General features: G+C 41.6%; 1 protein-coding gene across 1 annotated transcript; it reads left to right on the top strand.

The window, feature by feature from the left end:
- Nucleotides 1–50,001: 50,001 nt before the first annotated feature.
- Nucleotides 50,002–53,570, top strand: LOC135254793 (POU domain, class 4, transcription factor 2-like). The gene is made up of 2 exons (XM_064335296.1): nucleotides 50,002–50,817; nucleotides 51,109–53,570. The coding sequence occupies exons 1-2, from the start codon at nucleotides 50,602–50,604 to the stop codon at nucleotides 52,036–52,038; spliced, it is 1,146 nt and encodes a 381-aa protein (XP_064191366.1). The 5' UTR covers nucleotides 50,002–50,601; the 3' UTR covers nucleotides 52,039–53,570.
- The last annotated feature ends 18,519 nt before the right edge of the window (nucleotides 53,571–72,089 follow it).

The following is a 72,089-nucleotide window of genomic DNA, read 5'->3' as shown; positions in this document are numbered from 1 at the left end:
TAGGGGATTGAGTCATTCATATTTTCTAAGGCCTCATCTTTTGACCACTCTGTGCCCTTGTGGCATTGTTTCAGCAATGGACATTTGATGAAAACAAATGATAGTGCTCTACAAAGCTTCTCTTACTGTAAGTCTTGAGCAATGGCTAATTATTCTCCTTACCAATATTCTTTCATCCTTGGGCTGAAAGTCCACAGGAGATGTAAAGGAGGGTTGTATCTGTGTGACTAAAAGGAAATTTCACAAAGTAGAATTACTGAGTTAGCTGGACAACTCCGCTGAGTAAAACCCGGAACAGTTCTTTTTACTTCAGTCCACGTTCCAGTTTTGGGAGGGTTCCAGGTTTTACTAAGTGCAGTTATCCAGCTAACTCAGTAATCCTGCTTTGTGAAACAGGGCCCAGGAGCAGAGTTAAGAACTTACATTCCCAAAATGCATCACAGAGCATCAACCAAAACAGAGGCCCCAGTTGTGGGGACGTCTGACTTCCTCCACACTAACGACAGAACGGAACGTGTCTCTGAGCTGAGGGCATGCGTTTAAGTGAAAACAGAGCTCTCACCTGCCATCTTCAGACTGTAAAATGCATGAGTGCATTCTGGAGTTGTGATCCCATCGTTTTATTTGAATTATATATTTTCATGTATTTAAATATGTACAGTATATTAATTCAATTATTTTAAATGATCAAGGTCAACCTCTTAACTTGAATATATAGATACCTGCAGTGACTGGTGAATATTTTACTGTAGTTCTCTATTAATGTGGAAGTTGCAGGGCTGTCATATTGCCTCACATTGCAGGGTGTAACGTGATGCTGTAACATTGTTGTAACACATGAATTCACAAATTAATGCATTTAATCTTTATTTAAGGTTAGCAGAGAACCAAGTTCACTTTTGCGTTGACAAATGAAGGAAACATTAGGTTAGGGAATGCTGGGATATTAAAGCTTGTCAATTGGAAGTGAAGATACTTATCACTACAGGCAACTGGGATTCTGGGGTTAACATACAGTACTTCCCTTACAAAAATCAACAGCAGTCCAACAATACTTTTAATGTTTTTAATTATTTCATTATTACTGCATTTTTATGCAACATTTTGGACACACTTGTTTTTTTATAATTGCTGTATTACTGTAGTTTCACTACTTAATGTGCAGTACACATGAAGCAAAACTATTTTGTACTGCATTTTAACTGTATAGTGCTGCATTGTACATCAGTAAAACTACAGTATACCTTCGCAGTCACTGTAGTAGTTTTTGTATGGGTTACAGCGCTCTTTCAGTGAGTGGGTCTTTAATAACCACAGTGAGTCTGGACCTTGGATTAATGTCAGAAAACTATAAAGCCAAAAATGTGAAAATGGCAGCGGGTCAAAAATAAACAGAAAAATCCCTTTATGATGTTAAATAAGATCTAATTGTTCTGATCATAAAATAAAAAGAAAGAAAAAAAATAACACTTAAAAATTCCTACATTTCAACGGAGCTGATTAAAGAAAGCACAATGCCTCAGTGACAGGGCCGTATTACTAATTCATTGCAAACAGTGGATTTGGGCGGGTTGCTTTTTTTGAAAAATGTTCAAAACTGGCGGCCCGTAATAAAAGCAGTGAGAAAAATTCTCGTTCATTAACATTTAATGGCAAAAATTCTCTTTCATATGAAATACCCAATATAGGCTGTCAGAATCAATCAGGTGTCCCGGTAGGAGACGGCTCGGCGGTGGGATGGGGAGCGCGTCGACGGCGGCGGCGGCGGGGCCCGTTCCCTGTCTGTCACCGCGGATCCGGCGGTAAGCCGACAGCGAGCTGGAAACGCTTCTGTCACCGCGGCTCCGCCCGACGGCGGTTTCCGGAAAAGCGTGGCGCTATTTTACACGTGTGAGAACATCTCTCAGAGGCACGCCCGCCGCCGCGGAGCATTCCGGATCGGGGCCCCTCTCGGCACGGAGCGCGTCCGTCCGAAACGCGAACTCAGCTCTGGGGACAGTCTGCGTGAGGGATACGTTCTCTCAGACTCTCTGGAACGCTGGCTTATAACCGTCACTTACTTTCACTACTCACTTTTGAATCGCTGATGTTAGAAAATGACAAAAGAGAAATTTTTTGTCTGTCTTATGCCTGCATAATAATGCAATGTATGCATGTATTTATGTAATTTGGGAATGATTTACCCCTTTTGGTGTCTTTTACAGGTCACAAATGACTGGAAAACACACTTAGACACATAATTAGTTACTTTTGTTGTGCATATAGTGACAATATTTGTAATAATGTTTTTCTGGAAAGGACTCAAGTCTTCTTTACATCTGCATATAATATACTTGGTTCTTGATTCACAGAGAATGATTGAATCCTCAGAAGCCTGCCCAGCAGTGAGGCCACCCCCGAATTGCATGCTGTAAGTCTTATCAGGAGGCTCTCACACACCATCATTTCTAATATCCTAATTAATAACTAATTTCAACCCTAATTTGGCACAACTGACTCTACTAATTAGCAGCACAACAAGATCTCTAGCTGTTGAATGAGATGTGCTTTGTTAGGGTTGGAATGAAAACCTACAGGCTGCTAGATCTCCAGGAACGGGATTGGTTACCACTGATTTATAGAGTATATATTGGGTGGAGTACTGAAACACATACAAACACGCATGTACATGCTCATTAGAAATTTTACAAACTTGTTTGTAGTACGTAATGGTGAATGGACTGTAAACACATGCATTTATTTATTTATTTGCTCATTAAAGATTACATTAAATTATTTGCCTTGCATTTGGATTCCTTTAGTTCAGGGTGGTTCAAGTAGGAGCATCACAGACAACAGTGAAGCAAGGCGGTGTGACTTTTACAGAGATATGAGGAGAGATTTTAGATTTAAATAGGTATTTGCATAGATACAGATTTTGACATAATTCTAATTTAGATATTTTTTAATATGACAGTCGACAATAATTTATTACTTAATATTTTACAGTAACTTTGATGAAAAATATAGTAGCATAAAGTTAGATAGACTTTGACTCGTGGAAACACATAAAACTTTGCAGAACCAATGACTGCATGTAATCCAGAATCCTGAAACCACTGAAGTCATTTAACTACCACCAAACAATGAGCTTCCACACAAAATAATGCAAATGACATAATTAATGCAAAAAAAGAGAAAAAATAACCATAATTTTAGCCTATGAATATATTAGAAATGGGCAGTTTTGAGAGGAATTTGAATAGGTAGAAGTGTGTTAAACTATAAAGTCAATGTGACATAACACCTAGTGGGCATGTATTATTGCAGCTGTATATCATTAGCTGTGAGTTTTCTAATTAGCACACAGGGCAGAATAATGAATAAAACTCCATTAATCAAAAGGTAATATATGTAAAGGCAATATTTTAGCCTTGGGAGAGAATGAAACAGGAATCGTACAGCTCAAAGGAGGTGAACTAACACTGTCTACATAAGAGGATATTGCACTTACACCTCTCTTTACATTTTTATTCAGACTTTGTTCTTTGGCACTTGGACAGTAATGTAAACAAGGCCAAAGCATTTGGGTAGTACTATTAATCGACACATTAATATTGGGACTGAATAGGACGTCTGATAAGCCTGAACATGTAATATTGTGTAATATAGTCCATGCTGCAGGTATGGTTAATTTTGTTTAATCTTGAAGAAGCAGGCGGCCATTTTAAAAACAGGAAGTGGTGTCACTGTAATACCCTGGGAAGCACAGAGAAGGCCAATGGGACTGCACACACACGCTCACACACCCCACCCCACACACACACACACACACACACACACACACACTCACAAAGTAGCCACAAATATGCCATAGTACAGAAATCTAATGTGACCTTGAACATAAAAAAGTGCAATCCTTATTTGAAAAAAATAAGCTATGCACACAAACGGGTAAATGCAGATTGATCGCATGCAGCGCGGTTGTTGATGTGAACGGTTATCTGTAGGTCAGGAGATATTCTGGGTGTACCAGTGAAAAAATTCTTCCGAAAGAAAAATGTTTTTTGGGGGGGTGGTCGGCGGGGGCGGGGGCACCGAAGTGATCTCATTTCCCAGCTGCCTCCGCGGTCCCCGCCGCAGAGCCACGGCGCGGTGATGCATTTACACCTCCGATCTGAGGTGAGCCTCGGCGACTCTGACAGCCGGGCGGCGCCCTGCCTCTTAAACACCTTACGGGAGATATAAATAAATCCCACCGCGCCGGACTCCGCAAATGCATTTTCCTTCAAGACCGCGATTCCGGCTGGCCCCTTCCGAAACCCGGAATATCATTAAGACGTACTCGAGAATTCCGGTTCAGTGGCCCTGTGGAGCTCAATCCACGGCTGAGTTGTATTAGACGCTTGTTAAAAGGTGACCGTTCCCTCTTTTTTTGGGTACATAGCATTAAAAGAGCTGGATTTTGGGTAATGTCGCTGTGACTGCCACCATATAGAGAGGATGTGCATTGCCACAGGATTCAGGTTCCAATCCCATGAGCCAGCCCTGTTCAGATTTACATACTCAGATATAACAAATCATAACCCAGCTACAAACTTGGGATAACGCTCATTCCTATCTTTATTTAAGCTTGTGTTGAGACCACAACCGATGAGCCGCATTAAAAAAAAACTCTCCCACAATCCATCTCCAAATCATTCAAAGCCATTTTAATAAGCTGAAGCACATTGTCTTTCAGGAAGAGGATCCAGGGACTGTAAACATAGGAACGCTAAAGAGGGGTACAGGGGGAAAGGGGGGGGTGGGGGGCGTCTTCCAAACAGTGTCCTACAAGTGGGCTCACGGGGTCCCCGCCCCCAACAAGCACTCGGCACGCCGACAGGAAGGAACAGCGCCGCAAATGAACCGACCTCAATTTGAGAAAGAACACAAAAACAAAGGGAAGACGCAGGGTTTGGCATTTGGCATCAGTGCTGCGTTTCCCCCTGACGTTCCCCCGCGCTTAAAAGGAGACAGCCTTCTTCAAGCCATTTACGATTCTATCTTATCATTTAGCGCATTATGCGGATAATAACCACACATATCAGAGTAGCATTTTTGTCAAGAAGCGTTAGAATCCTTTTATTGCGCTGTTATTTTTCCAGATTAGGTTGTGTTTTCTTTTAAATACGGCGTGAAAGACAACTATAAAAATATGAAAGCTGTTCTTTCTCTAAGCCCTGCCAATCATCTAATCTCCCAACTGCTTATTTCCTTTTTATCAGATTGACTGTCTGCTTGTGTGGTCCTCTGTCTATTTGGGCACTGTTAGCCTGTCAGATTATAATTGTATCTAACACTGGGGTAATATCTGATGAGCACATTTCTTCTTTTGGCAGTCTGTCCACATTTACAATTTCCATATTATGAAAATTAGAATTCAAACGAAACAAATGAAGAATGAACTACCAAATAATATTATCCTGGTATTATAAAAAATGGCATGCAGGGTGATCAATCCAGTCAGAATGATTCTCAGTCTCATTAGTACATTTAGCATTGTGAGAGAAACTTAAATTTTGTCAGTGTACAAGTGAGTGAGAGAGAGAGAGAGAGAGAGAGAGAGATTAATCATACAGCAAACACTACAGGTGTGTTGTATGTATTTTGAAAACCATCGGGGCCCAATGAGGTGGAACAGTGGCTCTCTTCTCTGAAAGCCACGGTACCAGGTGAAGTGAGAGGAGCAGAGATCAGGATGCAGGGCTTGATCGGAGATCAGGGTGAGAGCAGAGATCAGGGATCAGGGCGAGAGAATAGAAATCGGCCTGAGAGGAAAGGAGAGATCAGGGTGATAGGAGGCGAGGTCAGGGTGAGAGCTGTGAGCAAACTGTACATGCTGTGTGCCATGACATTGGCAGAACATTTATATATGTTATATATATGGCAGTATCTGACAGGATTCTGCTATGCCATGATGCTGAGAAAAGATACTTACAACCTGAAAAGATAATTGGATTGCCTGTAGATGTTGTAGTATACTTGAACCTAGTTCTGGACACTTTAAAAGATAATCTTCCTTTAGTGAGAAGAACATTAAATAAATAAAAAACGGTTGGTCACTTTCATGACTAACAAAACTTGCAGAATTTTACATAGAGTACACCTCAAACAGCCTAATTTTCTTTGCCCTACCCTGGCTATTGGTCAGTGCTACCTGAGGTAGCTCAGAGGCATTTTCAAGACATTTTGTACCGGTAGTGTGTGTGTGTGTGCACGTGTGTGGGTGCGTACATGTGTGTGTTTGTACGCTTGTGTGTGTGTGTGTAGGTGGGAGTGTGGGTGCTGGTAATCAAACTCAAAGGCACAGTTTCTGTTTCTGACTGTCACAGTGCTGCTCCAAGATCAAGCTCACGTCCGGGACATGCCACTAGATGGCGCTTTAATCCTTTAGTTTGACCCCAGGTGTCTCTGACACATTTGAAAAGTGGAATCGAGTCCTTTGCACTGATGCCCGAGTGAACCCTTCACTCTACATTCATTTACCTCTGGTGACTGTCAGCTACTCATGATATTGCCGGCCAATGCTATTAATTTCTCCCCATGCAATGTATTCATTTACACCTGATTAGATTACAAGCCATTTCTTCTGAATTATCATCCCCTAGCTGAGTTGGGTTACAAGTGTGTTCAGTACCCAAAGAATGTGTGCTCGTTACAACTGAGCCAGTGAAGCACAATGAACAGTGGTTTCAATGCCGGACAGAATCGTGCACTTACTTATGGCACCATAGACATAGCCAAGGCAGTGATTTTGGGGCTTGAATACCCCCTGAAATTCAGAATATATGCATTAAAGATGCAGAAGTTCTTTGTGGAGAGCCTGAAACTCTGTGTCTTTTTGGCTCAGAATTTCGATCCCCATCCCAAAAATGAGTTCCTGTTTACACCACTATATGCCACTTGTATAAATATGATTCATGTTTCTATTGCAAACCTGGGGCTTTTAGCACAGTTTTTCTTTGTAATTTTCATAATTCAAGTGAAAAGAAAGTGGAATGGCCTTTTGTGTATTACGATGCATCACACATTTTTAGAAAGACAAAATAGATTGTATGGACATTAACAGAGCCAGAATTTTTCCTAGATTCCAGTCTTGTTAAGATTCAACCATATAGTACCATACCGTACCTGTTACAAGTCCGAAATCTGAAACAATACTAATGATAATAAAAATCAACCAGAAAAACCTGTCCCGTCCTGATGGTGTTAATGCCAAATATTTCATGTTTAAAATATGTGGTTTTCTATATGTTCATTGTTTATATTCTAAGAAAATGTGAGCTTCTTTTAATCCATGACAAATTGCGGGAAAGGGAATGAAGATATTCAATCCGATGCCAAGATGTTCAACTGAGTCGATGGACGTGCGTGCGCTGATTTTGAGTCTCAGAGGCGCGCATCCCCAGATCAGCAAAGAGCAAAGGGGCTAAGAGCCTCTTCAGAAGTCAGGCGTGCATCAGAACAAATGGACAGGGAGCGAGGGGTGCGGCGAAGGGTGCCGACTGAGGGTGGTGCAGATTACAGCGCTGGGGTTGGGGGGGTCACCCGGGTCACGGTATTTGTGCACGTGGCCCGTTTGCTTTCGCTGTGATCGCTGTGGCTCGACTGAGGCCATGGAGGGATCAGCCCAGGTGACACCGCAGGTGAGGTGAGAATGCAGTGGCTGTCTGTGCTGCTGACCCCCTTAGTGAGTTCACTCTGGTTGTGTTTCTCACCAAACTCACACCTACCTGTTTCTGTACACAGCAAAATGCTCTGTGTAAAATCAACTCTGGGTGTTTTTAACTGTAATATGGTATGTGTTGTCCGTAGTGGATATAAAAACTGCAAGAGTTTATTTAATATCGTCAAGAGTTGATCTAACATGAAGAACTTTTTTTCTTTTAATTCTCACCCTTATTTTTATCAAAGATCGGAATACCCAATTATTTTATTTATCATCACTGCATGGTTCAGACAAGTCATTTCAGACAAGTGCACAGCCTGTCTGAGAACAGCAAAAGTGAGAGGAGGACACTCCAGGTGCAGATTGTGAAGGCTGATTGTATGCACCTGATTGGCCGGAGGAGGCTGTCACTGGGGTGTGGTTAGAAAGGGATGACCACAATCCTTCCCCAAGACCCATTCAGCCCCCCCACCATCTAACTGCATGTTCAGTGGGGCTCTGAAGTACTGTATGGAGTGCAGGACTCTGACATCAGATCTGGGTCTGGAGGAGAGAGTTGTGATGGTCAGATATGTGACAGAAGGCAATAAACACACTTGGCTGCACTGTCAGGCATTGCCATGGGAACTGAGAGCAGGAGTAAATTGAACTTTACTTCTGTGCACAACTCCTTCAACTGAATCCTCCTCTCTTTTTTCAACCTCACACACTTTTCATTCGCTAGAAAGAATGATGAAAGTCATACAGTGTTACTATAACTAGGTAGTTTTTCACTGCTAACATTACCTGTTTCTGGTACATGCTTTAGTTCACAGATTGCAATATACAATACACATACTCATATATGTATTACTTAATTCCTACAATAAAATTACTCAATGTCAATCAGCAGACAGGGTGCCAGCATGCATTTAAATGTCAGTTATTATCTGGTTATTTTGTAAATTTGAATATATGAAAGAAAGACGTACAGATGAACAGTTCTATTCCTGAACGGTTGATGTATGCAGGTATTAGCTTCCACCAATTACCCTGGCTCAATTAGCTATTCAGCAGTATACACCAAAACTGGATTGCTCAGATTAGATCACAATACAGTGTTTCCAATGGGTACACACAGTCTTCAGTTGTCATTCATGATCTTGTCAAGACATTTATTGAAAATAAAGTTCAATATTTGAGAATAGCGAACACAGGATGCAGAAAGCGATACGGCACTGCTTGCATACCTCGCCACTCCTCTTATGGCACCTCTGTTTACTTTTGGGTTGTCTTTCATTCCCAAGGTGGTAACAGCATAATCGCGATCGCCATCCTCCAAGCCAGGGGCATGATGCTCATGAGGGCCTATCACAAGACAGACAGAAACAGCAGCCACGTCGTTAATGCCAATTCTCGGCAACGGACGTCCTCAGCGATCTTGACCCCGCGTGCCCCCTCTCAACAGGTTGGTGGTGAACTGCAATCTCACACAGTACAGATGAGGCCTAGGCTCTGTGGGTAAATCCATATTACATGTGTAGAGAGTGGCCCATCTGAGCTCAGACCATCAATAATGAATAGAGATATACAGCTGCAATGGTACACAGTGGTACAACAGTGTCACAGCTTTCTGAAAAGGAACAAACATACACGTTTGCTGTTTATATCCAGTCCAGGACACGAGTGGAAAGCATGTGATTTCCTTTTTCTGATTTTTATGTTTGGATCGAAGTCCGTTCCTTCATACGTGATGTTCAGCCTGCTGGAGTGAAAAAGGAAATCCAAATGGTAAAACCCAACATATGTAGAAAATGGCTACAGTGGTACAAATCAGTCAGTCATGTTAAAATAAAGAGTCAAACGGAAACTGTGGTCTAGCATCCAACATGTTTGATGACAATGGATGTGGCCTGTATTGGGCAAGGGTTTCTCCAGTATGAAAAGGGGATAGCTCAGGTGTACAACACTCAGATACAGTTCTGCTGGGCAGGTGGACAGTCAGGACAGACAGGATGAATGCAGGTCAGACAGACAGATGGTAGGAGGGACAGAGATAAGGCCTTTCTGACAGGGAGCAGGGGATCACTGGCATTTATAAGCAATAAGCAGTTTCTGTGCCCCCGTCATTATAACGCTTCGGGCTACTGTACCTGTACTGACTTTTTTCTGCACTAGTTTTCCACAGTCACGTCTTTAGTTCTGAAGACGAACCAAATGTTTGGAGAAGGAGAATATAAAAAAAACTCCCAGAAAACCCCTGCATCAAAACAACGCACCTGTGTGTGTGTGATCTAATCCATTACTCGGTTATTTTCAGGGCAAACACGCCATCCAGACAGCTCTGTAATACCATTATTCCTCATTGAAAAGCCGTGCGCATCTTCCCTCAGGAGACAGCGGAAGCAGCGCCTCAGATGTTTAAAAACGCTCTCAGACACCTGCGCTGCCGAACGCCGGCAGTCTCCCGAGGAGCCGGGGAACAACAGCACCACAGAAGAAGAAGCTCCGCATCCAGAGAAGACCCAAAACTTTCATGGATTCTTACAGAAGGTGTAGGGTGGGGATTGGGTGGCAGAGTGTGGATGGGGGGGGGGGTGGTTGGAGGTTGTACAATATAACTTTTTGTGTAGATTACAGATACACTGTGCCTCAGAGAAGCATTCACCTATACGCCCTGTCACACTGCTCCGCGCTCCTTGTACGGGAAGTGCCCGTCCCGTCCCTCTGACGTTCGAAAGGTCAGTGTCGTTATTGTTGCTAAGCAACGACGCGGCGGTGGAACTGAGCCTTTCTGTGGCGTCTCACGTGGTGACAGCGTCACTGTGAAGCGTGCACCGGGGGCATAGCTCCCCTGTTTAAAGCGCCTCTGTCTGAACTCTGCTTGAAAGAGATCTCTTTTTCCTGAGCGTCCGGGTTCATGCTGAATATACAATGCAACAGGGAAATTTCTGCAAAATATTTCTGGTCACCCAGGCATGAGGACAGGACACTTTACGGTCTGGAACAAGCGCGAGATCGGTGATGAAATGGTATAGATTTGGCACTCAAATCAGAAGCTTTTTCACTCATATAGAATTGGAATTTACTGTATTATTATAATTATAAATATGCGCACATTTCATAATGTTAAATATGTTTGATGACAATGCATTAAAAAAAATGTTGCAATAATAATGTTGTGGGAAATACGTGCCCATATATTCTGAAGGATTGACAATATCTTGATAATATTTCTATATATATGCTATACATATGGGCAACATGTGGACAGTTTTTCAAGAGCAAGGCACAGGTTTCTGCATTTAAGCCATCATTGATGAACACTTTCCTCAACACTGATGTCACCAAATGACTGGGAAACTGCCATCAACTCTTAAACTCTGCGTTCGCCTGCGGGTCCACACCTTTGCTCCTCCCCTGGGCGGAGTTTGTGACAGGCATCACTGCACACCAATCCAAGGAAAAGGCTTTATATCGAACCAGGCTTTATCTGAAAGGTGAAGACAGTTTAAATATGAGTCCCTCCCTATACACCGGCAGAATACCCAGCATTCTGTGCACAGCATCTGCGAGTCCCTCCTGCTGTACTTACTGTAGAATGTCATGAGCTTGACGCAGCTCTCCTCCTGCGGTAGGCTATACACTATAATAGTCTTACCGTTAAATGAAAAAAGCAAGTAATCTAATTCAGGTATTGACCAAGAATATAACTTAGTTTCGTACGGTATGTACAACACGATAAATTACTCAAAAGGTAATTTTAAGTGGGGGTTGAGGCTTGAGGTGTTGAACTGCTCTGGGGGGGGGGGGGATGGAGAGCTATCCGAATGTGTGACAGACATTAAATGGCTCTGCCTCTCAGCTGTGTCAGTCTGGACCGCGTGGCTGGGTGACATTGACCTTTAGGGCTGACCCCCCAGAGCTGTAAAAAGCCGCCTGCGGGGATGAGGGTGGCGGGAAGGGGGGGGGGGCCTGCAACGGCGCCTGGTGTGAAGGGCTCCTCATTGTGAAAAGCCCCCTCTCAAGTTAAAAAAAAGCCCCACTCTCCTCCCCTTTTCTCTCACCACAGTGGGACACTGGGAGACTCTCTTGCCCTTTCTCTCTCTCTCTCTCTCGCTGTCTTTCTCGGGGCCGAAGTGACCACACGTGTCACTGACAGTGATTAAGCAAACAAGTGCTCAATCAATGGCGCACTCAAGCACATAACCAATGCCAGTCACAAGCTATTACGTTCAAAGGCCCCCTTTAGATTCCACTTGAGTGGGCTGACCCTGTGGCAGGCTGCCAAAGAGGCTTAGGATCCACGGAGACGGGCGGCGGGGTGGGAGTGAGTTCAGCAAGCAGACACGCGGTGACATAATGAGCAACAACAACAACATGCTAAACTTACAAAGGCTAATAACCGCTACTATAAGCTCAGGGACTGCCCCTGTACTCAATGAATGGGGCTTGATTACTGAATTACAGATTACTGAATAAGTAAATGAATGAATGACTGTGAAAATTAGATTTGGCGGTGGGCTCCGCGGCTGGCCCTCGCCTCCCGCCGCCGTCGCGTTAAAGACTCCTCGGTCGCTCGTCCTCGCGCGGCGAGCGCAGCTAATCAGACGAGCCGTCTTCGACGCGGGACGGCAGCGAGCGGAGGGTTTTTAAAAAAGATTTTTTTATCAGCGCCGACGAGGCTAACCGAAGTAAAATCAGCGCTCTGAGTGAAGAGAGCAGCCGCTCCGGGCACGCTGCAGGCAGTGGAGGAGCGTCAGAGGAAACTTGGCAGGCGAACGGGGCCGTCTGCTGACAGCTAAAAAAACGAACGTCTGATGGCTGAGACGCGGGCCCGCCGTCGCCGTCTTTCCCGCGGATTCTCGCTCTCGCCCGGCGCGTCTTAGCCGTCAGCTTTCGGCGCATTCGTAAATACCGCGTCAAAGTCTCCGTTTATATCTTCCCGCCATTAGCATTTCTCTTTAGTTCTCTTTGTGTTATTCTGCAATGCGTTCTTCCTTGGGGTCTCTTTAGCAAATACAGAACTCTAAGGCTGGGGATAACTTGGAGCTGGGTTTTGACTGATTTGAACACTTGAATGAAGATTCGGGACAAGAGTTTGTAGATAATCCCCAAACAATTACCCAAACTCCGCCAAGTTGTTTTATTTCTTTTTCCTGTGAGCATAAAAACACTGCATATTTCCTGCTTTGGTGACTGGCTATTTCTGACATTCCTCCTCTTCCCCTTCTCCACCACTGCTATCTACATTTCCTGCACTGATGTGCACAGGAAGTAGCACTAGTCCCCTCATCCTGACAAACAGATGACATCCCACATCTTTACACCTTCATTAAAGCCCTGTATTGCTTGTTCAGATTATGTGGATTAATATTACAGTACACAGGAGCTGGGAACAACCCCTGCTACACCCTCATCCTTTATCATCCTTCATCGTCTTTACCAAGCACCAAAATGAGCTGTCAACCTGTAGTACTAAAAAGCCCTCTTGCTTTTTTTAGGACTGGATTTAACTTACCAATACAAACAACTGTATTATTATTATTATTATAATTGTCATTATGCATTAATGAAGCACTCCTCTTCACTCATTTTGTTGATTACTCAACCTGCCAAACTTGAGCTAAGCACTCAAGCTCACACTGAACATAACATTCTCGATGTGCTTCATTCTGCATATTTCAGAGGAAGACCCCCATCCCCCTCTCTCTTGGATCCACACGGTTGCCCCTTGAGAGCCCAAATCCATTTTGAGGACCCCCGTTTTAATATAAACACGCCACACATAAATAATTTACAATTCGCCGTTTGCTGCCGGAGGATTAACTAGCAGGCCTCGGCAAAGAGCATTTAGCATTACGGGGAGAGAATTTGGATATTCTTTAACAGGACATTGATTCACTGCTTAATTTGCACTAATGAAACACAACAGTGCCAAGTGTAGGGTGGTAAAGGATAACAGAGGTGCAGGCATTACCTGTGCGACTAGACAGAGAATCACAAAAAAACTACAACCCCCAATGTTCCAAGACCCCTTAATCAAAAAGCTGAATGGTGACTGGAGAGATTGGGCCTCTTCCATTGGTGTGAAACAAAGGGACTTGAAACAGAAGAGCCGAGACTTTGATGGGTTTGAGGAGGCGCCATGTTCCCACTGAGGATCCGTAGAGAAACCGCGCGAGGAGGCTCGCGAGCTGAGAGCGCCAGAGTCGAGCCGGGCTCCTCATCCAGACCACATCTCTAACAAGTGATTATGCGTCCCTCCCCACCTCTCTCTCTGACTCCCTCAGGCTAGGGGGGCTGCCAGACCCAAGCACTTTGTTTGTGTGTGTGTGTGTGTATATATATGTATGTGTGTGTGTGCTTGTGTGCATGTGTGCACGTGTGTGTGCGTGTGTGTGTATGTGTGTGCCACTTCTTCTAGCATTCCATGCCCTAAAACACTAAAAGATGATTAGTAGGCTTTTCTTTTTTGGGTGAACAGCATGCCTGTAAGACTTAGACAACTGGAAAAAAAAAATCTGTATGAAATGTTCACAGGGGCTCCTCACAGCAATTAAACTTGAAGTAAGACATAAAAACAGGTCCTTTTGGGCAATGCGTTCCCACCGCAAAGACGCTCTATCACTTTTAGTGTTATATATGCCTTCAGTTGAACTAAATCAACCGGCGATGTGTGCTGTTGGTTATTCCTGTGGCCTGCAGAGCCTGTATTTAATAGTGAAGGTCTGCGCAGAGCCAGGGCAGAGGGTGTCAGAGAGACCCAGTCACGTCCCAGCTGAGTCTGTGTGTTAGGAGAGCCTGAGGGTACCTCACTGCAGACACACACACACACACGCATATGCTCACACACACACACACACACACACGCACACATGCACACACACACACACACACACACATGTATACACACACACACACACACACATGCACACACACGCATACATGCACACAAACATACTGCACACATTCATATGCACATACATGTTTGCATTTTCATAGATACACAACGTGTATGCACAAGCTGTAAATCTATACAAAGCTTTTATGCGAACCCATGTACAGATACACATGCACGGATACACTTCTACTCATTGCATGGGCACACACAGAAATAGCTGCATACACAAGTATATTCCCAACGCACACACACGGACAAACAATTACAGATGAACGCCAGAAGATGTAATAAAAAAATACAATAAATAATAATTAAATAAAAATGTCCTCACTGATAAACCTTTATGTCAGGATCTTCACTGATATATAAGTGTGAGATTGAAGGAACACAAGTTTAAATCAAAGATAAAACGGCATACAGAACCGATCACTGAAAAAAGCGTATGGCATATTAAAAGTCTCTCTGATTACACATTTCACTGGAGAATGTCTAGTGCTAATAGACAGACTAAACAAAGCAATTTACAATACGTGTTTCTTTCCATACGTAATGCCTTTAATAAACATTCTGTCACCGCGGAAACCAAATGAACAAAGGCTGAAAGTGGAGAACAGAAATCAATTAAAATGAAGTCACAGAGCCGGCTGGCCAATCGTCCGTGGCAGTTATTTGATATAATATGGTTAATATTTCTAGCTGGGTAAATTAACACAATTTTGCCACTGTGGATTTACTTGGGGGAGGGAGGAGGAAGGGGGAGGGGAGGGTGAGGTGTGGGTTGGGGAAGGTGGGGGGTGTGGGGGTACAGTCCCTGGGGGTGTTCTTGGCAGGGTAATAACACCTTTAAGTAAACAATAGCAGGGGCTGACCAGGCACACCCTCCCATCCACACATAGGAGACCTGAAAATAATTAACGTGCTGCTTCATTTGCAGTTATTACCCTCATCCCTCCTGGCCTGCCTCCCTCCCTCCCTCCCTCTCTCCCTCTCTTCTCTCTCTCTCTCTCTCTCACTCAGAGAGCTCGGCTCGCGCGCGCCGCCTCCAGAGTCACACGGTTATTCATGTGCGGTCTCCGGTCGTTTGTATTGTGTCACGGCGATATTGATTTAAAGGCGGGGAGGAAGGGCGTCCGGCCGCAGCCGGAGGGGGCGGGCTAAGGGGAAGGAGCTAAAGGTTAAAACGCGGCGCTCCCGGTCTCCCGCATCTGCCGCCTGTCAGACAGCCTTTAGTCCCAGACGGGAACGCCAGGAGCAGCGGAATAACCGGAGAAAACCTGCGCTTATGTTCATCCTGCTCAGCTGTCTCTAAATTGTCACTAAAATTTTCCTCTTCGGCAAGTCATCTTGTGAGATGAGAGTACAGTGTAGGTGGATTTGCAGTCAAGACAACCTGTACAGTATACAGCTTCCTACATTTTCAGGTTAAACACAATTGCGTCATTTAAAAAAAAACGTTTGTACATATGTCCGGAGATGTACTCTAGCATAAATTTATAAAAACCTGTCGGGTTTTAACACAGAAACACACACACACACACACGCACACACATGCACACACACACAGACACGCGCACACACAACAGGCCTATTGGCTGCTGTATTCCGGCAGAAAGCTGCTCCTCCACTTCTAACAGACTCCATAAAACCCAAGGAATTTGGGACCGGGTGCCACTCATCTCGGATGAAGATGCATCGGCAGTTCGTGTGTGACAGCAGCTTATCTGCAGCAGCCGTGACATCAGAACTGGTACTCACTTAGACCCGCTGGGACTGACTGGTGGTGCTGTACTCACTAAGACCCTTTGGGACAGACTGGTGATGCATCTCACACACACACAACTACGCCTGGCTGCTCACCAAGCTTCATGCACAAACTGGCCATCTTCTACCTCCTAAAAATAATAATAAATATTAAAATAACCAAATAAATGAATGCACCTCATCCACAGGAACCAGCGGGAATACACTAAACCTACAAACCGGTTAGCACCAGGCCAATAAAAGACACAGTCCACCAGTAATAAGTACGAATGCTCCCTGTCCCTGCTGCTTGTCAGCAATCAGAAATGTGCAGATCTACAGTGCAACTCCAATGAATTACACTGCAGACCTTCCATTGATTTGAATTGATTCACGCGTGTCACTAATGGTTCCACATGACAGACGTAGCACTAATGAGGCCTAAGCATGAGCCATGTATCTGACATCATTCTAATCAAATGCACAGAATGAGGAATACAAACACATTGCTCTAATGAGGCAGTAATAGTATTATTATGAGCAATATTCTGGAATTGATTTCTCAGTTCTCATATCATTTTCAGAGTAGTAATCATTAAAATTAATGGCTATATTTTTTACTCTGAATTTACTTTTTTCACAATACATTTTTCATGATGCGAGACATGTAACGAGCTTCATTCAGACCTGATTCAGTCCACACTGACCACTTCTGCGCTGAAAACTTAACTTACACTGACTGGGCGTACATTGGGAAACTAAGGATAATGGTGTGGAGGGTACATCGTACAGCTACAGTCACATGCCTGCCTAATTTTGAAAGTTCTCTGAATTTCCATTCCTTCTGGAAAAAAAATGCAGATGTTTCAGTCTGTTTTCAAGATCAGGAGCTCGACGGAACTGTCAGATCTCACCCAGCCTTTTGTGCAGAAAAATATCAGAAGATTATGTAAGCTGCACAAGCCCAAAGCGAAGAAAAATGAGAATAACTTTGAGGTGCGAGACTGAGACACACCACCTATGACTAAAATAAAGGTTTCAAAGTAGAAGAACAATAGCATTACATGTCTCGGGGCAAGACAGCAACCCAGCATTTTTCAATTTGCTTATTTACCTGTCTTCCCCCTTTCATATTTGTTTTTGGGGGTCTCCGGGAGTGTCTGGGGACAGATAGGAACGCAGCACAGTGCTTTGCTCCTTTCATCTAGTCCCAGCTGCTATACCTGGAGAACAGGAGAGCTCTTGAGACCAGGGGGGTATAGAATGAAGGAAGCTCAACATACCCAGGGTTTCTTTGCATTAGCTGGCTTCACGAAACCCAACAACCGCAATCTGGGCTTAACTGATATCGCAAAGATGGGTGTCGACTTGCTAGGTGAATGTTAATAAAGTTCTGTGCGCTAATAGTGTAATTTTGTTAGTTAGTACCTTATTTACCTTGCCACTTCAAACAAATAAATTTACACTCTCACTAATTGTCCTACAGTTATTTATATTACCCTTCATGCAATAGGGATCACAGTCAAACTCAGAGGGAGAACAACTGCAACCAGCAGAACTTTAGTGTGCATAGCTCTACAGCTCAGACAGTGCAGAGAAAGTCCAGTTCACACAGATCACACTGGGTTAAAACTCAGATCACCATCAACTGAAACATAAATATAAATAAAGAGAAGAACGTGTACCTTTTAAAATATGCAGACAGAATGTCAGCTTAAATACTGATATTTTTTCAGATCATGTGGACAATTATTTTGCCCAAAAATTTAAAATGACCAAAAATAATTACGGTTTAAATTATTATTTCAGACAATTATTACATATTTATTCACATGGCCAAGGAGAAAATTACTTTCTGATTTATGTCAAATTTTCAGTTGACCTGCCCATGGCAATCCATATTATAATTATATTACTTCAATATGGTAATATAACTACCTCTATGTTAAAACGAAAATACAACACGAGGAAATCAAGCAATTCAATATAGTTAAGGCAGAGTCAAACTGCAGTATACATGTTAATGGTTTAAATATTGGGGTGGGGGGAATGGGGGGGGGGGGGTTCAATGCATCAGCAGCCCCATGAGGGAAGGACAAATTAAAGTCCATAAAAGCCCTCATTAGAGGAGCTACACTCCTGGTCCGGGCATCCTCCTCCATCACATTTTATCGTCACATGGCCAAATTGCAAACATTAAGACCGCCAGCATTGTCCCTGGATATTGTCCGCTAATTCCTGCTGATCCTAATTGTTATGTTTTAACACCATTTTTATATCACATTCCACCAAAAGGCATCTGTTTCCTGGAAAGAATTATGCTCTATGCATTGCAGTATGGCCCGTAGTTAACATGGCTGTGGTGGGTAGGGGGTTCTGTCAAAACATTTCACAGGAAAAAGTCCATAAAAGGCTTTACTAACACTAAAAGCAATGATCACAACAATGGCTTTAGGACCAGACCTCACCCACCCACAATCCTAGTAATCCGTTCAAATCCCTGATCATTTTCACCAGGATGATAATCTTTCAATTGGTTGCTCCTAATGAGCAGCTAAGAGTATTGTACCCCACAGGAATTACAGTTTCTAGGGACCACCCCATTATGCCGCCACGGTGTCTCATTCCACTGCTTTCACAGTTTAATTCATAAATACATAATTCATTAATGCGAGTCTATGTAATCAGTGGCATGCTTTAGAAGTTAAATAAAATGCAAGCACAGCATGCGTGCATCAGGACCAGCGGTGAGTTGCGAGCCTGAAGTAGAGCTGGCAGAAATATCAGCTTTTGCTTTTATTTCAGGTGATTAGCAAGCGACACGCTGCCAAACGGAACACATTTTGATCTATATATGCTCTTTCTGCTAACAGAGCTGAGCCTTAAAATCGGAACCAGCTTTCTCATAATGGCTCAGGACCTCTATACTGTATATCACTGAAACTTGATGGACTTCTCAAACCTGAATTGAGTTTACTTAATAATCATGAAGGCGTTAATTAGTGGTAAAAGTTTAGAGGCGAGAAACAATCCCGCCAACTGAAGGCCTAGCTTCAGTAATGATGATGACAGGCCTCAAATGATGACAGGCCTTCATTTTCTGCTGAGGTTTTACTGGGTTAGAGGACTTAATTCCACCCTGTTAGATGTATGCTGTACTGATAGCGAGGTGAGTACTCTGGGGCCCTCACTGTAAGAAAGAGAGAGCAGGACACTCTGTTATCCTCACTGCGAGAAAGAATGGGATACTGATTTCAGCACGATGGAAGGAGAAGACAGGGCACTCTGATATCTGATATCTGCCCTGGGAGAGGGAATTGGACACTGATAGCCACATAGTGGGAAAGAATGGGACACTGACACTAGCACTGTCAGGGAAAATGGGACACCCTGATATGTGCAATGTGTAAGAGTATGGGATGCTGATATCAGCACTGAGTGAGGGACACTTAAATTGGCAATGTGGGAGGGAATGGGACACCCCAGATATCCACACTGTGTGACTGTATGGGACACTGATATCAGTACTGAAAGCCAATGGGACACTGCAATTGGCACAGTGAGAAAGGTGGGGTACTGATATCCACATTGCAAGGAAGAATGGAACATTGGCACTGGACTGTGAGCAAAAGTGGGACACTCCTTCGACTTTATTATAAGAGAGAATGGGACATTTTTGCCCACAGACTCAGCGCAGCTATATGGGGCGTCCCATTTGATTATATGCATCCTGTAAATAAAATACATTTGCCATCAATAACGGTGAAAATATCTGCTGAATCCCCTGAAATCCCGGGCATTAATAATTGAAAGTCTTGGGGGACGTGGGCTTTGTTGAGAGCGAGAATGGCTGGGGGAATGTTTAATATGATCTATCTCCACGCGCAGCCACGGCAACAGCGTTCAGCATGACCCTGAACACGCAGCCGGCTTCACGTGTTATTATGGTCTGCAGCAAACTTTAAAAGATCCCATTAAAGGGGGGGGGGGGGGGGCGTCGGCTCGTTAGCGCGTCATTTGCACGGCAAACCTCGGCTAATTACTCGTTGACATTTTAGATTACATTTACATATAAAACATTGTGGAGTGAAAAACAGCCGGCCCTTGTGGGGAGGAGAAACTCTGTTCCCTCTCAAGAGGATATGGAGCTCAGTCTCCCACAGGAACCAAAAAAAAGGGAACGCGCGTAACATCTTATTTTATTTTCGCAGCCTTTTGCTTTTCCGCGTTTTAACTCAAATTCCAACACAAACCGCATTCTTAATGATTATTTGCTTTGAATTATTAATAAACGGGTAATAACTTTATAGGCCTCGAAGTTAGCGAGCTCGCAGAAGCGCATTCTTTCAAGAACAACAGGGCATAGGGAACTTCTGAGGAGCTAGCCCTAATTTAAATCAGGTTAGGAGAGAAAACACAATCGATTCCAGTCTTTTCCCTCTCCGCGCCGCTCGCCTCCAAAAAACATCTTTTTTTCGCCTCCGCATCCCCAAAGAGCGTGGAGAGAAGACAGGGCTGTTTGAGGCTCAGTCAGTTGTTCTTAATGAGGACAGACAGACGTACAGACAACCTGACATTTGACGGATCAGGTGGTGTCGATCTCCGCCAATCTTTCGCTCTCGGTTTCAGACGCGGTTCTATTCGCACCACCAGCTCGCACGGCACACCAAAGTCATCCGAGAGCACGTCCGGCGTGAGAAGACTTTTAAAAAAATAACACTGAATTCCTCAAAACAAAAATTCCCTCTGAAAACACAAAGACTTCCAAACAGACAGACCTGAGTCAAAAACATTGCCCTTCCTGGCTTTCATTTAATTTTACTTTCGACAAAAAAAAAAACTGCAGTATTTTTTAAAGATCATAACAATTCAGATATATATTCTGCTAATGGCGGTATAATGACATTTGAGTGACTCATGGACTCTCCATCACTTTCAAAAGCAGATCCACGACAAAATGACAACCCCAATTCTGAAGCATAAAAGAGAACCTGACCTGTATCTACATTGTGTAGGAGATCAATAGAGCCATATAGTAGAAAGGGAGCCAGACTGAGGGATGTGACTGAAAAAACATCAGCAGGGCTTTATTATTCCCGATTCCTCATTTGACACAGTTTGATCTTTCCGCACATCTGTCTCCGCATCCCAATCCTGAGCTCTTCCGCCGGAATTTGTTTATAGATCGATTGATCAAAGGCTTCGCTTCTGTCTCTTTGTTTGTTTCATGTAAATATGCTGAGGGGCAGTTTTTATTCGTTTCAGCTTTCGGCAGTATTAAATGAAGGTAACCTGCTCGAATAGGCTCCACACAATGGACTGTGAGATTTTCAGTGTCTTAATATGCCCATCTGATCAAGGAACCATTACCAATATTTGGTATAGAGATCTGAGCACAGTGCCTCTATACATTTGCCCACTGGTCTTGTTTATCAGCACAGAACTGTATACCATGAAAAGTAACATAGACAGTTATGCAGAGATGTTAGCTTCTGACTTGAGAGTGAATTGACAGGAAATAGCCTCTCTCCCTCTGAAACAAAACTCTTCTCACGAATTTGAAAATGATCAGAAGAGATGCGATCCAGGGATATCAAAGCACCAGAGGTCAGTAAATAAGTTTAAAAGATTTCAACTAAAGATCAGAGGCCGGTGGAAATGAGGCGCTTTACTCACACTGTACTCGGTGTGTACTGAGTGTGTACTCAGTGATTTAGTCCGATTTATAAGAATGTTTCTCTTCACAGTTGACCCTCTGGGTTGTTAAGTGGCTGTGAATCTGGAGAATCACAATACCTAATATAATGTACCCACATAACCTTGCCTGATTCTGTCACCCTGAATTTGCAGACAAACTTCCCAACTGGGTCGGTAGGTATCTTTGAACACTGCTCAGGTTTTTCAGCACAGTTTACAGACACTGCTTAGATACTGGGATTGGCATCATCCTACTTCTGTGTCTCTATATCCATAAAACAAAGCAAAACAATTAAAAAAATAATAAAAAAGAACACTACCACCGCACATTCAGATTACAACACCTCATCCACAGCTGCCCCACCCTTATCATTAAAGCAGCTGGCTGTGACCTAATTTGTGAGTTCCTGGAGTGCGCCGCACATCGAGCGATCGATCGGTTCCCATGCGGCGCGTCTCTGAGGCTCCTCCCCTCCTTCACCACCCCCCTCCCCCCTTCCCTGCCTCGTCACGTCCGCAAAGTTCAGAGAGGCCGCGTCCCCTGTGACCTTATCACCACATCACACGGGCTCCAAAGATGGAGGCCCCGAGACCCGTCGCTTCCAGGGAACCCATCACCACGGCAACCTTTTTCCTCAAACGTGAACAGAGCCATCATGGTGGAGGTGGAGCCGGACATGGGCCTCCTGCATCAATTCAGACAATGGAGATGTATGCCGGTGCTTTGCGTCTCCGGACGACTCTGATATTAGTCCAGGAGGGCAACGCAGGGTTGCTAATCTCCGCCCCACATTAAGAGGCCTCCATTTAAAATGCTCACACACTTGTTCACTCCAGCTGGGAGAGTGAGTAATGAGCCAATCAATCACCCGAAATGGTGTTTAGGTCTGTATCTCATGTGGGGTCACGGACCTATAGAAAATTAAACCTGCCCTGGCCAGAACCTCCGGAACATGATATATACATGCCTGCCTTGAAGAGACTCAGATATGTCTCTATAACTCTGAATGTAAATTGCCCTGTAACAAGAGGTGCTCTCCGGGTGTATAGGGGGTGCATCGAGGGGAAAGCTGGAATCAGCATGAAGTGGAATTCTGGCTGAAACTACACAAGAAAAAGAACATGTCTTTTAATGAAGCACCCAGTCCTCGGCCATCATTTTCAAAGCACAGAAAGATTAAAGTCAAAGGACTCTCCCAATGGCTTCAAGTCTGTGCTTCTTTGAAAAACACCCCCAGTGTACAAAGCTTTTTTTTTTTTTTCTCCTCAACCCCATCTTTTTTTTTCTTTTTTTTCAAATAACTGAAGCTGCACTTTAGCCACCAAACCTCTCCTGATGCGATCATTAAAATGGCACAGGCAGGAGCTTCCTCCACGGTTGCCAGAGCTGCAGAAACCACAGAGAGGCTGACTGTTTAACTGCAACAGACACCTTTTCTCTAACTACAGAACCGACGCACACGCGCACACACAATAAGCTGAATAATTAATGGTCCCTAGGCTGCACATGTTAAGAACAGAGGAGGTGTGCCAGTAGCATTTTCACTTCAAATTTGTATTGTCTTTAGTCTTGTCTATTCATCTGCATTTCTAACACCTGCTTCAGTTGGGCATGCGGTGCAGTGCTACCCTGGAACAATCTTTCATCTTTATACTGTTACTCAAAAAAAGAGAGAGAAAAAAAAACACGCTTCCAACAGATCATTAGCTACCGAGAAAACAGGACACCAGTTCGATAGCTCGACACTATCATATTTTTTTCTTAGCCTGCTACAGTTAACCTTTTGTTGGATCTTTTCAACATCTGAAATATTTTTCAAAACCAAAAAAATCACTCGATGCAGGCTTTAAAAAAAAAAAAAAGTAAATCCACAACCACACGCCACTGTTCCCAACAGAGTGGGAGTCAGCGTGTGCCTTTATTGATGGTGTCGAGAGTGTTAGTATGAGGGTGCACGATTCTTGTATAATTTATGCTGATCTTTGTGCTTGCGTAATTGCATGTTATGAGTACTGTATATTGCTTACCTGTAAAGCGACTCAGTCAATATGGGCGTGAGAGGAATGGAACTGGCCCAGTTGACATAGGCAGAAAAGTAGTTGGGAAAAATTTGAATGCGTGTTTTGTTTAACTGTATTTGATAAATTGGTTAATAACATTTGTGCATTTGACTTTTACTTACCTTGTTTTGATGTCGATTGCGGTGAGTGGATTCCTGGAAGGGAAAAACACGAAAAAAGTTATTGGTGAAAAAATGAATCCCTTTGGGTTCCTGGCAATCATACGTATTTATTTCACGTTAGTGTATTACACATGTTAGGACTAGTGTATTACTGAGGTATGCACATGATCGGAATAAGGGAACAGGATTTAAAAAATCAGTAGATGGAGCATCATGCGATGTGAATATTTCATTATGGAACTACTTGTCTCACCATACATAAAACCACAGAGCATGTAAACGATCCTTGCCTGTATTGTGCAAATGTATATGTATTACTGAAAGAAAAAGTGTCATATAACCCATGGCAAAGTTTTGGGAAAGAGAACATTTCACCATATTTTATGCCAGGCCCAAATCAGGGATATCAAAGACTAAGTGCCATTTTTTTATTCAACAATAAAAAATATTTATTTGTACAGGCCTCCTGAAAGTAACGTGCTGTTGGCAGCACCTGAAAAGGTACAATTCAGAGATACATAAAAGAGATAAGAATAAAATTGCATGACTTACAGCAGATATTGGAAAAGACATTAGAAACCAATCCTTTCATTGAGTCATTGAAACAATATTATCAGAGAGCACAGTATGTCAAAGAATTGCTATTTTACTGATTCTGTGCAATTACTTATCAATAAAACGGGGCTTGAGGTTTTATGTCTAATGAAGTTTAATTATCAAACCTCTAGATACTATACAAACTGTTGTACAGGATCCATCAGGAGAAAACATACTACATTCTCTAATTGCCAAGTAGTATGTTGTTTCTGACAAAGTAACTACAGTTTGCACACACACACACACACACACACACACACACAGGTAGGTAGGTAGGTTAGGACTCACTAACACATTTTGCAGTTTAGAAACTACTTCGCATTCCTCCACATCACATGTAATTACTTCAGAAAGACCGTGACTTCTAATCTACCTGCTATATATTCCCCTATGGATTCCAAACAATCGGCACTGTGAGATCCTAGTGACAGGAGGCAAGTGAGAGACAAGTGGCAGGCACCATTCCTATGGATAAAACCCCATGCCACACATTCAAAGCCATTACTCTCTTCACACTATCCCTACAAACACAAACTGAAACACGCTAGAGATCACTGGGGCTTCTGAGATTAGTTTTCAGTTGTTTTTCAAAAATGACACTGCAATGTTAATTTGTCTGTGTGGTGATAAACGTGTTCAAAATCAGACTGAACGTCAGTCATATTTCTAATGAGTGCTGTGACTGTGCAAGCTAAGCTTACTGCATTATGAAATTGTGTACCAAGTGTAACTAGTGGGGAATTTTGTAATCCAGACAAAAGTACTTCAAAAAACAATATTAAAAACACTGATGGCCTGCCAAAAAATTGGTGGCCAACTCTGAAGGGCGTTGAAATTAAATAATGGTGTCACAGTCTTAAAGTCAATTACAGTGACTGTGAATTTGATGTCATTAATGTGGTCATTGACAAAATAAAAAAATAAAGAAACTGGGCTATTATCATATAAATTTATGCAATGCCTTAATAACATATGACATATGAATGGATCTTTCTTGTCTGTATCACGGACATGGATGGTGCATGACATATTTGTTTTTACTTATGTGTATTGTTAAGCAACAGGATTTGCACATGCACAAAAATGGCTGTGATAGCTATGATTTTAAAAAAATCCAAATCTTGGTCAAAGAAATTTCTTTGATAATTCCTCAGCTATGTTCTTTCATATGATGATTTCACAGCACATGCTGTAAAATGTATATGCTGCTATTTACTGCGAAGAAAAAATGAACAAGATTGTAAAAAGTTGCCTAAATTATTAAGTGAGTGTTTGGATTCTGAAGGAACTCTATAAAAGAGCACTAACATTAAGCAGTAAATCCTTCTATGCTGGCATTATATGCTAGGGATATGTCCTGAGAAAATAACAGACTGTATTTTGAGATGGCCATGAGATATGCATTTTATTCACTGAAAATGGGAAGATTAGGCTTTAAAGTCCAGAGAAAAGGCGTTTGTTTCGGGAATGTTGATCACACATGTGTAAAGAGCTGCTTATGACATGATAACCAGAGAAGTCCACTGCACCACCCCAATGAGATTTGAATTTCTTGTCGGATTACCTCTGATGTTCTTGTGATCTGTAATTGACACGCTTTGTGTATGCTAACATCCACTAAGGCTACATTAGAACGCCTCATCTGATGCAAGCTAATTTTACATTCTGTTTTCTAATTATTGTAAAGCAGCAGGCTTAAACAGGGGGGAGGAGACAATGGAATTAACTTCCTAACTTATAGCAATTCTCTGTGGCACAACCATCAGATACTCTGTTGGTCTGAAATTAATGCTAATTTTATTCTTCCATCATTAGCTATTAAGATTGCAGCTACATAAAATACAGTTTTCTTTAACAATTAGACCTTAAAATGCTGAATATTAATCAGCTGGGGGGCGCTGGTGATGAATATTTAGGCTAAGTAACTGAAAACCATGAACTTGTTTAATTTCTAATAGGGAATGTGGGATCGCAGAGAGTTTCTATTGTAGATCTTCAGGCTGCAAGGCCTTTGGAAAAGATTGATGAAATAACAGAGTGCATCTTTAAAATCACAACTTATATTTCCCATGACAAACCATCAAACTCTGAAACCAACCGGCTTCCAGAATACATTTAGCTATACTTCCATTTGTGTGTATTCACGCATGCCCTACCCATACAGTATTTTGTGGAACATCCATGATGCTGGAAAATTGGGGAATGTTGATGTGACAAACCTGCCAGTGAGCACATTTGGGAATCTTTGAAAAACCATTTTTTAGCAATTAGATCTGGAGGTTGGTTTCAGGACTCAAAGAAGTGCTTTATGGCTAATGGAAGACTTGTGGCTAAGATTTAACAATGTTAAAACCTAAAAACCAAATTTATTTGAAATTACTGGCAGAGACATTCAGCAGCAAGGGGCTGACTGTGTCTCACATGGACCTCAACTTCCTGCCCCCACTCCCAATATCCTGTCTGAGCACCTGCCCTTCTCTCCCATCATCCTCTCTGAGGACCCACCCCTAACTCCCATCATCCTCTCTGAGGACCCACCCCTAACTCCCATTATACTCTATGAGGATCCACCCCTAACTCCCACCATCCTCTCTGAGGACCCACCCCTAACTCCCACGCTGAAGGCCACCTTGATACAGAGATGGCTTGATGGTCCTTATGAAAAACATCAATATTATATGGGTTTTTAAGGAATGGGGTTATTTGTATAGCAATCAATGAGTCAATTCACAGATAGAAATGATGAGGAATGCAGAATGACTTAAAAACGTAATATTGCATACTGATTTCTATCAATTTTATTTTCAGCTTCGATTCATTACTGTTTTATCATACTCAAATGTAAAAGATTTAACCTTCTTATTTCACTTTTAATAGCAACAAAATGAATACAGTATATAAGCAACCTTAAAAATATATTGATATGCTGTGAATTAATGCCATACAATTTTGTAATCTTAAAAGCAGTAAAAGTGGTACAGTATATTAGCAATTTAAAGTTATTAATTTACTATTATTTAATGCCATGTAATCATTTTTGCTGTCTCGTTAGAAGTTGAATTAGTACAGTATATAAGCAATTATAATAAAATTACTGTTGATCCATGGTATGTGATCGATATCTAATTTGTGATTTTTAAAAATAATTGGTACATAAAATACATAATACATTACAAGACAATTCTAGCATTGCTCTTCAAGCCAAGGTGAGCAGCATGTACTACAAACCTGATGTACAGTGCAAACCATCCCACCTCCAAACACACACAAACACAGATTCCCAAAAGGCACAAAACAAGATCAGGCACAAAGCGCTCTCTCTCACACACACACACATACAGAGGCAAATATAGCTCAGCTGAACTTTGGCACCAAGGTGCCAAAACAACTGACAAAACTTTAACTGATATTAATGCATCCAATCACTACTTCTGTGGCCCTTGCTTACCTATCTAATGAGACCTTCTGATGTATTTTCATATTTTGCTCCCCAGCCAGTTTGTGAATCTCCCTGGGAAAATCTCCTGGAATGATTTGCATGAGCGATATCTGGAATGATGTCCAAAGAAACAAAACATAAGGAAGGAGGGAGGGAGGGAGGCAGAGAGAGAGAGAGAGAGAGAAAGAGAGCTGTACTGTCTGATCACAGACCACTGCTACCTCCAGCAGGTCAGCTCTCCCTCCCTCCAACAGAACCGAGGAGGGAAAAAAACAGACAGAAATAAGAAAATAAAAATAAAAAAGAGAAGAAAAGCAAGAAAAGAAACCAGTGCAGACCTGCTGTCTCGTCAGGTTGAAAAATGCTCAGGTGATGCTGCCAGCGAGTTTTGAAAGTTTGAATGAAGTCCAAGCCCTGGCCAGGCACAGAACAAAGCCCAGCACCTCCCGCTCCAACAGAGGACGTGATGAGACTGAATGGCTGATGAGATCCACGGCTCCGCCGAGCCCAGCTTTCTTATTCATCTTCATAATTAATTCAGCAACGTTGATCATTTCATTAGATTCTTAGTTTCCAAGCCGTATCAATAAATTATGCTGCTGGACCAAGGCAACTGTCTGTGTGCACATGCAATGCACAGGCATGCTCTCGCACACACAGACACACACACACACACACACACACTCACGTGCACGCACACAGGCGCACACACACACACACACACACACACTCATATGCAAGTACCAAAGCAAAAAAACGCACCACATGTGGACACATGCATGCATACACACACACCTGCAAATACATTTGCATAGATGCCTACACACCCGCACCCAAACACACACATGCATGCATGCAGACACACACGCAAACACGCACGCACACACACGCACACACACACAGAAATAATAAACAAGGATCCAATTAATGACACTTGAGGAAACATTGGGATTTCTCAGGTAAATAATAAATATCACCCTTCTTTCTGGCAGGTGAGCCTCACTATGCCCCTCAGCCAGAGAGGATGAGCCCAGTGTAACACACAGCCACCCTGCAGCTGTAGAGGCTGGAGCAAACACACTTATTTACACACTTTCTGCAAGACTTTGTGTTGGGAACATGAGGGATCATGACATTTGGAACTGACAGTCCAGACTTCATATTAATTCAGTCCAGTTGGCTGTATAAATATGGAAAGCTTTTCATGCTGTTAATTAAATTATTATAAGAAAAATTCACTTGTGAGGAATGGTCAAAAAAAAAAAAAAAAAATTAACGAGAAACTCCCTGGCAATAACTATTGAAATATTCATTAATTTGAAAAGAGACTGCTCAAATATAATGACAAGAACTACATGTGTAGGGAAGATCTTCTCTATTTCTCCTGGCCAATTCCCTTCATGAGAGCGAATAGCCAATGTCTGATGTCTTTATTGAGAGATCAAATACATTCACACATTTCACAGCCTTGCTTTACAGATATCCATCAGCAGATTTATTCATATTAACAATTGAATACTCCACTGTATCTTAGGTATTTACATGAATGTATTACATATAAAATTACCTTTTCTGCACACACAAATGTGCATACACACCCATACAAAACAGCCATTGTAAGGGACATTTGTAAGAAATGTATATTTTCTTATAACAGGACTGGTAAAGTACAGGGGGCAGTGAAGCCAGAAAATCTTACCTGCTTCCAAAATATTCTTCTTACTATTGATTGCTCAGTATTTTAAAGTGAGCTAACTTGCATCATTTCCAAGGTCAATGTTGCAAAGAAAATATCTGTAGTAGTTATATTTACTTTGTCAAGTAACTTTCTTTCTACTTTTGTAGCCATAAAATTTGCTATTAAGGAACTGCTGACACAATTAGCTTAACCAAGAATGTAGTGTATACACTGGTAAGAGGATACAGGACCACATGCATAATCATTGTTCAATATCTACTTAACATATTTAAATAAAATTAAATTCCTGTTTTCCCTTTGGGTCAATGTATGAGTGTTGTGTTGTCTTGTTGCACTGTAAGTGTCTGTGAGTTAGAAGAACCTTCCCACCCCCCCTCCCCTCAACAAAAAGTATCTACAGTATCTAAAAGCAAATACCGTTCATTGGTTGTTAAATGCTGTGAAATCAAGATCTGTATTAATTTATAAGAAACATTTTTTTTCATTAAATAATGCATGTTCATTGTTATGTAAAATATTGAAATAAATATGTGTGGTCAAATAGTTGTTCACTTTGAAATGCCTTACTGTGGTGTGCATAAAGCTTAAAGATGTGCTCTTGATAATACCACTGAAGACTGGGAAATATAGATTGGTGACCTGTCTGGGGTATATTCCTGCCTCTTGCCCAATGCACCCTGGGATAGGCTCCTTTAACATATAAAATGTATGGCAAATGTATATAACATGTATGGCAAATGTCCTAGCACTGTCCTAATGTAGGCAGCAGACTTAATAAAACTGATTTTTGAAATAAATTATTCTAAATTATTGCGGAACACATTTATGACATTTAATATAACTGGGTGAAAAGGTATTGTATCTCAGCAGACATTCTCAAATTTACTAAGGGACATCTCACAGGACATGCTCGATATAGCTGCGTTATAATCTCACAGGACATGCTCATTACATAGCTGTGAGATAATCTCACAGGACGTGATCAATGTGCTTCAGAGATATCTCTCAGGAAGCGTTGAATCTGACTGCGATACGTCTCTCAGGACGTGTTCAGTATGAGCGGCGGATCTCTCGCTGGACATCTCCGATACCCCTTAAGAGACTCTCAAGGCATTCTGTGTGTTCGCAGAGCACTCAAAGACTGCGCTCATCCTTTCACTCATGAGGGAAATGCGGGATAAAAAGAGTGAAGAGAGAGAAGATAAGAGGATAAGTGAGAGAAAGTGGGGAGCGGAGGATGGGAGGGGATAGGGGTGCGGGGGACGGGGGGTGGGCGGTGTTGGTGTTTGGCACGTCCAGAGTCACACGCCGGAAATTAGCCTCTCGCCACGTTTAATAGATGGCGTCTTTTGTGCTCAAAGGCACGAGATCGTTCTTCAGATGGCAGCGGGGGACAGAAAACAAAGTCAGGCTCCTTGTAATGGGGTGCAAATTGAATCAGGTGTCTGCTCCTCTTAAGGAAATGAAGTGCCTCTGCAAGGGGAGGGATGGGGGGGGGGGCGCTTTCTGAGAGGCGAGCCCGTCGACATTGACGGATGCGGGGCCGACGTCGGAGAGGCTGAGGGGAGCGGGACAATATCTGCGTCCAATCCCGGGGCCGATATTTCACTCCCCATCTCAACATATCCCGGGCCCCCCCTGGGAATAGCATTCATCTTACACACGGGCTATTACAAAATGCTTATTTCGACATACATTCCGCAAATGATGACAGCTAATGGAGAGAATGTTTTATAAAAGTGGTATTTTTACATACCTCCCTTGATTGCGGTCATTATTCGGTAGTGATAGATTATTCCCAGAATGCCCGGCGTTCGGTGAAAACGTGTGTTCCTGATCCAGCGTATGTCTTGTACTTCGCAAAGTGAGCGATATTTACTGCCTTCTCATTTCTGGGTAAATCAGTTTTATTCAATAATGCAGAAGTGATGTGGAACTCAATTGGATGACAAACACATTCTGGCTGACCTGTCAGGTCCCCTTCATTATATTAAAACAGAACAATGTGAACGTCATCTGAAATGACATTTCAGTCTCCACACAAATCCATTTTGCAAATTCATTATTAAAACAACAGACTCCGCTATTATCCTCTCTATTTAAACTTCATTTATAAGGATACTATCACTGCCATTATTAACATCTAGACCTTGGTGTTTAACCTTCATGTGATCAGACTATACTTGTATTTCATTCTCAATTTACACGGAGCTTCATCTCCACTGCTTTTCATTATGTTCTCAATTAGCACATACATACACAGACAATAGTGGAGAGTTGTGTGAATTGTAATGAAGCTAATTGGGACAGTTGATTCACAAAGTGGCTCATTAATGCTATTGTCAAATAATATCCTCTGGATTTATATGATTGCAAATTATACAGGATTGCAACACTCGAGAAATGATTATCTTAAAATCACAAGCCACTTAATCAGTATTATAAATAAACCCCAAAGATGCTGACATCAATGTCATAATCCTTGGGTCAAAATAGTTATCTTGAGATATCAATTTCGATAATGCAGAAGAGCAGATCGAGCTAATTGTGTTGTGCTCAAAAATGCTAATAAAAGCCTCAAAAATATGGCTTCATAATGGCTCTAATGATGCATGTATGACAGTGGGAGGTGTGGAAGCTGCTCCTGTAAGAGATAATGGTGGTGGCACAGAACGGTGCAGGAACCTGGTAGCCCTGAAAAATTGAATTCTGTTTGTGTATGCCCTTTAAAGTACTGGAGCAGCACAGAGCAGGAAGACTAGAACAAAGATCACTTAAACCTCGCGCTCCGCTCCCCTGTCGGGCCGAGCCCGGTATGAATTATTGACCCTTTCAGTCCGGGGGCACTGCTCATTACCCGGGACCTGTCGGACCTCGCAGGCAGTTCCGAGGGTTTGGAGCCCGGGTTCGCCTCGGCCACACCGACACGCTCCATCTTTAATGGCCTCGGTGATGTGCAGGCCTGCTCAGGACTCGCATGCCCTCAGTGGTGAGAGCGAGGTGTGTGTGTGTTGGGGGTGGGGGTGGGGGGGTGGGGGGGGGAGTAGAATATGAAATATGAGGTTGAGGATGGGGGGGCGGGTTGGGGTACTGGGGTTACTGAAGTTAGAGATGGTTAAATAAAGAAACCATTGCCACTGACCAAAGTTTGCCCCACACTCAAACTTTCCCCACCGCATATGAACATCCTCCTGACACAATTTTTTCCCTCCGCCGGTGGAGGCTGAACCTTGTATTTGCAACGATTGTCATGTCCGCAACTGGGCCAGGCAGAGCTTGCTGTTGTGAGGAGAGCTAACAGCACTGCATTTAAAAGTGGTCCGTGTGTGGCCTATTACTAAATGAAGAGATGTGGAAAGGGCAGGAGAAGGGGGAGTAAGGAAAATCCCTCTGTTCTGTGAGCCCCATTGGGCAGGGGAATCCTGGGAAATCGGAGGACCCACTAATTAACCAACCATGAGTTCATCCAACATCAGGCCTCCCTAATATTGACTCTGTGCCAATCAGCCGCTTCCTCTCCCGGGCCCGATTAGGTTGGGTGGCGATTAGCTCTGCTCGCGGGCGGATGTCTTTCCGGATGCCTTCCAGGAACGGGCCGGGAGGACGGCGGGACGGACGGACGGATGCGCCGACAGATCGCGGCGTGCCGTCTCTCCAGCACGCAGTCAGCCCGGGCTCATTTCCCCAAACCGAACGGCGTAGCTCTGTCAGGCCAGCTCGCCGAGGAGACAGCGCCGTTTGAACCGTGGGTAAATGAGTCACATGACGGAGCTGACACGGGCCTGTGGGTGGGGGGGGTGGGGGGGTTGGTGGGCGACGTTTCTTTGTCATGGGCCTGACAGCACCATTTTTCCCCCCAGTTCGAAGCTCCCTTTCCTCGTTAGTCTATAGGACTGGTATCGAAAAAGGCTTTGAGCTGGTAAAGGCAAGTGAGTCAAATTCACACCTTAACAAACAACAAGGAAAATAAAGGATGCCAAACCCATTCCAGGACTCCAGGTCCCAAGTTACCTACTCCAGATGGAACTCACGAATCACCTCACCTCAAAGTTTGTCCACAGAGGAGAACTACAGGGGTGTAAAAAATATATGCTGTTTTGTCAGAGAAGTCAGAGTAAATAGCGTTGCAAAAAAAGCATGTGAGGTCACAAATTTGAGGGCGGGACTATGAAAACGAGCCACCAATAGCTCATGCTGAAGTTATCACATGGCGCTCATTACATTAGCATGTTATTATCTGAAAGGCCCTGGCTGCTATCTTGTTTTTCTGTCTGTTGTAAAGATCTGGAAGGCAGAATTGTGAAACAGAAGAGATTCGCAACCCAGGTTATCAACAAAGAGGCAATTACACACACTGCCTGGGTTCCTCTCACCCCTTTATCTGATCTGTTTTTCAGAGTACAGCTACACGCTTGGGCTCCACCCCCACTCCCTTGTTAGAGACATTTAGTCACAGTAAAGTATCTACCCGGCAATTACCTGCCGAAGCCCTTTATCTTGTTTGCAAAGGAGTCTAGAATCTTCCAGCAAAACAGAGCACATCCTCAGAGGGCCACTTCATTGTGACGCTGACAGGAGAGCAGATACACGCGGGGCTCCTAAAGAACATCTCACCTGAAAAAAGAAAAAGAAGAAAAAAAACCTGCTCTATTTATTCAGCTTTATTTTTTTTTTAAAAAGCAAACAAACCAACAAAACAGTAGCACGTGGCGTGGTTCTACTGCTCACAGCAAAACCGGGAGAGGTTGGGGGGGGGGGTGGGGGGAGAAAAATGAGATTGGCGAATGGTGCGGCATCGAAGAGCGGCTATGGTAGGCGAACCGTCTATGAGGCGAATGATGAGAGAGATCCCTGACATATCCGCGGGATCGCGGAGGAATTTCCCAAAGCCCATCATCCCGGGCCTTTCTTCTCCCGAGGCAGATGTTAAAGAAGGCATCTGAGGCCGCCGTGACAGCGGGCTCTTCCCACAGAGGCATTCTGGGTGGGAGCCGCGTGCGTCCGGGTGGGCCGGGGCAGTTTCAGGCGATACTGATAATATTTGAGAACACTGTCAATTACAGGGAGAGGAAAGGAAAGCTTACAGCTCCTACATCTATACAGTACTATACAGTTTTTACTGCCATTTTCTTTTTAGGTAATGATGTATTAATTTTGGATGCGGCCATTTTAACAAAAATCCCTTTCGGATTTGAGCAGTGCATTCATACTCACTGTTATAATATGTGAGAAGCTAAACCCCACCTCAGTAATGTCCATTACTCCTTAATAAATACCCGTTCCCAGAATCCATAGGTATCGCTAAATAAATGCATGTTTTGCTCCGAGGCCTTCGCGCACAATGGCGCTGCAAGCACATCCTCTAAGTGTGGCCTCTCCCTTCTAAGCGAATGATCTTTTGGCCTTTCAATCACGAAGCATATTATTCCTCTGTCAGAGCGAAGCCGGCCCTAATGGCCAAGGAGGCCAGCTGGGAGAGAGAGAGGGGGCAGCGGGCTGATGCATTAACATAATAATCACAATTCACTCCCATAGGCCCTCGGGCCAGACAGCATGCTAGGTAGGCCCCCTGTCGGGTCCTCCTAGAGAGCTGCCTCATCACCGCCTGTCAGCTCCCGGCCCTCGCTGCTCGCCGCGCAGTGTGAGACGCTCACTGAACTCGCAGTGGCGCTTGATAATAAAAAGAGAGTTGTGTTATTTCGGCTTGAGTGAGGAAGGACGGAGTGCCAGTGGTAGGAATCGCTGTAACCGAAAGTGTAGGTTCGAGTCGGTAAGGCACTGCGTTGTACCCTTGAGCAGGTACTTACCTGCATTGTTCAGTATATATCCAGCTGTATAAATGGATACAATGTAAAGTGCTATGTAAAAAGTTGTGTAAGTCGCTCTGGATAAGAGCGTCTGCTAAATGCCTGTAATGTAATGTAATGTAATGAAAGCAGGGTCAATGGTGCCCATAGTTTTTATTTTGGGGGGAGAATGTATATTTTAATTTAAGAGCTGCAAGAATTAGATAATAATTTTGATTGGTCCAGGCTATGTATGAATTAAGTCAAAAGTTATAAATGATGGAATTTCCTGTTGCAGTTGTGTTCAACAATGCAGTATCTTCAGAGTTTATATCACCATAATGGCCAGGAGAACATGATTGCATAACCTGTCTGCATAACATGATTGCTGTATGTTATAATGAGGTGATGTGCAGTTATTAGCTAGCTATAGCCTAATAAATGTATGTACATATGACAGATGTCATTGCCCTTTATACTTATATATGTATATATGTACAGGGAATTTTCCTGGCATGGCTTGAGTCTACTTGTCCCCTTAGATGGATGTTTCATAGCTTTCCTTGCTCAAAAGAATGCACCATGCTCAAAGATACAACAGCACCACTCATTGGAACTTTAAACCTTCTACTTCTGTGCAATAACCACTTTACAATACTCACACACCTGTTTAAATGGCCTTTAAATACTGCTATGTTCTGATTAAATATTAAAATAATTAATATTTGGAGAGGAAAGATTGTGTGGTTTGTTGATGAACCTCTTGAGGATTTCACTTGTACTTTAAGTACAATTTTAATGGAAACCCCCGATAAAAATGGAAAACTCCAAAAAGAGACCTTTTCTATTCTCCATGAGATCACTGTGAGTGACTTGAGAAATCAGCTTGAAAAGCTTCCTTGCAATTCACTGTCAATGGTTCACTGTCAATCTTTCATGCTGTTGGGTCATGGGTATTATTTGACAGCCAATGTGAGGGCAACCCAGTGAGGGGGGTCTACTCATTTTTTGTGTGATTCTAAAAATGTTGAAGCCTATCAGACATTATGGGCACTGAAAAAGAACCGGGAAATATCCAGTTAAATGTCCGTGAATATTACACTTTCGGTGGTTCCCCCAGTCACTGTACCAAGGTTATAGATTCATTTTTTTGCCTGGATGGAGATCATCACTATATCCAGGAAAGTGTACTGTTCTTTGTTAACGCTATCTGTTGATGACACACAGTGCACACATATTCAGACTGCTGAAACACAAGCTTATGAATTATTAATCGGATTTTGTGATGTTGGAGGAGTCCTACAGAGTTCTTACTTCGACGTTTCTGTCCTGAGTTCACTCCATTCCACAGTTTTTACATCGTTAAAAATCTGATCCCCGGATCACAGTTCAAAATACAGAAGCATGCTGAAAAAACAATCACGCTTTTTTCTCCAAACTGCTAACTGTGTCAGACAGGAGAATCCATTATTTTAACACTGGTATTCCTGTGTAATGGCACAGGTTCAGTGCTGACATTTTTTTTACTTTAATGCTTAATTATAATAAATACAAGTTGCTATTTTTATGTATGCCCTGGCCTTTTTGACCCATCTTTAATGATTGATTGGGTCAATAGCACCATATTTTTAAAGAGTTCCAGTTTATCTGAACTTGCTGCAAGCACATCTTATTTTCTAATGGCATAGAACATATAGTAGACTTACCAGTTGGCCCTTTGGTTCTTCCATCCTCACTTTTTTAAATACATTAGGTTTCAGTTGGTAACAGCATTTTTCTGCCACTTCCAAACAACTTTTGCAACCCTATTGTACTTAGTCCCACCCCTTAATTAGTTTAATCCAATTTGATGAGGATATATCAGATTGAGCTGTTACAGAGTCAGAAGGGAGACAGAACTTTTAATAGCCATTAAGAACACAAAGCTGTCCAGCAGGTCTATAATCTGAATTATCTGTGGTAATAACTTGTCTACATTGTGTGTCACTTGCTTCCAACATTTGTGTCTTATTGACGGCATACCTGTACAGGTGTGATGTGTGAATGCTTCTTCTGACCTACTTAACATACATTAAGAAACATGTTTCCACAGAAAAATATAAATAAATTATTCATCCATTAATTATATGCGGGGAAATTTTGGTCAAAAGACCAAAAGGATTGCCCTATGCGAGTAAAGATGAGTAAAGACAGCAGCAAACATAAGGCTGTCAACATGAGACACCCATAATGTATATGTCACCCTTTTCTGAAAACACCAAAGAATCCACACTCACACGCATGGTATATGAAAGACATAAATAACCATGAAGTCAGGATTTCTAATGATAATGAATGCTTTTTTCAATCACACCTCCATAAAGGAACCCACTCCATACTTAATAATTAATAGGTGATTGACTGAATATTTTAGTTATGAAATGCACACATTCTATATGTTGCATACCATTAAACAATGGCTTTAATGTACACTACACGACACCGTGAATCCGAAGTATGTGTGAGACACAAGGAGATGAAATGCATCACACTTCTTCATAAGCATGTAGGAACGGCAAATGTTTTTCCCAAAGCCAAGTCCCTCATTGTTCTTACCTCTTTATTTCATTATTTAACTGTGTGCTTCAGAGAGAGAAAGAGGCCAACTGTAAATATGAGTGTGCTAAACAGACTGCACTATCATACAATGTATGGAGTTAGGAGTTGGACATATTCTGGAAAGCTATACTTTCCCAGATCAGAATGAATGATAAAATGCACAGTCTAACATTAAAAGCAAATATCAGCTCACAAATATATTTATCTGCTTCAAAAACCACATTTCCTAGAAGTAACTACGATCAATGTATATTTGGCAATGAATGATGAGAATTGTAGATATTGATTGCCGCATCCTTTTACCTTTTTAATTTCAACCACAAATGATATAAAAATAGTTAAATTGTACCGTAATACGTAAATCCAGCAGTGGGTCAAGAATCGGTATGATACGAGACATCCTGTAACTTTGAGCTGCCCAGACTTCTGCTACCACCTACGAAACTTACGGTGATCTCATGCCAAAAGAAAGAGTTAATTAGAAATACAAATTCTCCCAGATTGTTATTAATGGGAACCGCGGAATAAGCAACACATATTTTGTGGCCATGAGTGATTCTCAGGTACCTTTGATCTGCCGCTCTCCGCGGATGCTGTGGAGCACCGCTGCACTGGCTTCTGGGAGATCGCCAGAACCAGACATCTGGCTGCTTTGTTCTCATTGGCTGATCCTGTCCCCGGAGGCCACTCTGGTGACACCAGGCGCCGAGCGTGCCCTGGCAGGGATGTGAGAGGCATATTTGGAGTTGATTTGAGATCCAAAATGGTCCTCGGGTCTCTGTGGGGGCTCGGGGAGCATGATTCCTCGGGGGAGTTTCCTGACCCGGCGATGCCGACCAGAGGACTCACCATGGAACTCAGAGCCAACGACCAAAGGCTTTACAGAATCAGAATCACTCAATATATATTTCTGGGGCCAAGAAATAAACATCTGTTATTGCCCCTCAGCCAGATCCATTTGCATATTACATATTTAAAATGTACATAAATATGATATATATATATATATATATATATATGTACAGTATATATAATATATACATTTATACATGTTAATTATGATTAATTATATTCTTTCTTTATTTATTTCATTCTAATAATCACTTTCATGTCTGTGTCTGCTAAGCCTCATTGTGCTATAGATAATGTGTAAGAGCCTAAAGCAGACACATTGCAGCATTTTTCATACACTACTTCAGCCTTCCTACGTGTTGAGCTCTCATTAACCTGTGACGCTGCGAGGGCTGACTTTGAATGTTTCTCAGCGAGGGGGAGCGGGCTCTCGCCTCCGGTGGCGGTTTAAGGGTTAACAGGAGACCGAAGCTTAAGCCAGAGACAAAAGCCAGCGCGGGACGCGCTGAACGGTACAGTCGCGCCATTGATTGAAGCGTCGTCTTCTCTCCCATTTCGGTGTTTCCATTCCGAATCGAAAGCTCCTGTGGCCCATAAATATTACATAAAGCGGAGATGCGACGCAGGAATTAATGAGGAGGGGTGTGACGGAGCGGCGGATTTGCCAGGTCCCCGTGGGCATGCTCAGTGAACACCGCGCTATGACAGTGACCCGCCCCCCCCTCTGGATCCTCAGTGTCATCCAGTTCAGGGAGAAGCCCGCTGCCTTCGCTGGCCACCCCTTCCGTGCCCACTTTGCTCCAGATGTCCTCCGCTAAACCGCCAGGCAGTTTGCAAGACAACCTCCAGCTGCAACCCCAGGCTAACGGCATCCAGTGAGCACGCTCTCGGCGCAGCGGCTATAGGCTGAGCCGTGTCAGACCTGGACATTTAATAGTAAATCCTTTCAGAACTATTCTGTACCCACTGCTGCATTTCCTAGCGCATTTACACCACAGCGGATGATGGTTCTATTTCCCTGGTAAGTGGTTGGGGAAAAATAAACCCATGGTTTTTCAGACGGGGACTTTGCAATCACAGGAAAATATTGTACTAACCTGCAGATTTGCTGGTAGTGAAACCACTGACTACGTCCCTCCAGGACATTCTGCAATAATGAACTATTTTTCAAACAACCAGGTGAAAACTGTAGTACAGTCTTGTGTGTCCCACTAACGCACATTATGTCCCTTATAATTGAAGGTTTCCCCCACAGTAAAAAGGGCAACTGTACATAATAAGCTACTAAAAAAAAAAAGAAAAAAATACAAATCACTAGTCAGATGGCATCCAATTATAGCAGATCATGATGTTATTACAAATACTGTAGCATGTACAGTATATCTCTTGCATTCATGTGTTGCTGGATTTTGAATAATTACATTTTTTAGACTGTGGAAACATCAATCTGTAGACCCCTCCCTATGATATGTCTTTGAATGAAGTGGTTGGAGGACCGTTCTTTCTTGTCTACAATCTACAAGCAAACAACATAAAAAAAACAGCAATCGACCGTGTTTATTTTTATTTCCTTTCATCATTGGAAACTGGACCATTTGCGTGCGAATATGAAAGCAAATTTTCACTTCATAATCTGATGCAATATCAAGGTCAAGGCAGGATATTTTATTGTCACGGCTGCTCAAATCTGTTTTTTTTTTTAAAAAAAGACTTTGTTCTCTCCTGCACGAGCAGCGTCAAAGGGATGTTCGATGCTCGGTGGCAGGTGATTTTTGGTGAAAGCGCACCGGCTCGTGTTACTATAACAGCCGGGTCCGGATGCGAATTTGGGAGGGCCACAGTAGTCGTCCTTTCAGTGCGACGTGAGGAGCGAAAGGGGAGAGGGTAAAATGGGGGAGGGGTGGCGGTGATGGGTGATGATGCAGGAGGGGGGTTGTGGGAGTGGGGCGTGGGGGGTGGGGGAGGGGGGCACCTGACACCTGTCATCCCAGTGCACTCACCTCTCTGGGAAGATCGGGGACACGGCTGGCTGTTGAGCGTGGCTCCCGGTGAAACGGCAACGCGTTTGAAGATCGCTAACGTTTCCGGGCCCTGTCTTCAAGGCCCTGCCCCACCTGCTGAAGGGAACCTTTGATCACGAGGATGGGTTTCTGTCAATAGCGGGAGCAGTGCTGCATTAATTATACAGGGATACACACAAAGTCAGCAGGTAAAAAAAAAAATGCCACGGACCGTGTTGACGTAAGAGAGTGGCCGTGGGATAAAATCAAGAAGTCAGCTTTAGGTCTTGGCTAACCTGGGACAAGATGTGGGGTGCAGACGTTTGACAAAATGCTAAAAATAACTCCATTAATCATTGCACTGAAAAAATTCATTCAATTCAAGAAAAATCATCAGTAATCAAGAAAAAAACGGTCAGCCTAGCTCACTTAGTGAGCATGAAGATTATCTCATTTGATCGGAGGCCGGTAAATTTTAGTTATGTTCATTTTCTTTAACTCACTCACAATAATACTACTCTTATTTATATAATTATGATTTGATGCGGGCCATAGCAGGCTAAAGCACTCATTCAAAAGATGATATCTGTATCAGTAAAATGAGTAAAACCTTCAATCTCAAAGAGCAACACTCGCTATTTGAACACATAGGTTGGGAGAGCTTTCACTAAATGAAGAAATGCATTATGTATCTATGATGCTCGGTGTTGACACAGTCAACTTAAAAAAAATATGTGAGACCAGGGGCTGTGGTTCTAAAATAAGACTGCATGTGGGAGTGAAACAGACATTAAAGTAACTATGAAAATGTCACATGATTCCATTGCAGGTAAATAATGCTTCACGCTGGTTTGTAAATTCCATTTAAGCAAAAATTTTAACAGTGTTTAAAAAATGTTTTTGTGATACACTATATGACCAAAGCATCTGGACACTTCTTGGTCTGGGGCTGTTTTTCATGCTTTGGGCTAGGCCCCTTAGCTTCAGTGAAGGCAATGCTACAGCATACAATCACATTCCAGATGATTCTGTGCTTCCCCAACAGTTTGGGGAAGGCGTCTTCCTGTTTCAGCATCACAATACCCCCGGGCACGCAGCAAGGTCTATATAGAAATGATTTTATCAAGATTGGTGTAGAAGAACTTGACTGGCCTGCACAGAGCCCTGACCTCATCTCCATCGAACACCGTTGGGATCAGTTGGAAAGCCAACTGTCAGCCTAGCCTAATCGCAAAATCAGTGCCCGACCTCACTAATGCTCTTCGGGCGAAATGGAAGCAAATCCCTGCAGCAATGCTCCAACATCTGATATAAAGCCTGGAGGTTGTTACAGCAGCAAAGGGTGGACCAACTCCATATTAATGTTCAAAATTTGGGATGAGATGTTGGATGCCAGGTGTCCACATACCTTTGGCCATGCAGTGTCAATATTCAGCTAAATTGAGGCCTAGGGGTAAAGCAGAAGACCCCTATAAAGACTGCAGATGTGGAGTAGCATCAATCTTTTGAAGCTATCTGATCTGCATGTACACATGTCAGGGTTGGTCTGCTTTATTTAGACCAAAGTAATACATTGTTCAGCCATTATACCACAAGCACTTTCATGTATTGTTATGGTAGTATCTTAGAGGTAATTAACCTGTATTATCAGGTTAATGCTATAAAATAGCAACTAAGTAATAAAGTAATCCTTTCAGCCCCAAGTTAACCTTGAGCTATTCTAAATTCCATTTGTCAGGTTTCCATTCACTTCTGGATTCTGTGTAAATCTTGGATTACTCTCACAGTTTAAAAGCTGTTTACTATGTAGCCAACACATGAGACTCATTGCTGTGCAGTGTTCTCCATTGTCTACACCTCTGATAAGCGAGTCCCCCCAACTCTAACTGACTCCCCATTCTTGGAGGAATATGGCCACCTGGGTGCCCCAAACTATAATGCCAACATAGGAATGATCTGATCTATCCCTACATTGTATACATTGTCAATCACCATGCTGAAGTGTCATGCCACCAAAAAACAACAGAATACAAGTTTCAAATGCGGTTTCGTGCACTGATGCGTACCGTTTCCTGTGCGAACGAGTGGGTGCGTGCGCAACTCTCGCCATTGTGTTTGGCGGAGCGCTGCAGCCGATTCAGCGGAGGGAAAAAAATGATCATTAGAGGTGATGAGCGCAAGGCCGGGAGCTGTGACAGTGTGACAGGAGAGAGCTATTTAATTTGTAAGATCAGACGGTGACAACCTCCATCAGAGGGGAGCTGAATCCTTTTCATTTGCATGGAGGAGGAAAGCAGGTCAATTAGCATCAAACATTAGACAACGGATGACAAGCCCCATACATTATCGCGCGGGACAGCCAAACTAATGAGAGAGGAAGCAGAGATATCAAACCGCGTTGGACAGAACTCTGGGAGCTATCTTCTATCGCTAATAACTGGTAACTGGTAAAGCATCTGCCGTGCATGCACCTTACTGTCAGGTACCGCGCAATAATTTATCAATAAGATCACTGCTTTCAGTATGAAAGTTTCTACGAATTTAAATCACATAATTAAATCAATGTAACTGCTAGATTCATCTTCCATGCGACCATACATTATATTATTAATTAATTAATTAAAATAACAAAATATAGACTCAAAGTGCTTTGGTAGAAACAAAATAACCAAATAGCTTGATAATCTATTTAAAAAGATGAAGGTATTCCCATAGAATTGAGCTATTTCGAATGTAGACTTTCTGGGTTAGGTCTCTCCTCTTGAACAAGCGACTCTTATCCAGTGAGGCTCTTTAACCACGCCCACTCAGAGAAACAGGGTTTGTTACGTGATCTATGTCTTTCGCACCTGCCATCGAAATCTTTTGCACCTTTGCAGCTACTTTTCACAACTGCCTTTGCTTCATGACATCATTAAAACAAATTAAACCATCTCAAAAAACAAATTTACAAATGTATACCCTTTTTAATAGGTTACCTGCGAGTTGGGATTTTGGGCCAAGCCGTAGAGACTGCGACGTGGAGACATAGTGGCTTCTTCTCAACGGCCTAAATCAACACAGCTGGACGTCAGGGGTTGAGAATTGCCGCTATACCAATAGAGAGATTATTCCTAAGCCCCTCCAGTCCATTATTTGATTTGCTGACGGGAGCATTGGGCTTTTTTATATTGATTTTGAGAACCTAAAGGAATGTGACATCATTATAAGGATTGACCTTATAATCATCCACTGCCCTGCAGCCTGTGAGAGCACCACAGGCTCCAATGGTGCTAATGTCCCCCTGAAGGACATGGCAGGCAGTCTATTGTCTGGAAAATTGGTGTGAGTTATTTGTTTTGCCGACCTCATATCTCACCTCAGTCTCTTTTCGGTCCGGTCGTCCAGTCGGCTGCTTCCCAGCTTGCACCGTTTTTGACTAAGTTGCATGTCACCGGGAAGTGGAATCACAGCGAAATGTAGTGCGATGGGACCAGAGTGGGGCCTGTTATCTGCATTGTAAGCCCTTTCTAATCAATACTGTAGAGCCACTATTAGGGTCTGACAATGCTGTGCTTGAGGTTTACCTTCCTCTCTAAAAGATTCTACTACTATTACTAATACAAATTATACTGTTATTATTACTTCTATTTATACTACTACTACTGCTGCTGCTGTTGCTGTTGCTGCTGCTAATAATAATAATAATAATAATAATAATCATCATCATCATCATCATCATCGTTGTTGTCGTCACCATCATCATCATCGTCATCATCATAATCATCATCATCATAATCACTATCATCATTACATTACATGTCTATCCAGGATGCCATTTGTTATTTGATATTAGTCATTTTTTATATCAAGCACAGAAAATGTGTATGCCCAAGCACTATCTGACTGTGATATCATGGAAGGAAAAGGCTCACTGTGTTGCACAAACAAAGCACAAACACTGAAAGTATGAAAGGAAGGAAAAAATAACCATAATTCATTTGGTATTCAAAGAAGAAACCCTTCTATTGATGAAGGACATTGACTTAAACTCATAAAGCACTTGTGGACAGTAAACACTGAGAGACCCAATTATTTCATTTCATTACAGCATTGAAGAGGTGCTCTTATCCAGAGCAACTTACACAGCTTTACATGCACTACATGTATACAGCAGGACATTGTATTGAAATAATTCTGATTAAGTATCTTGCTGAAGGGTGCAGCAGTGCCCCAGTTGGGAATCAATCTGGGGAACCTTTGAGTTACGAGCCCATTCCCTGACCATTATCCTACACTGCTGCCCTATTATGATGCCTTCTGAACAGTGACACGGGATGCAGCACTTACAAAGTGCCAACTGCTAAACGGTGCAATGTTACAGAAGCCCAGTAGATCAGATAACTGTTACTTTAGGTTTTAAGTTGTCAAACTTTATGTCGAGTTATGTCAGGCATATGCATGCAATAAAAGCAGCAGTTCCATAAATGTCTTTATGAAGGCTGTAATGACTGCCCTTTTTAAGTGTGTGCGTCCTGTCGCACACGTCAGGGTCCATGATGCAACACAGACTGCTGCTGCTGCTGGGTAAAAGTACTAGTGTGAAGTAGCAGGCTGTGCTGACAGTGAGCGGGTAGAAGTCAGCATCTTTTCCACACAGAGGAGCTCTCACTTTTTGTTCTGAAAGCTACCACAGTTACCTTGTTCCTGGCACAAAGGGCTGTATGATAATAAAATGCTGTCTTTGGTGGAATTGCAGCATAATTGGGATTGTTAATGCACCAGGCTCCTGGGGCAGACCGACTTATGTCTTTGTGCAAAGTGGACGCACACACACACATGCACACACACACACATGCGCGCACACACACACACACCCACACACAATGCACACACACAACATACACACACACACACACACACACACACACAGACATACGTGCACACAATCCTTTATCTCATGTTCTGTCTCTCTTACTCTCTATCTCAATTTTCTACCGGTGTATATCTCTGTGTCTCTGTCTCTCTTTCACTTTGTATCTCTCTTTCACACACAGGCATAGACACAGATGTAGACACGCACACACTACACACACCACAACACAAGCACAACTTAATTCTGTTATAAAATAATAAAAATAAAAGGCAAACAACAAATCCACATTAAACCAACCTATGCTTGTCTGAAATATAACTAAAAGCTTTTTATTCAGAATTCTTCAGAGAACCTGTGTTTTGAACAGACATAAATGGAGCTATCAAAGATAGGGGACATTTTTGAAGGAAAAAAAACAGCAACATTTAAAAACAATATTCCTGTTTTGCCTGTAAAGGTGTACAAACCAATACAACGCAAAACAGTTACAGATACCAAAGGGGATGGATGATTATATTTTATTTATAGTCTGAACATGTTTTCTTGTGCACTTATTTTACAGTACTAACTTTTTATATGAAAAGAAAGCACGCATTAACTCATTTTAACACTTGTGCTTCTAATTTTCTGTTGGGTTCATTTCTGCTGGGTGAGTTGAGGTATGTCAATATTTTGGTCAAGAACCACAGGCAAGAAAAATGCTAAGTAGGATGTTCTGCAATGCCTGAACACATAGCCTGTGTGGTAATTAGACGTTGCTCCTCTCAAGACAAAAGAAATACACTTAGAAATTCAATTAAGAGGGCCTGAGGGCACTAAAGGCGCACGCTTCATTGGAAATGCTAATGAAACCATTCTCCTTAAAATCCACTTCCATCATTTTGTCATTAACAGGAAAGAGAGGAAAAAATGTATCCCAGGTGATGCTGATCAATAGAATTTGTTTAAAGACTCAGCTCCGCCAGGCAAACCTTTGTGAAGATCCTTCACCTGCTGCATCCTGGGGAACAGACATTTTCTACAAAAGGGGATACAAATACAATCCCACATTCTGCTGGATGCTACATTTTTTTGTGGCCATGGGTAATTTTGATTCTTTGCATGCTCCATTTTGAAATCCATGCTACTTCCTGTATTTCATTTAAATGCATTTTACTCTACTTTCATTGCGGGTATCACCAAAAGTAATACCTAAATAGGGTTTAAATTGTAATCACAAATTCACAGATTGAAATTCCCAAATTCTCTCTATATATGTATTATGTATGTTATGTATTGTGATTAATATTTCTACAATTATAGTCATGTATTGATTGTGTGTGTGTGTGTGTGTGTGTGTGTGTCTACAATAAGAACACTGGAGCCATACAAGTAAGATAGTGCTGCAAAATTACCCGTGAATGTCGGTGCCATTGCCTTGGCCTTCACAGTGATTGGTCTGTGCTGCAATGCAAGAACATGTGACAGACCATTGGCATATAAACAGCACTATAATGGAAACCAGTGCAGTGTGATGTGATATCAATAAGGTTTAGAGGATTGTCATCATCCACTTTACTACAACTTATTTACCAAATACATTTATAAGTTAGAACCCTGCCCCCCCCCCCCCCCCCCACCACCGCCACCACCAGCAAAAAATAAAAAATGTATTGTTTACATTCAGATAGTCACTGTGGTGTAAACAGAAAATGGGTCCTACTACTATGCAATAATTATACATAGAGTCCGTGGTTTACTATGATTGTGAACGTGTTATTAGTTAGTATTATGGTACCACATCTTGCACAAAACCTTCACATTGAACAATAGACACATATGTACAATGTTCTTTCATCGAGTTCCTTGAGATTGGGTAAATTGATTTATTTGACTTAAGATATACTTTTTGTTTCATTGTGAATGAAATTTTCATAAGCCGATTTAGAGGTGGTGAAATATGAATGATTCCGTTAAAGTTTAATCATAAATCAGTCTGTCGGTATATGTGAGGAGACACTGATTGCCCCTTGATATCTACTCAACGGGTGCACGAGGGGTGGCTTCCACGAGCCGTCCCACGCGAGAGGTAAACCTTTCAGCAGCCGGGTGGCATTCATAATGTGACTACGGTACACAAGCAACAGCTTTGTCGCTGCTGTGGGCTATATTGGATGGCTTTGAGCATCAAAATAAAAAAATTAGTAACAAAAGTCGTTAACAAAGAGTCCTCATGTAGTCTATAGCGAGAAACTACCAAGTTCAGCTGTGCATCAGGCAAATCGCAATGTACATACGATTATGGAATCGTAATACATAAGCTACAATATCATTATAGTTATTATAATCGCTTAGTATCACTTCGCTTCATTGATGACCAGGAAATTCACATATCATAGCCTATTACAAATTTTATATGGGGAAATTTACTAATATTCGTGTTATCTTTGTATCTTTCTTAGGATTTAATGTTTTATGAACAGAACCACTTTTGCGTATGCTCTGTTATCGATGTCTACTGTTTTTATCGTGTGAAATATTGAATAGATTAGTTGAATAACACAACGCTTCATAGACAAAATGGCTTTTAAAGCAACAATATTTATTCTTATACAGAAAATTAGCAGTGTTAACATGTTTACATTGTATTTTTATGTGCCAGACAAAATTACCATATATATATATTAAATTGTCATCACAGCGTACCTTTACCAGATGGTGAACAATTAAAGGTAAAAACTTCGCATCTTAACAGAACCCATACTATTAGGCGTCAACAAACACCACACCATACCTTACTATACTTTACTATACTACACTATACTGTGCTATGACATGCTGTGCTATAGCAATAGATTTTGTGTATTAGCTTCAGATTAACACATTTATTTAATAATAAAGAAATTAACTACACCCTTGTCGTTTGAATCACAGCAAAAAAATAACATTGATACAACTCTTATTTCTGAATGACTGCAAGATGTTTGTTATGAAATGGAAAGTATAAACAATATTATCCATATGGGTCGCCTATTTAATCAACAGTTTATAGTAATTACCCATCCACAGGATTCGAACAGATTAAACAAATTAGATAACCCTTGTTAATTAGAATATGATTAAAGGTTTTTAATTATATCACTGATGAAGTACTCTAATTAGTGTGAAGATATGATAATAGCCCGCTGCGACAAGTGTATAATTGTATTGGGTTTGCAATCAAATTCTAAATACTTTAAAAAACCCACTTTCCGTTGTCATTAATAAAAGATTTCCCATAGAAAGACCGTTCTATAAATTCATATATGTGTTATATAGACCGACTCATAATGTTTCTTCAAAATTTATGAAAACGAATACATTCGTCAATATGAATTAGGCACATAAATAAGAAAGGTCGAAAGGGACGACTTATTAAGAAGCTGATTCTCGAACCTAAATTAAATTTCAAACTAATAATAATTTCCTTGCCCGTATGTAATTTGTTTATAAATGCTACTGCACTTGTTCCAATTGTCTATTGCGTGGTAATAAAATGACAAGCTTGTTTTTTTCTTTAGCTACTAGTTTCTGTCAGTGTAAATCGCACTAGATAAAACTGTTCATTGCGTAATTCTTTTTTCTTTACGTTTACTTCTGCATACCAAACTTCTTGAAATTATTATTGCAGCATCACGAATGCGTGTAAGCAGTTCTGTGCCATGCATATATATTTTCCCGGTCACACTGTATGTTTCGCGTGCCTCTTTTTCTAGGTTCCAAATAATTTAAAATGAAGCAAAGCACAATGCTGTTTTTAGCCATCTGAAATGAATGCCTTGTCGAGCACTGCCCATGCGCAGAGTCCCCAGCGGCGCTGAGGCTAATGAAGAATAATAAATCATTTAAGGTTTTCAGGTAGACTATAGCAGAGAAAGAGAGAGAGGGAGGGAGATGGAGAGGGAGAGAGAGTAAGCGAGAGAGAGAGAGAGCAAGCGCAATCTGCCCTTCGCCTCAGAGAAGAGGTAGATCGAGTCCCAGCTGCATTGAACGTAGTCGAAGTGTAAAGATAGTCGCCACTTATCTCTTAATTAAATTCATTGTTGAACCGGAAACAACAGAGGAAGGTCAAAGAGCATTGCAATTCTCAAGCCAGTTTATGGAAATCTTAAAGAAGAATAAACCAACAAATAGTATATCTGTATCATTGGCTCTTGGCATCTTTGAGGACTAAATTTTTAAAAAAGACAATAAACAAAGAAAAATAAAAGAATAGGAATCCGAAAAAAAATCTGAAAAGCAATAAGGGCAGGAGGCGGGCATTTATTTTGAGGAGTGACGTGCTACAGTCACAGAGAGGAACCTAAAGCGCGTGGCGTGTGCTCCTCGCGACATCAATCCAGCCAGACAGCAGCTTCACTTGGAGTCCCCAGACCTGTGGGGTAATAGTTGATGTGCTGCACAGAGACAAGAGACATTGTTTTTTTCTCTTTGACTCCGTCGCGCAGTAGTTATAAGAAACTGACTCGAGACTTGAGGAGGCAACCGGGGCTCGAGCTACTATCGAAGAGGCGGAGTCTTAACCTGTTAAAAGGAACTTGCTTCAACTCGGTCGTCCGCAAATATGATGATGATGTCGCTGAACAGCAAGCAGGCATTCGCTATGCCCCACACCAGCTTGCCCGAGCCCAAGTATTCCAGTTTGCATTCGTCTTCGTCTTCTACTTTGACTTCGAATGCGCCTTCGTCTTCATGCTCTTCTCGACACAGTAGTACCATCAGCAGCGGTAGCAGCAGCGGCTCAGAGACGATGCGCCGACCCTGTCTCCCAGCCCCGCCGGTACGTATTCTGCATAATCACCGCTTAAAGGCACATTTTGACAGCCCACTTTTTTGCTTGATGTTTTTTTCATATCTGCACAGCAAATCACACCACCTTCATTTCCAGCCAACTTATGTATTCAGCCGGGTTTGCCTTTCGTATTAATTTTTATGACCTGGGATGTTGCATGTGTCTTGTTTTCTGTGTTCTTTTTTAGGGATTTTTTACATTCTGGAAATGTTTTAATCCGAAGAGTGGAGTGGGAATTCCCTGCTGACAGTAATGTGTGCATTCTATTTGCAATTGCAGAGCAATATATTCGGAGGATTGGATGAGAGTTTGTTGGCGCGTGCTGAAGCTCTAGCGGCGGTGGATATAGTCTCTCAGACCAAGAGCCACCACCACCCTCCACATCACAGTCCATTCAAACCAGACGCTACTTACCACACCATGAACACTCTCCCCTGCACCTCATCCTCTTCCTCCTCTGTGCCCATATCCCACCCTTCCGCCCTGGCGGGTCACCACCATCATCATCACCATCACCACCATCACCAGCCTCACCAGGCTCTGGAGGGGGATCTTCTGGACCACATCGCGCCTGGTCTTGCTCTCGGGGCCATGGCAGGGCCAGACGGATCTGTTGTGTCCACGCCAGCGCACCCTGCTCACATGGCAGGCATGAACCACATGCACCAGGCGGCCCTCAACATGGCCCATGCCCACGGGCTGCCCTCGCACATGGGCTGCATGAGCGACGTGGACGCCGATCCTAGGGACTTGGAAGCCTTCGCTGAGAGATTTAAGCAGAGACGGATCAAACTTGGGGTAACTCAGGCGGATGTAGGTTCAGCCTTGGCCAACCTGAAGATTCCTGGGGTCGGCTCCCTCAGTCAAAGTACCATCTGCCGATTTGAGTCCCTCACACTCTCACACAATAACATGATCGCTTTGAAGCCGATCCTACAGGCGTGGCTGGAAGAGGCGGAGAAGTCGCACAGGGAGAAACTGAACAAACCAGAGCTTTTCAACGGGACAGAGAAGAAGAGGAAGCGCACTTCCATAGCCGCGCCAGAAAAGCGGTCTTTAGAAGCCTACTTCGCCATTCAGCCGCGTCCTTCCTCGGAGAAAATTGCGGCGATCGCTGAAAAACTGGACCTCAAAAAGAACGTGGTGCGGGTCTGGTTCTGTAATCAGCGGCAGAAACAAAAAAGAATGAAATACTCTGCATGCGTCTAGTTTTACCGCTGACGCTGTAAGAACAATGAACATTCATAGACCCATAAACTGTTAAGAGACTATTTGTATGATATTTCTTATCCCACACTTTTTCAATCATCATTGAATTGTACATTGAAGCAGAATTATTCACTGTATTCAAAGTGGCTGAAAATGAATACACTATCCCGTCTTTTACCCAGAAAGGATGTGGAATAATTTAAAAGGATCGTTTGACTGAACAAGTAAGAATATTTCATTTTCCCCGCTTACCATTCTTCACAATTTTGTTGAGAACCTGTTATGCTTAAATTACATGTAAAATATTGTTTATGCCTTTTGATTTCAATATTGGTATAACTGATTTAAGATAATGGTATTAATTTCAGATATTGGATTGGATTTGATATCACGTAGTTTAAAGGAAATATACGAATGCACTTACATTTTAAAATTTATTATTTTTATTTTACTTCAAATCAGGCCTGCTGAAGATGTTTTCCTGCTGAGTGCATCTGTCTATATATATATATATATATATATATATATATATATAGCAGTGCAATATTGCTGTACCCTCGTAGTTATGGTGCAGGCTGGTGTTTTTGGGCCGAAGCATCTGACACGGAGGGTTTCATTGTAGCCTATAGTCACTGGAAGCGATTATTAGATCACTGCCAAACAGCCCCCTGTAAATTATTAATTTAACAGTCCCTTACTTAATTTCGTGTTCGTTATGATTAATTCCACCTCTCACATTTAAAATGTGTTGACAGGTGCGGAGATAAAGGATAATTTTATTCATTTATTTGGAAAAGCCGTGCTATAACATTTAATCAGTTTAGGGGTATTTTAAACACTAGGAATATTTCATAGTGTATAGGCATAAGACTTGATCAGAGTTAAGCTAACAGGCTTGTGTAGCCAAATCAGATTTTTATTGGTCGTAATACTTCTGCACTACAGCGTGGGTTTCATGCTTATAAACTATTTATTGTGTGAGGTAATGTTTACTTCATTACATATTTATCGGGATTCCCTCCTGGTTTTGCTTGAGAGAAATCAAATTCAAGACACAAGTAAAACGTGTGTTCTTCTCGAAAGGGTAATAATATGTCAAATTATTTTCTCTTTTTCTCAAAGCGTATGAAATGGCACAATCGAGATATATATGAGATAGTCTTCTCTTTTAAAATTATTTTTATGTGTTTTCTGGAATGAATTTGTATAATTACCAGCGTATCATCATCAAGTCGTTGCTTGTTAAATCACTTTGTTTATTAATGTTTTCTTAATGAAAAAATAACACTTTTCAAGGAAGGAAGTATAGTTGTATAATGTAAATATTTCATCGGAATCACGACATGCACACAAATATATTAGTACAGGTTTTTGCTGTATTGCTGTTTTAGCAGAGATAAATTGATTAATTACTTTATGTAATGTATGTTCCTTTCCGTTACTTGAGAATTGAATTTATTAATTTATGACATTCATGTACCTTTTAAGTTATTTGATTATTGAATTGCAATATGTGTTCCATTAAAGAACAAGTTTTAACGTTTTATTGGAATTCAGTTTTCAATGAGTTGTATTATTTATGTAGACCTAACTATTATTATTATTATTATTATTATTATTATTATTATTATTATTATTATTCCACCTAAATGACGAGGTGCTCTCTAAACATGTTCGTTGTTGTTATGACACCAACTGGTTGAGCTGACCATGACAAAATTTTGAAACTGAGCAAAAATTATATACTTACCGATAAAATACCTAATTGTTTTACAATGCCTTTATTTGCTGTATCTTTCAAGAAAACATAAATTGAGAGGAAACGACCAATGGACTAAAAAAATATGTTTCACGTTCATAGCTACTTTTATGTCATTAAAACTGTCTAAAGATTGGACCACTGCAATTGTGATTTAGGGGTTTACTCACGTGAAGTAGATATGTTGAGGTGAAAGGGACGTTCTGGCTGATTTTGCAACTCGTGGCAGCCTACCTGAGAGCAAATGCTAATATTCTATTATAGTCTAATCAGGGAGTCTATAGAGATCTGGATACGTCCCTGGAGGGTTTCTGTACCAGCTGTCAAAACCCGGAAAAACACTACTGCTGCCAAACCTGGTCGTCTTTATTTAAACACACAGCCACACTTTCTCATTCCAACATCAACATGGACACATTTTAGGGCTTCTTGGTATCAGTTTATGTCGGGTACTAAAAACCATAAATGAGAATTCTCCCGAGTATCCACATGTCCACATATCCATATTTGACTATGTAGGCAGAAATGTTAAGCACTGCGCAACGTTAAAATCACTTCAGCACCATGGATAGCTACAGGCTAATGTGCGAGTAGCGCTTCAAACTAAAGCTTCTTCTGGTTTACATAATCTAATTTTTATGAAATGCATTTATGGTACATAAAGTAGTGAATAAACAAGACTTAGGCCATATCATATTTCATGCCATATTTAATATATGTTACACCAAATCAGATTCCACCGCATTGACAGTGATTTAAATTAATATTGTAAAAATCATATCATAATTAGAATATATTTTTTTGAATTGAAGTATTATATAATTATTTTTACATAGAATATCGTGAATGAACCAACATATAATAAACCTTTCTGCGTTCGAGTATAATTTTTTAGTATTCATTAAAAGATATACGAAGTGTTGTTATTGATCGAGGGACTTAATCCAGTCTGAGGCAAAGCTGATTGTGAATACATTAATATATAGAAGACACAAAAAGGTAAAGGTGAAAGGTCAAGTGCCTACATTGTCAGATATTGTCTCTATATTGTCAGACAGACTATAAAATATTATTTACTTGTATGATGACTCGTCTTTCGTGTTTACACCTCCCCAACTCGCCACCTTAGACTTTTCATAGATAATGACGTCACGGCACGGTGTAATATATATATATACTGTACTGGCTGAGTTTAAGATAACAATACACATACACCACATACACCAGATATAACCACGTTTTACAATTTATTTTGTACTTTACACACACACACACACACACACGTACGTATGCATGTATGTATGAATTTATGTATTATTATTATTATTATTATTATTATTATTATTATTATTATTATTAACTGACCACATGATGCCGCAAAGCCTCGGTAAACATGTTACCTTCTGAAAAAAAAAAAAATATATATATATATATATATATATATATATTTTCGTAGACAAGGTGCGAGGACAGTGTTCCCCAACTGACTTTCAATAGTCTGTGGAATTGGCCATTACATATTTCGTATTATAAAATGTATTCATTAAAACGTCCTCTCGATGAATTAAAAATAATTTCTGCATATCTTCTCAAAGGGCCATTGACTCCAGAGTTAACGCTAATTTGCTGGAATTACTAATTATAGAGCGAATTATGAAAACTAGATAATTGCTAGGAGTAAGTAAGTAACCATTAGTTATCTCTTAATTACTGTCGGTCAGGGAGAGCTGAAATGTGAAATGCTCATTGGGAATTGGAATTAGCTCTACGTATGGAGTCTGGCGACCTGACATCTCTACCCTGCGCGAGGCTGTGCTATTTCCTTCTGGAAGACATTTTCTTTTTAACTTTCATACAAACAGAGAATACGTATTTTGTTTCGTTCTATATTAAATATATACAGGGCTTTAAAAAGCTTACAAAGCATTTTTCCATGAAGGTAGCCACTTTACATTTGTATTTTGACTGAATTGTAATGGAAAAGAAAAGCATGAAATGCTTAAATGTGAGCTCCAGTACCAAAGCGTTCTTATGTTGGTTACAGGTTCCAAACAGTGATAAGACAGGTTGGTAGGAACGTTGGTAAAGAAAGGGCGAGCACTGTTTTCCTTTGTTATAATTAGGCCGTCTGTTTTATTTTTCTCTTTTCCCTGAACATTTTCCCCTTTCAGTGGGATTCTGATGAAAATTTAATGAAGCCAGGGACCGTCGGAGCTCCGCCGGGAGAACTACGAATAGAATATTTTAACTGTACATTTACTCCAAGTGTCTGCCTTCAAAGACGTGACTGCTCTCAAATTAGAGGAACCACAGGCCAGAAACCAAACACGCGACAACATAACCTTTATTTATTATCATTTTTTGTATTGTCGCAATATAAGCAATTTAACGGACTCTGTTTTTCAATATTACAGTTTTTAACGATAATAATTGATTTCTGTCTTTAATATATTATATTTGAATGAAAAAATTATTACCTATGATTTTTAGAATGTGCAGTTTTTTTCCCCCAGAAACCAACACACGAAGTTTGGCTTGTAAAGAAGGGGCTGTACATTTATTTCAGGTCTAACATTCGTTATACGCGGTAAGTAACCTTCTGACATAGGCCTACACATTCTATATTTCATGTTTCAAGATAGCCATTTGCTTATTTAGTTTATGTTAACTTTCTAAAACACTTTCAGTATATATAATATTTAGTATATTACACACAGACATAAACAGGAATGCGGCGCGCACACATAGGCTACATAACCAACGCGCGCACTGGCATGCAGCTGTTGAAAATCTGAGTAGAATCATTTACTCAATTGTCGAACGGGACGTTTGTGCTTTATTTTGTTGTTTATTAATAACGTCCATTTAAATTCTACAGTCCGGGTTCATCTCAGAGAGGTATATAGATTATATAGGCCTATATGTCAACAAGAGGCTTTCTCACAGAGGTGTACTTTCCAGTTTATAAAGTTTTGTGGCCCTGCATTTTTACAAATGCTGTGATGGTTATGGGTATGTTTTGAGCTCCAGGTCTGGCAGGATAAATATTCTATATGCCAAAACGCTAAATCGTGGTTGGCTACATATAATGATAAACTCCCAGGGTCAGACCCGTAGATGATTGATTGATTGTTCCTTGCCTGTAGGTATATAGACTAACTGAGCAGATGATTGAGAAAGCACGTGCCCGTCTGTAAATTTGGGCTGTTGTAGCTAACTATACTTGCACTAAACCAGGTGATGCAATCTCACAGCTGTGCCACAGAAATATTAATATAATCTGGATGCATCATTTTAAAACCTCTCCAGCCATTTGAGCGTTGTAATATATACAGTATTGAGAGTACCATTTTTTCATAGCGTTGTGAACTTGATGGAGAAAAATCAACCGAAATGTAGGCACATATTCACGCGGAACGAAACCCTTCACCCGAAAGTATATCATCATCCCCAGTTTTTCTTAAATAGTTTTCGTTTTGCAATCTAGTTTTTATGTTCAAAAACTAGTCTGTGCGCTAAATTTAATACGCCGGTTTGTTCGATTATTTTCCATCCTCAAATCGGGTTAGTTAACAGTAAATAATAATAATAATAATAATAATAATAATAATAATAATAATAATAATAATAATAATAAAAACAAACTTTTCTTTCAGATTTACTGGGCAAACTAAGCAAACGGTCTGGAGATAGCAAGAATCAGTCTGTTTCATGAGTTTGAAGCAATGGGAATCAACTTGACAAAATACCATTCCAAATTAGGGTGGGAATTGGACATACACAGCGATGGGCACCAAATTATTTAATAATAATAATTGAAGACTGGCCTTTCAAAAACAACTGTTAGACTGCATCCGTTTACAGATGCTTCATATCGAAGAACCTATGAGATTAATTTATTTATGTTAATCCAAAATGCCTGGCCGCTGAAACTAAAAACCGTTTTCACAAAATAGAATGTTGACGATATTTGTGTACATTTTCCACATTTCTCAATGAATAAGCACATGACGAATGTGTTCTAAAAAGCAAAACAAATTTTGGGAGAAGGCTCTTCTGAGAGGTCGACATTTGGATCTGATTTTCACAACATCGGCGGCAGAACAGCACATGGCACATTTAGGGCTATAACATCTAGGCTACTAAAAACGGTGACATTTATTTCAAGTGGTTTTTCAGTCAGCAAACCGTACGAACAGCGCAGAATCAGATTAAACTATTTTGAGAGCTTTTTTTGCATTGTATTACAATTTATACTAGGCTACTTTTATTTTGTTAAATCGTGGCATGTGATATGTATTAATATCATCTCTCTCTCTCTCTCTCTCTCTCTCTCTCTGTGCGCGTGTGTTTGGGTGTGCAAAATATAATAAATAATAAAAAGTATGCTTGCAATGTTGAAATCTGTGGTTGTACGATTGGAGAAACCTTTATCTTCTTCGTCACCACCACTTTCATCATCTACTCTCATCATCATCAGCATCATCATCATGCTCAACATCAACAACAATACCATCAACTTTTTCAGCATAATCAGAATGCCACTGGCCACCAGTTACAGTATGTCTGCTGTTCTCGGGCGTGCAGTATTGACGCCCGATGAATCAAGTTTGTCTCTCAGCATCAATTCATAAACCGGATTCAGATTGAGGATAAGGAGCACAACGGGGTTGATTGGAGCGATTGCGGACCAGAGGGGGCGATCGCCCTTACGCCCCAGGGGGATTATGACAAGAGCTTTCTCTTTATAAGTAGTCAGCAGGCTTGTCAGTTTTCACTTCACAATAGCAAATACAAACAATGACCCTCGATTAAAGACGTGTCTCCGCTGAATGTATCCGTTCAGATATACATTGCCGTGGCTGAGTAGCTGTCTCCAGTGGCCCCACCTGGTTTTCCCACGGTAATTTCTGAGCTGAGTAACAACCAGTCCTCAAACTCACTGACCCCCTAACCAAAACCTATCTATGTCTGGCATGGATACATGGAGGCAAAAGGGGCAGGACTGAGTCGGCAACGGAAATTCAGTCTGGAAGAAAAGGTGAAGAAGTAATTTAACTAACTGCTACCTAGTCTGGTTCGTCAGGGGGTGCGTCGATGGAAACGGTTAAAGTCCGTTGGATTAAATATTAACTATGCACACTTATTATCTTGTGCTTACACGACTGCCTTAACGTTTCTTCCCCCAAGCAACTCCTTACATACAAATCCTTCCAATCGCTTATCGAATGATATTCTAGAGCTGCTATAAACTGGTGGCCGAAATGGAACTTTTTTGGATGTAACAAGGTAAGATCGGCTGACCCCGCATGTTCATCCATTCAGCTGTCAGGCGAGTTCTTCTGGGGATCTATTACTCATATGCACAAGGAGAGTCCTCGTGGCCGGCTCTCGGTTTATACAGAATAGAATCATTTACATAAAGTCCTTTAGGCAAATAACTGTTGGGGGCTCTAATTTATATCTGATCGAAAATTAGCCGTCATTATGCGCTCCATTAGCAGCGTCTTTAATGTGCTTCTAAGCACCATTTGTCAAGCAGCTTGTTAATATCCTTCAAGTCTCTAAAGTTGATAGCTCATTAAGGACTCTGTGCCCTGTTATTGATGCTATTTTATGAAAATTTAGCAGAATAGGACCCGGCACTAAGTTTTTTTCCAGTTAAATATTTTTCTATTTTAAAGAAAATAGCATGGGCAACTAGCTATAGCGCAATTCAAATTGGGATTGAGAAAGGAAGCTCGCGCTTTCTGCAGGGTTATAATAATAATAATAATTTAAAGGTATTAGTTTAGGTATTCGAAGCATTCCAAATAAAAGACAATAAAATAAGAAAAAAAAAATACAACAGATTGGTTGAGAAAGGCAAATGGGTAAAGTCTCGGTTATTTGACCAAAGTGCCCTGTCGATGCTGTCAAATTTAGAACCATAGAATAAAATGTGAGAGTATTTTTCTTTATTTTCGTGTAAAGCCACAATAGCCTAAAACCCAACAACATATTTGGAAACAAATCTATTGAAATAGAAAGCGGAGGTCGCAAGGGATTTCTTTATTATGTAAGAGGTCACATGTCAGCGATCCGCATCTGTAGCCCATAATTAGGAGGTCTGCATTTCGTGCTGGTGGGGCGGGGGGTGTAGTTTTATTATTGGTTAAACCCGGTGTCCTTAGTTTTTCTGCGGCTCCCCCAGGCTAAAGCAATAAGGAGAGTAATTAGAATACTAAAGACAGATGTAAATAAAAGGAATGAGACAGCGGTGAGGGATGGGGCTGCCGGGTCAGGATCTCATCAGGAAACGCAGTTGGTAGCAAATGACACGGTTCTGTGTGCCCGCAAGGCCTCTGTCGACGAGACGACAAACTATCTGCACAGTGCACCAAAACAGCCCGATATAGTCCTTTATCTGAAAAACACACGCGTTCACGTTTCGAACAAGTAACAAAATAGGCTACATTACATCATTAGCTATCTCTCAAAGTTGTAATTAATTTGCGAATCGTTCCGTGGGCGGCATTACAATGCTACAAGATAAGAGTCGTCCTGGGCTGGAAGTGATATGTCTAGAGCTTTTGTGAAACGGGAGTAAACCGTGTTTTGCATTCGTTTTTTTCTGTACACTTTTCCGACAGGAACTAGCAAATTATTCCTGACTGATGTAAACTAACTGTATCGGAATGGTTAGAGCCCAATAGAGCCCAAACACTGATCGATTCATTCTCTGCAACAAACACGTTTAAAATATGTTCAGGCAAGTATTCACAGATAGCCTACGACCGTAGTCCTAAATTCACAACTGAGGTGAGTGAAATCTCAGTGGAAGATTTAAACCTATGACAATTGACCCGTTAGAGAACATCATCATATTAATGTGCTTAAATGGTTCTCTTGTGCATGAGTTGGAACTAATCCATTCATGTGAAATGAAGACTAAATTAGGCTAGAGCCTTTATTAATCTGCCCACCAGAAATACCATGAATCACCTGTCGACCTTAAGTTTTGACTGGAAGTTCAATACATGCCCTTATGATTTACATGAGCTTTCACGTAATTCAAAAGCAAACAAATTGACCTGCCTATATATTGAATGTCTGTAACTTTCATTAATAACCTTTAATTGTTCAACATCGTCAAATTATTCTAACCCCTTAATCGACTTAATCCGCCAAACATTTGCTCAAGATGTGTTCATTAAACACTGAAAACTTGTGGTGTTGAAGGCACATTTTCTACTCCCTGCAATATAAACGTGAATTGTTCTTCTATAGTTTAATGGTTTGTATGTTATTATATGGATGTAAGCTTTAAATAATATGTCAAAATATTTCTTCAATGTACAAAAATGTTTTCATGACTCCTCAAGGCACCCCATTTGGGAGACCAGAGTGATTAAATTAAGTCACGTGATGTCACAGGGTTCTATCAATGGCTGAGGAAACGAAATAGACAAATTTGCTTCTTCAAGGCTGAAATATCCCACTATGCACCTGTTCTTACTTTTCAAAGACTGACTATTGCCATTATAGATCGGATTTCACAAGAATAAAACAACATACCTTCGGAGGTGACAAAGTGGCCCATAGATATCTGCTCAGACAATCTGTTTCAGTGCTGGTTGCAATGAACTGAAAGTGTGTGAATGAAACACATGGACTGACTGTTCACTTGAGATTTGGGAAGTTCCATGCACTTGGGTGTAAAAGGAAATTAGGAACCTATTTCTGATACCCAAGAAAAACAAGATGGCACTAGGGAGATGTCTGGGAGATACCAGAGAGACATTCATGAGGCTGAATTCAGAACTGACAGTCACTGAGGTTACTGTGGGACAGTAGTGTATCAGAATGAAGCACTGTTGTACTATCATAACAGAGCACTGAGTACATTGGGGTGATTCTAAAGATCTAGGAAGAAGGCTGGCACAAATTTCATTAGAATATGAGCCAGATCTATAGTCAAAGCATATGGACTTGTAGGTCTGCGAAAACCTCACATACATGGAGGTTTTAAAATGTTTGCTGAAAAAACATGCATTGGGCGAGAGGCAGGAATATATCCTGGACAGGTTGCCAGTCGATAAGAGGACACACACTCCATTCAATCACACACACTCACTTTGTAATTCCAGTTATCAGTTTTAGATAATGCACATTTCTGCCATGACAATTTTGATTATGAGAGAAATTCCAATATAAAGAAAGAAAGAAAGAAAGAAAGAAAAAGAAAAACTCAATTCAGTGGCTCTTTTCATGTTGGGTTTTTCACTCTGTTGTGGGATTGAGCAGCTCAGTATATTAGCACACTGCAGAATGAGAGAGGAAAGGGCAGCAGTTCTTGCTGTTATAGTGCTATGCAAAAGTGTCTCACTTACTGTGACTGTGGATATACTGGGGCCAAGAAAGAGCTGCTTGGCAAAATGTGTTAATATGATTGAGTCCTTATTCACTTACACATGATGGTTGAATGTTTATTTTATTGCAGAGGTTTTTTTTGTAACACATGACTACAGTGGCACACAATATAGCTAGCAGCTAGCTGTAGGCTGCTAATACATAAAAGATGCAAGAAGCACATAGATGTGAGGGACTTGTACAGATTGTACAGGCTGATGCAATCATGCATTTAGTGGTACGGTCAGCCACATGAGTGAGTGGTCAAGCAGCACTATTAGAGGCTTGTGCATGCAGTTCTCAGGGGTTCAGGCTTCCAGGTGACCCCAGCAGTGCCACGTTATTCATGGGGACACAAGGAAATGCTAGCAATGACTGGTTACCTCTGGACAGATCCTTGAGATCAAGGAGTGCTCTGTGTCTCACCTTCTTTGAACCTACCGAGGTGGAAAAATCTGTTCACTTCTCTACAAAATCAACATTCAGATTAGGGAGCTTTCTTCACAGCGAGGAGAGAATGATAGGGATTGTCTAAACAATCAGAGGTCGGAGGATTATTAATTGGCAGGCTATGAAGAGTGAATTTTTTGGGAGTTGGACCAGGACACCAGGGTTAACTAATGCATGACAGGACCTGGTATTAATGTATCATCCAATGGATGACACCTTTTGTGACACTGTGCCCCTGTCCCTGTGCTGATGTAACATATGTATAGAAAATGTGGGATGTTTCTCTGGCACATGGCAACCCAAGCACATGAAATCAGAGAAATGAACTCATTTCTGGAGCACAAAAAAGTAAACTAGTTTTTGTTATTGAAGGGCATCCAACTTGCCTGTAATTTTTTTATTTTTTTTTATCTTAGGTCAACTTAAAGCATGACTTAATGAGATGGATAACACAGTGTCATGTAAACTTGCATATACAACTAGTATCATTATATATAAGGACATATTTTTATTTTAAATAATGCATACCAGCAGTGAGAGTGTTACTATCATTATGGATGGTGGTTCTTTACTGACACCAGACTCAGGATTTTGCAAACACAATAAGATAAAGTAAAATAAATAAATAAATAAATAAATAGGATCTGTTTGCATGGACAGAGTATCAGAAAAAGTTCAATTGTGTGCACATGCAGATCCACAGCAGATCACAGTAGTGCATGACACAGACTATTCAGAGTCAGAGTCACTCTTGCTCTCTCATCACTACTAGGTTCAGCTCACAGCAAAGCTACCTAAGCCTGGTCTACATCTACGCCTAACAATACGATGAGCTCCAGAGAACACTGTGTGTTTTTGGGAAAAATTATCTGCTCCTCGTACATACAAAACAAAAATTTGTAAATGGAAATAGTGTTATGCTCTGATTTGAATATGAATTGTTTCACAATTTACAATTCATAATATCTAATGAGTGTGTAATGGGTATGCATAATTCATGTTTATTTCTAAGCTAGCATTTTTTATCCTTTTGACAGATTCTACTGGAAACCGTACATTTTTACCTTATAAAAAGTTTTGTTAAAATTGAAATAATTATTAGAAATAATTGGCCTCATTCACAAAACTTTCTTAAATTATTCTTACTTTTGTTCTTAAAAATGTTCCTACCAATATGGGATTCATGACACATGTGCAGACGTATTTTTTGTGCATATCCCGAGTGTATGAGATGATAAATGCTATCTGTTTGTAAATTTTATGTGCAATCCTGTTCATGCTATTAGCATAAGGAAACAGCCATGAACAAATCCAGGTAAGAAAAAAAATGATGAATGCCGAAATGTTTTTGGAAAGTTTCTTACGCACAGGTTACACGTTTCGTCAATGAGACCCAATGCTTGTATTCTGGAAGCTCATACCAAATAACTACACCACTTCCACACTGCAAGAATGAATGCAAGCATGAATGAATGAATAAAAATAAATATATAAACAATACAAAAATTTATGGAATAAAGCGTACAGTATGTCATGGCTTTTGCGTTGTAGTTGTCAACCTGCGTAAAATGCAACTGCTATCATTTGTGAATCCACTAAGATTCCTAGTTTTGTTCATAATTTAAAACTCTGTATGAAGTGTAAACCATCACAGGGAAAGTAGAGCCAATGCCTGTGTCCCAGACACACCCATCATATGTGATCTCTGTTAGACAGCTGTCCAAGCTTCCGCACAAGTCTTCTTTCAGATGCCTGCAGTACCACACAATGTGCTCTGAAGAGCATAGAGATGAGACTATCTCCATTCATTAGCTCTCTCTGTGTAATGATTCTCCACAGTTTTAATTTAGTCCGGACGGGCTCCTTCTGTCAACTTTTTCCACATGTAAAGAAATCACAGTTCTTCAACGAAGCCCTGTCTCCCAGTTATAATTGTTGGCAATTTGCAGCGGGATAAACTCATGGAGTCGGCTGTGTAGAAGCGAGACAGGGTAAACCGCACTCTGCATGCATAATCGGTGTTGAAATAAGTGAGGCATGGGACCTTGGCGGATTAGAATATTTGAGTAGGGGTCAAAGCTGCTTGTATTCCTCTGGGTGGGATATGGGGAGTTGCGGGAGATTTGAATGGGGGGCATTATCCCCAAACAGGGGTTTCACGCACCGCTGTCTGATGTTCCCCTCTCATTTACTCTATCAGGTCCAGCGCTGTGGTATACATAATTCACACGGCTAGGGAACGGCTCTCAGCTGAAAACCACCTGCTGGCTTTTATTAGCTAATTAATGGTGATTTATCGGAGTAACTAATTTGAGAGGAGCTGATTGCCTTCAGGAATCTCGGAACGCTGGAAGAATTCTGATGGTAATTACTTTGTTTGATGGGTGGTCTGCTAAAAAGAGGGGGGGAAAAAAGTTCTGCTCTCCTCACAGCTGTAAATTTTCAGTCTTACTGGGGCGACCTTCGCGAAATGTATTAATTAGCGTCCCCCAAATCTGTTCGATTTGCGCTCCAATTCTGTGGAAGTTTAACTCAGCAATCTAAATACGTTGTTAGCATCTTTATATTCCAGTCATAATAATGCATTGACTATTAATACAACACTATTAAATATATTTACTTTATAGTAATTGAATTAATACAGTATCGTGCAACCATTTTTATAGAATTTTCTAAAATAGTAGTACTACTCATCTCTTATAAAAATCCTTGCACATGGTCGGTGAACATTGATTAATACTATAAGCCACCTTGTTTTGTAGTGTCTAAATGGTGTCTAATTTGTCTCTTGAATAAATCAACACAGATAGTCGGTTTAAGGTATTTAACTTCAGTTAATGTGGTGGATACGGGACTATAAAGCCTTAAACAAACCAGCAGCATAAATGGATGCAACCATAGAATATTTTATGCAGCCAGATTTATGCTAGCATTATGCTCTTTCAGTCGGTGTCTCAGGGAGATCTGGCCTTAATAAAGTCATAAAATCAGACGAGCACACTCTTTATCCGGATTTCTTTTTGCTTTCCCAGGAAAAGGCGAAGCTCCGGGACAGTTTCTTCTTGATGAAGGGGGCGGGGGGAACGAAGCCGAACTCGCCGCACCGTGCATATTCTGTTCAAACGAGACCCTGACGTCCCGAGGCTACCTCCGCGAGGCCCTTTGTTGTCTCCGATAGCTGACATAAAAATCTGCGGAGATCCGCTTCCAGAGGTCTCTCCCCCACCAAGGTTACAGGCTCCGCTCTCTTTATCGCGGGCGAGGCAGATCTGGCGGATGACAGTAACCCTGCGGGGTCTCCTACGCTGCTCTCATCTCCTTATGTGTTTTATATAAAACACACATTCGCCACATATTGATCGCTAAATCATAACCCCTGTTGCTTTGTTGTGACACGCGGAGGGTCGTAAAGGCGCGGGTGTTTATTTTAATAGTTACGGCGGGAAACGGGCCCATAAATCCCAGGTTTCCGTGTACATGCTACGGACATTAAAGCGTTCAGTTATAAGAGGTGGCCCGGCTTTCCCCGCCGAATAATGGCCGTGCCGTGACCCCCGCCCGCAGACTCCGCCTCTCTTTGGGTACGTCAACGCGCAACGCAAATGGTCTAGACAGCCTCGGAAGCTCGGCGGAAAACTGGGACTAACACTTTATAATACGCTGCACTTATACATACTTAATACATTATTAATAACCGCGTTGTGCATCATTAAAAATATATTACTGATGGTTAGTCAACATCAACAAATGTTAGCAAATGTGTTATTATAAGTAAGAGGTCTGACTGAGAAAACTGTACGATGGTCAATATACACCACTGAGGTGGGAACAAAATAATTCAGCTGTAATGCTCGTTGTAACCTTGTGTGGAATCTGTAACACCTAGCCTTAATGTAATGCAATGAAAATCAAAGCTGCGATTTTTAAAGTGTCATTTACATGTGGATTTATATTGCAGGGAAAGGTTTTAAAAAGCGAGCCCCTCTGTATAACTGCCTGGTACATATGTACTGTCCACAGCTTTGATTGAAAGCCTCTGACTGCTGCAGAGAGGTGAGAATGCGGTTTCTGCGCTCTGTCCTCTTGAAGTCCTCCAGTCGCTGTGTGTGGGTACAGACAGTGTCCTGCGGCAGAATTTAATCCTGGTCAAGGCTGGGCCCCGCTGGGCCAGAGTAAATACTAAATGCATTGTAAAGTCGCCCGGCATTCTGTAAGAGCTGTGATTAAGCTGTGGCTGCTAGCAGACACGCGGGCTGATCTATTCATCTTCTCGCGAGTGAAGCTGAGAGCCATGGGAGGACCGGTATCACAGTAATGCGAATGTGCCTTCAGTGGAGCCTCGGTCTTCCCACAGTAGTGTTTCCCCCTGTGAGCTCGTCTCCTTCACCCTTACAGTGTGTGACCTCAGAATCTGTATTCCTGTCACTCTGAAAGTGAAGACTTCAGAATGTCTCAACATCATTTTTAGCATTTATGTAGTTCCACTTAAATGTGGTATAGTGCCATATTTATGTTTATTTTGAATGTGTTTTTCTCAACAACAAAAAAACAACAAAAACCAACAACATGAAGACGACACCAAAGTAGTAAATTGATTAGATTTTCACAGAATATTACAAACCACAGACAGATCATGATACTGAAACAAAGACTTAAAATAGAAAATGACAAATTTTGGTACAAGAAACAACACTCATACAAAGCGGTATATGAAAATGTGTGTGTATTATTCCTAGGGATAATACACACATATTACACACAGAGAAGCAGGGATAGAATGTCTGCACGTCAAAGGCTTGCAGGCTAAATCTACACATCAACATTTGTAAGTCTCAAATCACCTCTGATAAAGCACGTTCTAGTCCATGTTGTCCTCAAGCACACAAAATTTGAGTTGAATTATAAGAGCAAATTTTACTTCGTACAGAGATCAACTTCATCACAACAGTATTTTCTGTTCTTTGAATTAAAAACACAGTGTTCAGTCATTAGCTCATGTGTTTGGTGTACAGTACAATATAATGCAAACGCTACAGTGCTCAGTCATTAGATCGTACACTGCCGTGTTCAGTTCACTACAAATTCACGGCAGCGACCAACTCAAACTGAACGTATCCAGCTTAAACAATCCCAGCGGTCTGCGGGCTAGCCTCTGAATTTGCATTGCCTACAAGAAAAGAGGCATGGCTTCCATTTCAGCCAGAATGTTCCGGATGCTAGAATGGAAATCCAAGGGCCATTGTGCCTGAAAGTGCAGTTATCGGTACATTCCTCCCGTCTCCGAATGCTCCAGGGATTCCTGAAACGAATGGGAGCAATAAGTTCACTTTGCAGAATTAATGCAGTCATTCTTTATCTTGAGAGCTGAGCATTGCCTTGGACTGAGCTTAATGCAAAATGGTCTGAAGCTCAGTTTTTTTAATGATGGCCCTAATTTGTTAGCTCCTTCTAAATTATTAATCTCTTTTATATTCAGTAGTTATTATATGTCATAACTGTGTATCTATGGGGTGAAATTTAATGGCATCTGCTGGACTTCGTGAAGGGGCCAGCACAGAGCACTATTAAAAATGGATAATTAGCTAAATATTTGCCGTGGCACGTTTACAGGGATGCATTTATAATTAGCAGAGGGGGACACTGGAGTTGCCACAGAGGATGGATGTCACAGTGAGGTGTTTTCGCGGAAGTGCGGCTGAGAAATTGAACTACTCCATTGGTATTGGAAAAGACAATGGGAAAAAATGATGGTGGAAGATTTTTTTACTCAGTTTGCGATGCATATAAGAGAAAGACGTGAATGCGTAATATGAAATTACAACAAATTTCTAATATACATTAAAGAAAGCATTGTTCCTTTTCCTGCCATATCAGAAGATTTAGAATGCTGTTTGTAAACCCATTTTAGTCTCCAAAAGCATTTGAAATGTCTTACAGGCGGATATGTAAGGTATGAGATGGGCATGATACCATTTCACTGATGAAGACAATGTGCCAACCCCCACTCCTCCCCACTGTCCCCCCAAGAAGTAAAAGTAGTGAAAGGACAGCAGTAAACTGAAGTAAACTGCTATAAATTGAAGTAAACTGAAGTAAACTGAAGTAAACTGAAGTAAACTGCTGTAAACTGAAGTAAACTGATGCCAGTTGACTGAGCATTATATCTGCCCTCCAGCGGAGAGGACACGGCGCATAAATGTCAGATGAGGCGACGCGTGATCTCAACAGAGAGGCGTGACCTCCGCTCACAGGCCATCGGAGTGCGCTCACCGACTCTTACTCACCGCCCAGTCAGTCAGCCAGTCAGTCACATCACCCCGACCATCTGCCATCTGTGTCGACACCCATTACGGCTCCTTTCAAGCTCAGCCAGGGAGCACTCACTGTCTCTTACGATTTACAGCCCGAACACGGAAGCAAATGACTGTAGGGATAATTGCAGAACAGAAACCTGCTGGTTCTGGAGATATTCAATATCACCTAAGGTCATGACGTAAGCATTAATACCTGTCGTATACTTTCTGTATAAAAAATATTTTTGAGGCAATATTAGTACATCTAGGTAAAATGATATTTAGAAAGAAGCCAGTGTTTTTCCAAAGTGAAAATTTCCATGCAAGGTTGCAGTTTTCATCTTGATAAAACATTTACTTAATGGTTAATACATTTACTTAATGGTTGACCAACCATTTATACAGTATACAGAATTCTGAATATTTATCATACGTAATACTAAATTTCTTATGTATATTTTATTATCGTGTATAACTGATATCTTCTTCAAATAATATATTTTGGATAACACAAATGCACCTGGTTCCACACGCTGGTTTTGTGTTGTAAAATAACAGGAGGGTAACAGTGGAGGAACAGAGATATTGGTGGTGTAATGGCTCGCGCAGCCTCTGAAGTATGTACTGAATCTGTGAAAGGTTTGCTGTCTCTGGGCTCCGAGACAGGACTGCAAAAGAAAGGAGAGGAACCTCTGGGACTTCACAGGGACAATCTCACAGCCCCCAAAAGCTGCCTGTCAGAGCCAGAGATGAAAAGGCAACACATTCAACAGATTGATTGGCACATTATGAGGCTCCTACTGTTTCAGTTCACATCGATACGAAAACTCTTGAAATTTCCTCTGTACCTTTTCCCCTTCAGAAGTCCTTATCGTGACGCCTTTTCATTTTTTGCTGAACAGCGTACCACAGATTTATCTCAGGACTAGAAACAATCATAAATATAACTCTCCAAATATCTTAAAGGTTATCCCCAGAAATGAATGCATGGTGTGAAGTTCCATCCTTTTTTAGTTTTGTATTTTCACCACCAAGATGAAAGCTGCCTCTTTCTTCTTCAAAATCAGTTAGCCTCTTGTTCCACATCTTCTTCAGTTTGAGGGAGCGAGGCAGATAGTAGGAGTGTATTGATCGGAGATTGCCATTTACAGAAGCGGAAAAGGGGCGTGGCACATTTTCTGCTTAATGGCCCGAAATAAGTGAGGTGGGAATGGCCTTTAATTGAAGAACAATGCTGTCTGACCCAACCTCCCTTTTCTGAGGACACCTTGCATTGGTCACCAGCTGGCAGAATGTGTTCTGAAGAAGGAGAAGAAGAAGACTTTCCATTGTGCATTGTCATTAATTAGAACGGAACATTGCTCCCGCCCTTTGTTAACTGTCCTCTTAAACCTTCCTGTCCACATTGTGTGTGCTATCCATACGCTATCCGCATTGTGCGTTTGCTGTGTATGTTTGGTGTTCTGTCCGCATATTTCACATGTTGTCCTTGCTCTGTACGCTCTTTATGATGTCCTACTATTGTATGTTCAGCTACCACGCTGTGTGCTTTGACATGAAACTGCAATGCTCTGGGAATGGAGCGCAGGTGTGTGCTGCACAGGTAAAGAAGAGTATGTCAGTCTTCTGCTCACCTCACATGTCGCCCTTCTGAGAATCCACCAAGCATTTCTGATTCGGCTGGAAAAGGAAGAGGTTGTTCAGGAACAGTCACGCAGGACATTTGGATTGTGTCACAGGGTGCTTCTGCTGTATGGGGAGGTGTCTGTGAGGTGATTGTGGGTCATTGTGGGGTGTCCAGAGGGCTCTGTTTGACTGCCGCAAAAACGTAAACATGAGAATGACCTTCTGTGGGACAGGATTTTTTTTTTAAATGGGAAAATAAGGAGGATGACAGGAAATGTGAAATTCCAGGTAGGGTGTCTGTGTTTATATTGACCATCAGTCAACACTGGGACGTGAGATTGTGGAGATGTCATTGATGCTCTGCCCACTGACCGTCTTCTCTTTTGCTCGGATGAATCTAAAGTCCTCGCTGGAGAGATGGAGCTAACATCACCCTCACAAGAACATGTCATCAGTCAAAGGTTAGACAATTTCTTGCGATATGGACCTCATGTTAGTTTTTCATTACAAAGAGGTTTGTTTTTTTATAACTTACCAACCAATTTTTATGCTCCCTGGTTTACCTATGTGATATTACGGAGATGTTGCACACATTTCTGAAATGTACACTGTAAGTAATCCATACAACCACATAGACTAAAGGCAAATTATAGGAAAATGTCAACACACGCTTGTATATAAAATTTTACTGTATGTGAAACCACGCTTGTACATTAAAGCACATTTGACAGTGGGTTAGCCATCACAGCCACTTCCTCCTGGAAGGTGGTGTGCTGTCATTTTTGGAGCTTGTTGACCTGTGACCTGTGATCAAGGGCCGTAGATGCAGATTGGGCACGGACTATTTGTGCATTCAAGGAGTTTTCAATTTACAGCCAGGGGAGGGGGCGGGAGCGGGGGCAGGCTGGGGTAAACCTCCTGCTCCCATGACGACTCTTCCAGTCCAATCATGTCAATCACAGCCCACCTACTGTTTGCATTAGAAGTAATCAATGAAGGACGTGGTTGAGTGAACATGGATTCTGGCTGAACCAAAGCATGAAAAGTTAATCATGTGCACAGAAGAGAGAAATCAGACTGGGCCGCGGAGCTGACGGTGAACAGGGCCGCAGGTTGGAAGGCCCTTAGCTGGCCCTGACACAGCAGATGAGCCCAGTGACAGGTGGATACCTTCCCCTCACCCCCCAAAAAAAAAAAAAAAAAATGTCATGAATTAATGTAAACACAACCCATGTAATTATTTCTGTGGTCATCCTCGGAAATTTTCGAATCAAACCCGCAGGTTCAATTTAACAGAAAGCCTGGGCTTACTGGGGCGTTTGATTGTATATAAGGGAAATCTAAGTGTTCAGGGGGAAATTGAGGCGAGGTGGGCGGAGGATGAAAGCACAGGCCAACAAGTGGAAAATTTGATTCAGTTTAAACAGCTTTTCTGTTTATTGATCTGTTGGGTTGGGGGTGGGGGTGGGGGTGAGTGGGGGAGGGGGACGTGAACGGGAATTGAAATCTTGGAGATTCTGGTGAAACACTAA

Source organism: Anguilla rostrata, chromosome 5, assembly GCF_018555375.3.
Source record: "Anguilla rostrata isolate EN2019 chromosome 5, ASM1855537v3, whole genome shotgun sequence".
Lineage (NCBI taxonomy): Eukaryota > Metazoa > Chordata > Actinopteri > Anguilliformes > Anguillidae > Anguilla > Anguilla rostrata.
Note: the sequence above shows the minus strand (reverse complement) of the source record. Positions and strands in the feature narration are given on the sequence as shown.

What these genes read in the sequence shown, in the direction of transcription:
- LOC135254793 (XM_064335296.1), top strand. Translation starts at nt 50,602, where the DNA reads ATGATGATGATGTCGCTGAACAGCAAGCAGGCATTCGCTATGCCCCAC. An exon ending in CCTGTCTCCCAGCCCCGCCG is followed by an intron (nt 50,818 to 51,108) that starts GTACGTATTCTG and finishes TTGCAATTGCAG; the next exon opens with AGCAATATATTCGGAGGATT.